This window comes from Nicotiana sylvestris, chromosome 8, assembly GCF_000393655.2.
Source record: "Nicotiana sylvestris chromosome 8, ASM39365v2, whole genome shotgun sequence".
Lineage (NCBI taxonomy): Eukaryota > Viridiplantae > Streptophyta > Magnoliopsida > Solanales > Solanaceae > Nicotiana > Nicotiana sylvestris.
The window spans coordinates 188,665,794-188,737,882 of NC_091064.1; the positions used below are offsets into that span (position 1 = coordinate 188,665,794).

General features: G+C 39.0%; 3 protein-coding genes, 1 long non-coding RNA gene and 1 other non-coding gene across 5 annotated transcripts; 4 read left to right on the forward strand and 1 right to left on the reverse strand.

Annotated features, from left to right (window-relative positions):
- The first annotated feature begins 22,171 nt into the window (after positions 1-22,171).
- Positions 22,172-22,552, forward strand: LOC104246974 (uncharacterized). Its single transcript, XM_009802894.2, has one exon. The coding sequence runs from the start codon at positions 22,172-22,174 to the stop codon at positions 22,550-22,552; it is 381 nt and encodes a 126-aa protein (XP_009801196.2).
- A 1,669-nt stretch (positions 22,553-24,221) lies between these two features.
- LOC138876635 (small nucleolar RNA R71) lies at positions 24,222-24,324 on the forward strand. The gene has a single exon (XR_011401978.1). It is a non-coding gene; the product is annotated as a small nucleolar RNA R71 (small nucleolar RNA).
- A 2,137-nt stretch (positions 24,325-26,461) lies between these two features.
- LOC104246971 (uncharacterized) lies at positions 26,462-39,387 on the forward strand. The gene is made up of 5 exons (XM_009802891.2): positions 26,462-26,642; positions 28,024-28,141; positions 28,308-28,404; positions 36,795-36,881; positions 39,047-39,387. The coding sequence occupies exons 1-5, from the start codon at positions 26,588-26,590 to the stop codon at positions 39,179-39,181; spliced, it is 492 nt and encodes a 163-aa protein (XP_009801193.1). The 5' UTR covers positions 26,462-26,587; the 3' UTR covers positions 39,182-39,387.
- A 5,861-nt stretch (positions 39,388-45,248) lies between these two features.
- Positions 45,249-47,378, forward strand: LOC104246973 (glucan endo-1,3-beta-glucosidase 12-like). Its single transcript, XM_009802893.2, has 2 exons — positions 45,249-46,673; positions 47,202-47,378. The coding sequence occupies exons 1-2, from the start codon at positions 45,314-45,316 to the stop codon at positions 47,231-47,233; spliced, it is 1,392 nt and encodes a 463-aa protein (XP_009801195.1). The 5' UTR covers positions 45,249-45,313; the 3' UTR covers positions 47,234-47,378.
- A 1,541-nt stretch (positions 47,379-48,919) lies between these two features.
- LOC138874613 (uncharacterized) lies at positions 48,920-50,477 on the reverse strand. Its single transcript, XR_011401648.1, has 2 exons — positions 49,625-50,477; positions 48,920-49,463 (listed from the first exon to the last, which is right to left on the reverse strand). It is a non-coding gene; the product is annotated as an uncharacterized lncRNA (long non-coding RNA).
- Between the last annotated feature and the right edge of the window lie 21,612 nt (positions 50,478-72,089).

The window sequence follows — 72,089 nt, forward strand, 5'->3', positions numbered from 1 at the left end:
CAAATCCCAACATGATAGACAACCGAGAAGAAAGGACGAGAATAATAAGTGACCTCCCAACCAACCTCATGAACGTCATCAATGAAAAATGTGAAACAGCAAACAAAGGCTCAACACCCAGTGCCTCCCCTGGGCGAGATGGGTCACCGCCCCCTCGCTGCAGCATCACAAAATCTATTGGTAATGGAGCCTCCATATATGTGGGGGAAGAGACTCCCCCTGCTGTAAGAAAGCTCCTTAAAGCGTGGCTAACTGACACATCAACCAGCATCCTCAACAAGCCCACTCGGGACACGACTACAGAAAACGCAAATATTTGCACGATATCACGAGCGGACGAGTATTGCAACCAGCCTTCTCCTCCAACGACAAGTATTACTCACAATGTCATTAACAATGCAGGTGACAATGCCCCTGCAGCCATTCTGAAAAGAATGGAAGAAATGGAGAATGAAAATAAGGTACTCCGAGATTAAATGAAAGAACACCAAGAAAGGGTCGAAAAGATACCAGACGCTCATAAGCTATTGCCGGAGAGGGACACCGGACGGTTCATCGAGAAACATTACACTGATGATGCAGCACCACATGCCATACCAAAAACCTTTAAAATGTCTCCCTACCTCAGGATATATGACGGCATAACCGACCTTGAAGATCATGTAACTCATTATGTCACCGTTGTAAAGGCAACGACCTTGACAAAGAATAGGTGTCTTCCATTTTGCTGAAGAAGTTCGGTGAAACCCTCATAGGAGGGGCAACAACCTGGTATTTGCAGCTACCAGCACGCTCTATAGAAACCTTTAAAGAAATGGTTGATAAGTTCGCAACGGCCATGCCGGAGCCAAGAAGGCCGAGGCGAGAGTGAACGATATATTTGCTGTTAAACAATCTTTGGGAGAGGGGATGAGGAACTTCCTCGCCCTGTTCAGCTGAGTAAGGATGACTTTGCCAAATGCGTTGGAAGGGTTGGTGGTCGCAGCTTTTCAGAATGGGTTGAATAGGGATGGTTCAAGAACAACAAGGAAACTATTGATTCGACTGATAAAGTACCCCCCAACAACTTGGGATGAAATCCACAATGTTTATTGTGCCGAGGTCCATGCAGATGAAGACAACCTCAACAGGCCAACCTACTGATTGATCTCGGTACAAGCAGAACCAAGAAAGGATCGAAGAGAGAATACCAGAAAAGATCATCCAATTCTGCGACCTAACAGGGAACGACATTACCATATATTAAAATGATTGTCGCCCCCTACCCCTGCTACAAAGAAGTTCCATCTAGACCAAGGCCGGGAACTCATCGGAACGACAAAGGTATTCCCCCTATTATCTGCTCATAATTTTTGTGTGTTGCCTACAAAGATAGTCTATGCCTTGAAGAAGCTCGGGCCAAAAGTTAAGTGGCCGCCAAAGATGATATCAGACCCTAACACCAGAAAATCTGACGCCCTCTATGAGTTCCACCAAGAACGAGGGCACAAAACGGAAAACTGCATCGCCCTAAGGCAAGAAGTCGTGAATATGATATGACAAGGACACCTTAAAGAGTTGCTAAGCGATAAGAGAAGAACCAATTTTGCTAGAGGATACGAACATCAAAGGCCGCCCAAACCACCCTTACCAGCTCATACCATCAACATGATCATCGACGTCGACGCCTATATCAACAATGTGAAGTTCACCACTACCCACAAACTCAAGCAATAAATCACCCGTTAACGGTAGGTCGAACTCGAAGAAAGTATCATCTTTGACAAGTCGGATGCCGACGGTTTGGTTTTTCCTCATAATGACGCCCTCATTATTACTATGTGAATTTTAGATACTGATGTTAAACGTATTATGATAGATGAATGGAGCAGTGCATGCATTATCCATCCCCGAGTACTTACCCAAATGAAACTTAAGGATAAGATAGTGTCGCACTGCATCACGCTAACTGGTTTTAACAATGCAGTTGAACGGACGTTCGGGAAAATTACTCGCCCAGTTTTGGTTGTTCGCATAACTCTGAAATTAACATTCCACATCATGGACTAAGACATTGCGTACAACACCATAGTGGGACGACCGTGTACACCCTATGAAGGCCGTCCCCCCAGCTTATACCAAGTCGTTAACTTCCTAACTCTATGGGGAATATTCAGCATACGAGGAGAGCAACGTACATCCCGGGAATGCTACCACTTTGATTTAGATAGCACGGCCTCCCAGCAAATGAAGGAAAGAAAAAAAGGCATAACAATCAGCAGGGTCGAGGTTGGGGCATAACGAGATTGGGGAAGGCATCAAAGATCACCACATAGTCGAAGTCGCGTGATTGACCATAGAAGACCTCGACCCCATTCAATTATACCCCAACGACCATAGCAAGAAGGCCTATATCAGTTGCAAACTTCAGAACCTAGGTAAATTCAGTCAATTCTTAAAAGCTAACATGGATTTATTTGCTTTCAGCCATGCAGATATACCGGGCATCCCAAAGGAGATCGCCACGGACAAATTAAACGTCGACCCCTTCCATCCCCCGGTGAGGCAGGTCAGTCATAAATTCAACTCCACAATTAATGATACAGTGCGCGATGAAGTGGAAAAACTATTAGAAAATGGTTCCATCAGGGAATCGAAGTACCCCAAGTGGGTCGTCAACGTGGTAATGGTTAAACGAAGAATGGGAAATGGCGGATGTGCGTAGACTTCACAGATTTGAACAAAGCATGCCCAAAGGATTCGTCCTCGTTGCCTTACATCGACCAACTCATTGATGCAATGGCCGAGCATGAGCTACTAAGCTTCTTAGACGCTTACTCAGGTTATAATCAGATCCTCATAGATGAAGACAATTAGGAAAAAATCACATTCATCACCTACCAAGGAAGGTACTGCTACATGGTCATTCCCTTCAGACAAAAGAATGTAGGGGCGACTTATTAAAGGTTGGTGACGAGGATGTTCAAAGATCATCTCAGAAAGATAATGGAAATATATATAGACGGCATGCTGGTCAAGTCCAAAAGGCGAGAAGATCACATCGACCACCTAAAAGAAACTTTCGATATCTCAAATGGTAGGAAATGAAATTGAACTCGGAGAAGTGCGCATTCGATGTAGCCTCAAGAAAGTTCCTAGGTTTCCTTGTATCACAATAAGGAATCGAGGTCAACCCTGAGCAAATCAAAGCCATTGAGGGGATACCCGAACTCTTGACCACCAAAATATAGGTCCAAGGATTGACTGGTCGCATCGCCGCCCTATCAAGGTTCATCTCGCGGTTGTCAGATAGGTTCCATAAATTCTTTGGCATACTAAAGAAAGATAAAAACCTCTAATGGAAATCGGAATGTGTCCAGGCTCTGAAGAACTAAAGGCATACTTATCGTCGCCGCCCTTGCTTTCAAAACCAGAGCTGGGGAAGCGTCTCCTCGTCTATCTAGTTGTATTCGATCTAGTTGTAAGCACAGTCCTAATTTGAGAAAACAAAGGTACGTATTATACTATCTATTACATTATCAAAACACTACTCGATGCCGAGATGAGGTACCCACACCTCGAGAAACTAGATTTAGCCTTAGTCGTAGCTTCACGGAAGCTTAGACCATATTTTGAATGTCACCCCATCTCGATCGTCACAACTTCCCCCCTAAGAAGACTTTTACATAAACCCGAGCTACCGGGAAGGCTGGACAAATGGGCTATCGAGCTAAGTGAGCACGATATCACGTACTATCCGCGAACGGCGAAAAATCACAAGTGTTCACTGACTTCATCGCTGACTTTAGCGCAAAATAATATCTGAAGTCGAAAGGGAAGTCATCCAAACTTCCCCCAAACACAAGACCTTTGGATCCTATACACCGATGGCGCATCCATTACGTTGGGCTCCGGACTAGAACTCGTACTCGAAGTCCAACATGCGAAGTAATTCGCCAGTCCATAAGGTACCCGAACATGACTAACAACAAGGCCAAGTATGAGGCCGTCATTGCAGGTTTGAGACTAGCACTCAAGCGTAGGCAAAACGATTAAAACTATGTTGTGATTCCCAACTCATAGTCAACCAAGTCATAGGGACTTTCCAAATCAAGGAACAAAGATTGCAAAAATACTAGACCGAAATCTGCAAGATGTTGCTCGAGTTCGACGAATGTCAGCTCAACCAAATTCCATGAGCACAGAACGTCGAGCAGATGGCCTTGCTAAACTAGCCGCAGCCGCCAAAAGGAGACAAAATTGTGGTCCATCTCCTCAACTCATCGCTAGACCAAGTCGAGGTAAGAACCATTAACTTAACTTGGGATTGGCACAATCGTATTATCGCATACTTCTAGGATGACACACTCCCAAGCGATAAAAAAAAGGCCAGGAAACTAAGAATGCAAGCAATCAGATACATTATCCTCCATAACGATCTATACAAGAGAACTTAAACGGCCCTTTAGTAAAGTGTCAGGGCCGAAACCATACTTGCCACATCCTTGAGCAGATCCACGAAGGCCATTGCAGGGCTCACTACGGCAATCGAGCACTGGTTAGATGCCTTATATGGGCAGGATATTACTGGCCCACCATGAAAAATGAGGTCGCAAACTTCATAAAAAGATGTGAGCAATGCCAGAAGTACACCCTAGTGATCCACCAAGCGGGTGAACACCTCCACTCGGTCACCTCACCTTGGCCATTCATCAAATAGGGAATGGACATCGTGGGGCCCCTCCCGCCAGGATGAGGTAACATACGATTTCTTTTAGTTTTATCTGACTAATTCTTTATATCGGTAGAAGCATGAGCATTTCCCCAAATACGGGAACAATAAGTAATCACTTTTATATGGAGAAATATCATATGCCAATTTGGTCTTCCTAAAGAAACTAGTTGCAACAACGGACCCTAAACCACGGGAAAGAATAACGCCAAATTTTTCGAGAAATGACATATCAAAAGAATACTCTCGACCTCGTACCACCACGCGGGAAACGGGAAAGCAGAGTCCTCCAACAAATTGATACTAAATATCATGAAGAAGAAGCTTGTGGACGCCAATGGACTATGGCCGGAAGTACTACCAGAAGTATTGTGGGCCTCCCGAACAACTCCAAAAACGAGCATAGGAGAGTCACCTTACTCTTTGGTCTACGGAACCGAGGCGGTAATAATAGTCGAGGTTGGAGAGCCCAATCTAAGGTTCTCACGAGAGCGACACAAGAAATGACGAGGGCAGAAGGTAGGAACTCGACGAAGTCAACGAACAAAGAGATATGGCCTATATAAGAATGATCTCCCCTTTATAACAAGAAAGCAAAGGTCAAGCCGCTCAAAGTCGGGGACTACATACTGAAAGCTAAAACCCAAGCGAGCAAATTTTCCAGGGAACCTGGGAACAAATTGGGATGATTCGTACAAAATCACAGCAAAAGCAAATAAAGGATCATTTCAACTAGAAACAATAGAAGGAAAGTTACTACCAAATAATTGGAATATTCGCCACCTCAAATACTTTAACTTCTAAGAGAAAAAGTGTCCCCCAAGTCGTACTCTTTTTTTCCCTCACTTGAGTATTATCCCAGCTGGGTTTTCTCAAGGAGGTTTTTTACGAAGCGACGAAGGGAACACTTCAAGTCGAAATATGCGAAGGCAAGGCTCTGGTTACTATTTCACTGCTCGACCTCTCACTACTCTCCAGATCGACCATTAAAGGGACTAGATCGACCAGGATTGGGTATGGAACGCCAGCCAACACCCAAAAATCTGTAAATTTCTCCAAGTATGTACAAATGCAACAATGTCAAGGCAATAAACTTTACACTTACCAGCACATTTCTCTTAAATACAAGTTATGTTCGACCTTATTCGAACTAACACCTGCCGACCCTCGGCTATAATTAAATACAGGTTATGTTCGACCTTGTTCGAACTAACACCTGCCGTCCCTCGGCCATAATTAAATACAGGTTATGTTCGACCTTGTTCGAACTAACACCTGCAAGTCCTCGACCGTAATTAAATACAGGTTATGTTCGACCTTGATAGAATTAACACCTATCGGCCCTCGGCCGTAATTAAATACAGGTTATGTTCAACCTTGTTCGGACTAACACATGTCGGCCCTCAGCCATGATCAAATAAAAGTTACAAACGACCTTATTCTAACTAACACCTATCAGCCCTCAGCCATAACTAAGTTCAGGTCGTGTTCGACCTCGCTCAAACTAACAACCAGCACTCATCCACAACTTAAATGAAAATTTATGATCAAACTCGTTCAAATAAACACCTATTGGCCCTCGGCCGTAGTCCGACGAAGGTCACAACCAAATAAGTCGACGACCTCGGCCATGCTGTAACACACAAGCAATAGAAGCAAAACCATACAAGTATAGAAAACAAACCACATGAAAAGAAGCAGATGCAGAGAACAAATTTGGCATTTCATACTTAAAAATATTTTTTTACAAAGTATCATGAAGACGCCGCCAAAAATACACAAAAGTTTACAAAAAAAGAGAAGAAGAAAAGACTACTACTGAGCACCATCATCGCAATCTTCTGCTCTGTCACCGCCTTGGTCCCTCTTGCCATCATTGCCTTGGCCCTCTAGGTATGCAGTATCGTACCATGCAGCCTCCTCAAGTCGATCCACACCTTCATTGTCGCCTTCGCCAGCCTCAAGTGTAGCAGGATCATACCCACAAGCAAATCGGGCTTCGCAGGCCTTCACACGAACACCTTCAAGAGCTTCATCAGAAACGGACTTCGCCGCATGCAGATCTCGAAAGATATCTAATTGGGACTCGCATAAATCCACTCCTCATATAAGTCCCGAGGAATGTTGGGAAAGTCCGAATCACGGGAAGAGAACAATTATGCTAGTAATTGGCCCTTTTCGGCCTCCAAGGCAACTACTTGTTCATGGAGAACAAGGCCTCTCTTTCCAGCTCCCTAATCCTTTCGTCAAGCCGTTCTTCTTTGAGCCTGTCCGTTGCTAAGTCATTCTCCCTCTCAGAATGAAGAGTTCAAATCACTAGCTCAAGAGACTTCGCTTTATTTAAAGCCTCTTACTACGCCGCCTCAGCCTTTTCCAACTTTCCACTTTCTCAGCGACTTTGGCATTAAGGACCTCCATCTGGAGACGGCATTCCTCTAACTGCCTGCGCAACTTGGCCGCTTGCGCCTGAAGATCACCGCGCTGGGCCTCTACAGATCTGCTGACCTCAAGCTCTTCTTCCCTACTCCTCAACGTCCCCTCAAGGATGCTACACTTCGCGATGACTCTCACCAGCTCATCATCCTTCTCCTTCAATTCATCACAAAGGGCCTGCAAATTGCCACCCTCACCAAACCGCCTACGGAACTCTCGGTACTTGATGCGGTACTCAAAATATTTATTTTTCAACCTCTCAAATATTTCTCGATGCTTCTCCTCCCTTTGGGCACTTTCAATCACCAAAATCATGGTCTGTAGTCACAAAAAGAAAAAGAAGGAAGGCAAAAATGAAAACGCCCTTGCTAACAAGGCAAGTCACTAAACCAAAAAAACACAAAAGGACAAAACCCTAAAATACTCACCCTGTCGGCTATGCTCCTCGACAAGGTGACATCGTCTAATTCTTTTAGGGTTTCACCCTCTGTTTCGGAGAAAAGAGGGTCGAGGGTAGGAACTACGTTCTCTATATTCTTGAGCAAATAACGATCCATGGGGATCGCAATGGTCCTCGTAGACCCCTCCAGCCTTACCTCGAGCTAGGTAAACCATTCCTCCATCATCCTCAATTCACCAGCATCAACGTCTGAACCCGTCTTATTACCTTCTTTGACAATTCCTTTGCCTCTCCTATCGGCCGGCAAGGAAGTAGCATTAGTTGGTCACGAAGTCGATGGCTCCTCTTGCTGCAAAGTGTCAAAAGCTCTAGTGGTCGGCCCTTCGGCCTTCGTCATTATATAAGGGAGAGATATCCCCTCATAGGCCTCTACCAATATCGGAATCTCAGATACTGGCCTGACATCATCTTTAATAATAATAGTCATCGTCTTGCGCAGTGTAAAATCACCTGCAATTAAGCCAACGGCCCGGGCGACCTCGTCGTCGATGTCTACCGATCTCCTCTTAGAGGCATCAAGTCTCCATCACCTGACAACACTCCTCTTCCTCATCTATGAGATGGTATAAAGGAGAAGGCGTAGGCTCTACAGTTGAAGCCTCCGCAGCTAAATAAAAAATAGTTACAGGAGTAGCAACGGACGGGACCAAGGAGTGAGCAGAATCAGTCGTAGTCGTAGAAGAGGAGGGAGCCTAAGAGGCAGAAGATTTCCTCTTACGGAAGCGGGTACGGGAGCTCTCGACCTCCTCGAGGACCCCCTAACTAAAATTTAGGGAAGTACAAAGGGAAAAGAAAGTTAGCCAAAGTAAACCACAAAAGAGAAATAACTAAGAGGCCAAATATGAGAATAACTTACCAGTCAAAGGGAGATGGGGCCGTAACCTTTCGAAGAAGCCCGACCATTTAGGTATCCCCACGATGTGAGGAAGGAGTCAACCCACCCAGTTGGAAATATCGTCGACCAAAGGCAGATGCAAACGAATAGCTGCACAAGAAGGGCAGGAGGTTAGCACCACGACCAAACACGAAAGAAAAATGGATACTTACGAATATGGAGGCACATACTTATGAGTACAATTCCAAGCCTTAGGGAAACCATCGTCATTGGCCACCACATCCTCAGTTCTAACAAAGAAAACGTTGAGCCAGAATTGGCGGTTAGCCTTGTCGTCCATCTTCACCACCAAACATTTACCCTTCAGTAGCAAAGATTCAGCATCGTCTCCCTATGAAAGCTAGGGGCGAATAGGTGCGTCAAATGTCGAAGTGTGAGCTCGACCCTATCCAACTACGCAAATTTGGTGAGCATCCTTATAAGTTTGTAGACATATGACATGAGCTGAGCCGAGCAAACATCGTAGAAGTGGAAGAATTCCTCCGCCGATAGAAAAAGAGGAAGAGTGTAGCCGACGTGAAAAAGGTAGGCATAGAAGGCATAGAAAGCGCAGTACCCTAGATGGTGGACCTGCATCGCATCCCACTAGGAAAGGATCAACTCAACGTGATTGGGAGGCCGTATTTAGCCTTAAGCTTTAACAAATCGGCCTCCTTCATCGTCGATTTAAAGATTCTAGACTCGACTTTGGGTAATTTTGAGAAATCAGACCTGGTATCAGGGTTACGAGGAACTATCTCCTCCACTGTGGGGAAGCTTCTGTCCTTGACGACAACTGGAATGTTCTCCTCATGAGGAGGGAGCATCATCGCTAAAGGGATCGACTCACTTCCCTCACCAGCTTCGGAAGGTATGTTAGTCATGTTTTTATTGGAATAAAAAAAGTATCAAGCAATAAAGGATTGAAAACAACAAAAGCGCCTGGAAAAGAAAGTGCTAAGTCATAGAGAAGAAATAAAGAGATATAGAGTTTTGGAGTAGGTCAAAAACTTCAAAAATACCCCCAAGCACATCTATTTATAAGAACCTGGGCACCAAAACCAAAAATGGTTCATCATTATTGGCACCGTAACCGAAGTGGCAGGTTCAATCAAAGGGTGCACGAGAAACGAAGCAACGTATTAGGAAAATATATCATAATGATGCAAGATGTTATGACGTCATCCTAATTCATGGATAGCCCAATTCCAACAAACTGATCAGGAAAATCGAGACATTTCGAAATAGGTGGTCCACAAGGGCCACGTTTCCGACTCACATGACCACCACGACCTGAATTGCTCGTTCAATTGTTTCTACCGTGACGAGCAGATCCGCTCATGGACCCCGCCTAAAGCTGGTCTCAATAAGCGGAGGGACTAAATGTATGAGGCAAAATCTGTCCCTAGAGTACCCAAGCCAAGATAGTATAATGGGAAGGATTCTCGAAGACGATGTTAGTCGAAGCGACCCAAGAAGCAGCAAAGTTCTTGGCCAAAGTATCGACATGAGCTGTAGTCGAGATGTCGACAAGAGTCGTAGTCGAGATGTCAGCAAGGGTTGAGACCGAGGTTGAATATCGATGATAGGAGCTGTAACGACTAGTTTTTCAAGATAGAATATTAAAAGGGAATATTCTTGCGAATATTCTCTTTACTTGTACTATTAGGGTTTCTTAGGAAAATGTCTCATATATATAGAAAAAAATGACAATAATAGGGGCATGTAATATTCACTTGTAAGAACATTATGATAAAAAGATTCTCTCTCTCTCTCTCTTACTAAGATACAAACACCACCTTTTTACTAAGATTCTTGTCCATATTATTCCGTACTTTTCCATAAAATCCGAGAATAATTCGAACATTTAAGGATTTGTCTATCACTCATCATTGTCAGGAGGAATAACCATCTAATTCATCCTTTATTGGGTAATCATTCCTCCTATTTACTTAAGTGCCATATATTGTTATTCATGCTATTAAATGTTACATTATTACTCATACTATTTGGAATAGCTATTGCATACTGTTATCACTATTCGGCCAAATATATCTAACGTTTATCATATTCCCGGAAGCTACATCTAGAAATATTATTGTTTACTAAGTTTAAATCATAATCACATAAATTTAATTATTTGAACCAAGAGTCATATTTTTGGTCAAACACATATTACGATATTTAATTTTTTAATCGCAAAGTATAGTTTTTCAGTTTAAAACTTCATAATAATACATTCATAAGTTCAATTTTTTCTATTTAAACTTCATATGTTTGTATTCCTAAGATCAGTGATCACGCGCAACTATGCCTCCTAAGAGGTCTAGCGGTCATTGTAAATATAATCTGGTTTACAAGTCCGGAGTCAAATCCCACAGGGAATTAACCTACTAACCATAACCACTAGTTGCACAAGAATTCAAGTAATCAACCTTTAGAAATATTGAATAATGAGTTGATTGTTTACTAACTAAAAGCAAGGTAATTAAAAAACTGTAATTTTAATACTAACAAAGCAAATGTTGTAGATGAGATTGGAAAAGTCTAGGGTTACGATTTCCCCCTCGTCGAAAACCTCCCCACCACGTCTCATATAAATTCGCATAAATATTCTCTACCGATCATGAGGACTTTAGATGTCGTAATTCTCGTCCGATCAAATACAACAATTTACTAGACATATTCTTCAGAACTATGCTAGCTTGCACTAGTTTACCGCTCACTAAGATCGCAATAATGTTTCGTTATTCCTAATTCCACCTTTAAACCCTCAGTATTGATTCCTCATATATGTTAGGAGTGATGTTGGTCAACAACTACCTAAATGTGTACCCTTTTCCAAGTAATACGCACTAAATAGGCACAGTCAATTGAGGGGCCTTCAATCGACCATAATCATCATATAGTTGAACAAGTAGAGAAAAGTAAATGGCAAATTCGTATTAAACGTAGTGGGAAAGTCATCCTTCAAGAGGTTCCATCAAACCCTAGATGGTAATGTAGCTACTCGTAATTGTTTGCACAAATACATGATTAGAGTTCATAATAATGGAAAATTAGGAAGAAAGAGGGAAAAAACGTGAAGTTGAATCCTTCTCCTTGCACCTAGTGTGTTCTTGCCTCTCCAAAGTCTTCTCTCATTTCAAAAAGTGGCTAACTTTTATATTTATATAGTTTAGGGTTGAGTTGGGCCGAATTGGCTTCTCCTAATTTGGATTGGAAAAGTTGAGTTTTTATGCTCCGGTCCCGGTCTGGCAAAATGACCCTCACTTTGTTATCCATGACTTTCTTGATTTCTTTTGCTTCGATCCCGATCTAGCAAAGTGAACCTCGCTTCTCTGTCCGGGACTTTTCTCTTCAGCTCTTTTTTCACAAATTTCTCTCCCATTTGATCCTTTTCTGCACAAGTTTATCCCTACACATAAGAAAGACGTAATAAGCATATTTTCACTTCCAAAATGATGTGAACTCCCCCAACTCACACACGAAATAACACGCAAACACATTCAAAACATGAACTTTTCATCCTTTATCACCACCCCACACTTAAACTCTTGCTCGTCCTCGAGCAATTTAAAAGTAAGCACATAAGCAAGAAACACCTTTATGTAAACATACTCAAGCATCACACTAATAACAATGGTTTATATCAACACTTAGAACCCAGCATATTCACTCTTCATACCTTTCTTAAAGTTTTAAACTCATTCCAAGATCATTTAAAATGTTCATGTGGCCCTTTCTAACATCCTCGCCTCAAAACTTGACTCTAATACATTCCACACTATGACTTACTTCTTGTGCCATCTCAAAAATTAAGGTCTTTACCAATCCTTTACAAATCATGTGCCCTCACCAACAAGCCAGAGGGAGAAAGTAGTCCACATACTCAGTATAAGTTCAAGTATAGTTTAAAGACTCAAATATAGAAAGAATTCGCTCACTCTCATAAAGAAACTCTTATGCCACTCAAGTTAATACCATAGGCTTTCCCATAGTGTAAGTCTCTACTAATTTAAGCTTGTAAATTCTAGTATCAAGTAGGACTTAATAGATTGTAATGTAGGCTACTTTAATACACTACACTTCACTTTTAAGCGCCTTCTTGTCATGACCAATTCAATGTCTTGCCATGAAACCATACACATTTAAGCCCTTCTTTATTAAGCATATCAACATATAGATATTTACTAGCCCAGACAAAGATATGAGAGGTGTTATTCTTTTTCTCTTTCACTCTCCTTAATTTGATATTTTCGGCTAGTACCTTTTTTTGTTTGTACACAAGTATAACTGTTCGGTGCCACCCAAAAGCTACCTACTCTCTTTATTTACTCTTCTAGCTATCTAAGTGCTTTCGGAGGTAAAAGTTCAACAAAATTTGATTAAGAACAAAAGGGATTCGTCTTGTAGTGTGGTTGCCAAAGAAAGGGTCTACGGGCTCAAAAGGGGCGACTATGGATAATATTAGCATTGGTAGCCAAATAGGTTAAATGGTCAATCAAAGAAAGCCTATATCACTTCCCAACTTACAAGACTTAATCATTTAGTGTTGACTCACACATAAGGCAAGTTGTAGACTTACAAACATGACTCACTTAGGATGTCTGAGACCTGAGACTCGAGTTAAAGCAACTAGCACAATCATCATAAACTTTCAGCATACAGAATTTAATTACAAGAGTATAGATATGAGCCTCGATGTCAAAAGAAAGCCACACATATTGCCAAGGCATGTAAATTATAGATATCATGAAGAAAGTACTTAGTTCAAATGCTACAGACCTAAGCCTCGATATAAAACATGTCAAAAGCACAAATTCCTCAAGCGTCTTCCAATTCCGTTGTCAGTTCAACCAGAAAACAAAATAAAAAAATCTTTTTGTGTTTTTCTCTAGACTTTAGTCCCTCAAGAAAACTATCTAGGTAATCCATCGTCGGGAAAAAACCACAATTCTTTACAAAGTTTTAAAAAATCTACCTAAAAGTACCCGATTCAAGAAAATGGCATCCTCGGGAAAGAACCTTGGTTTAAAGAAAACCCGGGATTAAGCCACGACAAAAAAACTACTACAATTACAATGGCTATAAGAGTGATCATGCAGTTCAAGATGTATCACTGCAATTAAGCACATGCCACGAAAATTAAAGCCTGACACCCCACCCTACATATAAAAATCTGCACTGTCCTCAATTACACAATATCGCAAAAATACAAATAAGTAAGAGAATAAGTAAAGTGGGTATCAGAAACTCCCTTAAATCACTTAGGTCGTGGTGAGGATCGGGTGTGGACATCGGTCCCCAGAAGTGTTGGATCCTCTAAGGTGATGCCAGACATATCAACTGTATTAATCAGCCTGCCCTCTACCGTCGGGGGAACCTCAGTCTCAGTATTCCCCATGCCCGCTATAATCACAGCGGCTAGTCTTGGCTTCTCCGTACTAGTTTTATCAATAACACTCAACTCAACGATGTAGGGCCCCTCTGCATCAGTCTGCACCCCAATAGAACAGGTTGGCATGGTACATTTAAAGACAGAAACTAAGTGTGCAAAGTGAGACTACATCCTTTGCTCCCTGGACTCTGGTGCATCAGGTGCGGGATCTCGAGCCTCTAACTCCAGTGTCAACTGGTGTATCTCACTCTCTATTATTGTGAACCACATATCCTTATTGATTCTCTGGAATCTCTCCTCATTTGGGTCTGACACATCACAGATATCATGCAATGCTTCTTCAGTGCCAACTCTAATATCATCTCCAGGTCTGGCTAACTTACATTTGGCCATGAGTGTGGTCAAGGTGTGCACAAAATGAAGGCGAAGTTGCTGGTTACCTAATGTTTGATGCATCTAACTCCACATCACCTCCCCAAGATTCACAGGTATACAATCGATTTATGCATCGCTAGCATTAACTTGTTACTCACCTAGTTCAACCAAGTCCTAGTCTCCCTAGTCATGCATCCCTTTCCCAAACTTCTGGTTTTGGTCCACGACGGCTCCATCATTGGATCAGATATTAGTTGCAACATGCGGTGCTAGTATGGCTTCTTAAATTGTTGTAAATACTCATCATAATATTGGAATAAAATACGGTAAGGCTTATTGATTGCATTGGGAGAGATGTAAACCTTACCACCGCTGACCCAGATGATATCATCACCTTTTTCTGGATCCCAATTAGCATATAATTCCTATACAGGTGTCACATCCGCACCCTTGGATCCCTGAGAAAAATGTCCCACTGTTCCTTTCAATCTTTTGCACGATCGACAAGAAATCTTTCTCGACAACCTCAAAATTCAACGGCCTCTCGAACAAAGTTGGGTTGACTTGCTTTCCTTTAAGTGTCTGCTAATGTAGCCATGTCTTCTTGCTAACAAAGTTCTTATTCCATACTGAGTCATCCACTAGTTCACAAGGTTCACCATTACCCTCAGGTCAATCAACATCTACATACTCCCTTTCATCGGACCAGTCCTCCTCATACTTAGGTTTCATATTGACTACAGCTTTGCCTCACCCTTGCACATCAACCAACTTGCTCTTCTTAGACTTGGGTGATTTCGAAGCTCCTTCACGAATCAAGAGTGGTACTTCTCTCGACCTAGACGATCGTGTGCGCTGCACTTCCTGTTGTATTGCTTCAGAAATTTCTCGTGCATCCCTATCGTTCCTTGTCTTTATTTTAAGCTCAGTAGAACGCTTAGTCTGTGCCCCTATTTTATTGGAATGCTTCTCTAAGGGTAGCTTACCCTTACCATGGTTACTTGTAGGTGTCTTGGAGGTGGTCATAGTACCTGGAAAGATCCAAGAAACAACATTAGTTCACTATATGCTGAAGTTGGCCGCGGATGACACTTGTTTTAGAAAGAGCACAATTTAGTTCATAGGACACCCAACGGCTACCCCACACTTAAGATATGCTTGTATTGTTAATTGAGGTAGGTTAGCTATTCAGAATTCACGAAACCTCACCAAAACTTTTATTCGGGCAATTCATCGAACACTTTACGTGCACAACTTTTGTTAAGCTTCTTTAGTTCAATTTCCCAATAGTGTACCCTCCTAATTAGATTGAGGTGGTGGGAATTGTAGTTTTCCACCTCACTATGCATAACCACCAACAAATTTTTGGAGCAAAATATGATCCACCATTCAAAAAAATCATTAATCATCCTACCACCTAACCAACAACACAACTAGAGAGAGAGAGAAAGAAACAAAGAAAACAAAAACTAACTAACCTAATGAAAACAACTACTAGAACCGACCATAAAAAGAAGAAGACACAAAAAAAATGAAAAAAAACTGAGAGCATGGGGGGCTTATCTGGCGGAGGAATTGCTGAAAAAAACGGGAAATGGTAGGGGTATAGTGGGCACCGGTGAAAGGAATAAAAATAAGGGAAGGGTTAATTTCTCCTTTTTGTTTTTGGTGCTTTTCTCCATTTTTAAATTTATTTTCTTATTATATATTAATATAACAAATAAAAAAGGAAAAAATAATAATAAAAAATACCTGGGGTCGCGCCAGGACAATGTGACGCGCGACCTGGAGACACGCCCCTTTACTAAATGACAACTTGATGAAAATAAGAAAATTGGGTTGCCTGCCAACAAGAGTTTGATTTAATGTTGCGGCACGACGAATTTATAGCATTACAATAGATTTCCTCCCATGAAGCGCCTGATTTAATGTCGCGGCATGACTCGGGCTATCCGGATTCTTTAGGTACATGGTTGAGATTAATTTATCTTTCTTAACCATGCCTTGATTATGTTTTGGCTCTTGCCCGTTAACTTTGAACTTGCGGGAGCCATCTTCTGATGTAATTTGTACGGCTCTGGCGGGATGCATCTTTACTATACGAAATGGTCCTGGCCATCTTGACTTCAGCTTGCCTAGAAACAACTTCAATCTCGAATTGTATAGCAATACTATATCTCCAGGTTTAAGATTTTGCTCAAGAATATTTTTGTCATGCATCATCTTCATTCCCTCCTTATATAGCCTTGTACTCTCAAAAGCATGGTAGCATAACTTATCAAGCTCGTGCAACTCTGTGATTCTACGTGTACCCGCTATTTCCACTTTGAGATTCAGCTGCCTTAATACCCACAAAGATCTATGCTCTAACTCTACGGATAAGTGACACGCTTTCCCAAACACTAGTTTATATGGAGACATGCCAATTGTGTAATGACCCGACCGGTCATTTTGAGCTCTAGCGTGTCGTTAAGTAGTTTGAGGTCATGAGTAGCTTCACTTTAGGTATTATGACTTTTACGCATGGTTGGATTTGAATTCCGAGAAGTTCGGAGTTGATTTGGAAAGAGAATTCCCATTTCGAAAGCTTAAGTTGGAAGAATTGACTAAGATTGGATTTTTGAGTAAATGACCTCGGAATCAGGATTTGAAGTTTCCAACAGGTTTGTATGACGATTTCAGACTTGGGCGTATGTTCGGATTAGGTTTTGGAAGACCCGGGAACGTTTCGACACCTATTGTGGAAGTTGGCATTTTTGAAAGAATTTCATAAGTTTGGGTTGAAGTGTATTTTATTGTTACTGATGTCCGTTTGGGATTCCGAGTCTAGAAATAGCTCTGTATGGTGATTCTGATGTTGGGAGCACGATCGGAAGTGAATTTAGAGGTCCGTGGGTTATTTTGGAGTCATTTGGCTAAAGATAGAAATTTGAAGGTTTTTGAGGAGTTTGTCTGGAAGTGGACCTTTTGATATCGGGGTCGGATTCGGATTTTGGAAGTTGGAATAGGTTCGTAATGTCGAATATGACTTGTGTGCAAAATTTGAGGTCAATCGGACGTGATTTGATAGGTTTCAGCATTGAATATAGAAGTTTGAAATTCTAAAGTTTATTAAGCTTGGATTGGAGTGTGATTCATGATTTTAGCATTGTTTGATGTGATTTGAGGACTCGAGCAGGTCTGTGTTATGTTGTGGGACTTGTTGGTATGTTTGCACGGGGCCCCGGGGGCCTCGGTTGTATTTCGGGGTGATTTCGGATCATTTCGGGTTGTTTTGCAATAGCTGATGCTGGTGTCTGGTGTTGTTCTTCATGTTCACGAGGATCCTCTCGCATTCGCGATGGAGGATTTGGCTTCAGGGACTTTATTCTTCGCGTTCGTGAAGAGATCCTCGCGTTCGCGAAGAAGGAAATCTCTATTGCACAGGTCTGACTGTGAAGGCTCATATCTTGCAATCTATAAATAATTTGGAGATGATTCAAAAGTAAAAGTTGTAGCCTTTGTGTCTAGTTTTCACAAAAGGTAAACTATTTAGCATTTGGATTTGTGTACAAAAAGTTATAGCTGGTACACTACAGGATGTCCAGGAAGATGAAGAAGAAATTTGTGTTGCACAGAGCTGAATTTGGAAGCTTATATCTCAAAATCTATAAGGAATTGGGAGATTACCAAAACATAAAAGTTGTAGATCCTGGTGTCTAGTTTTCAAAACAGTAAACCATTTGTTAATTGGAGTTTTATAAAAAAGGTTATGGCCATTATACTAGAGGTTGTCTGAGAAGAGTTTGGAAAATGGTTTTTGGGAATTTTCTTCTTCGCGAACGCAAAGAAGAGTCGTCTGGGAAGTGTATAAGTGTAAAGAAATGGGTTTGGCTCATTTCATCTCATTTCCTCCATGGGAGCTGACCTAGGAGCGATTTTGGAGCTCCATCTTCATCATCTATGTCAAGGTAAGTGATTCCCACCTATTGCAAGTTAATTACTTGGATTATATCTAGATTTTAACATGGAAAATCATGTAAATTAATAGGAATTTTGGGATTTTAAAGAAAATCTAGGAAATTTGTATTCTTGAATTTTGACCATGATTTTGGACATGAAATTGAGAGCAAATTATATATTTGAGTTCGTGAGCTTGTGGGTAAACTTTATCTTCGAAAAATTTCGAACTCCGGGCACGTGGGCCCAAGGGAGATTTTGTCAACTTTTTGATCTGGATTAGAAATTATTATAAATTGGGTTATTATGAGTAATTAATATGTTTACATAATTGTTGGCTAGTTTTGGAGCATTGTGCATCGATTTGAGTCTTCGGAAGGGCGTGGAATGCCGGTTATGGAACTTCGGAGCAAGGTGAGTCTCCTTTCTAACCTTGTAAGAGGGAATTGTCCCTATAGATTAATTAATTGGATTTGTGCTTCTATTTGTGGGGGGGCTACGTACGTATGAGGTAACGAGAGTTCGTGCGTAGCTACTATTATGCTTAAGTCCGGGTAGTCTAGGACCCAAAAACATGCTTGACTTGCAATATTTGAAATCTTGTTGTCAATTTAAAATGCTTAAAACATATCGAACGTGTAAAATGAATTTCTAAAAGACTGGACATCGATTCTTGATTTTTAAAAGAGAAATTGTTTTTCCTTAAATAATTGCTCCCTGATGAATTTTTGATTGACTGTTTGCTGTGTTTATTTATATTTGACCGTGTCGCATGTATGATTCGCGAGGGGGGTAATGGATGCATATATGGTTTGCATCATTCGACCCTCCGGTAGTGCACAATTTAAATATTATTGGATCGGGCCGTACGACCTCGACATGATTTGCGCATGCTTGTATTGCTTTCTTGGAAAATTTGTAATTAATGAAATTGCCTCCATGGTCTAAGATAAATTGATAGACCATGGATTATTAATTTGGAAATTTCTAAATATAAAAAGGATTGCTTACTTGTTTCTTGATTTACTTGAGTTACTACAGTTTCTAATAAATTCATGATTATTTACCTTATTAATATATTATTATTGGACCACTAGTAAGTGTCAAAATCGACCTCTCATCTCTACTTCTTCGAGGTTAGATGGGATACTTACTGGGTACATATTATTTTCGTACTCATAGTACATTTGTTGTGCATTTTTGTTGGACAAACGCATGTAAGTCTAGTGGCCTAGTTGGGCGCATCGGCATGGTTGATACAGGGACTTAGGGGAGCTGCACCTCTCGAGATGATCCGCAGCCAGCAGAGTCTCTTTTAGAGTATTGTACTATATTTTCTTTTCTGTCCAATTGTATTTCAGACAGTTGTTGTATTACATTATTTGCTAGAAATTACTCATGCACTTGTGATACCAGGTTCTAAGTTGATTATGGGGTATTCTATATTAACTTCTAAACATTCTTTTTATTTTTATTTTGTAAAGATTATCTTTTACTAGCCAAATTGAAGGAAAATCATAGTTTTCACAATTATTTAAACGAGAATTGATGATGTACTTATGCAGGTTGGAAAGTTTGTGTTTCCGGCAATTTTGTCATTCTGGACTGCCAAGTTGATGAAGAGATCCCTATAATTTTGGGGAGGCCATTCTTGGCCACAGGAAGAGCTCTGATTGACTGTGAAACTAGGAAGCTAAAGATGAGACTAAATGATGAAGAAATAACGTTCAACATGCAGAAGTCTATGCGCCGACCTAGTGAGTACGCTAACTGCTCTCTGATTGAAGTTGTGGATGTGATTCTGGAGGAGGAAGATAAGGCACTAAACGCAAAAAAACCCTCTAGCAGTCTGCCTGATAAACTTAGAAGAGGTATATGGTGAGGACTTGGCGGAGTAGGTCTTGGCTCTTGAAGGCCAAGGGTATTGGAAAAGAGAGCTCGAAGTCGAGCCTTTACACTTAGAAGAAAGAAAGACTCCTCCAGCTAAGCCATCAATTGTAGAGCCACCATAGTTGGAGCTAAAATCGTTACCGTCTCACCTTAGGTATGTTTTCTTAGGACCTAGTTCGACATTACCTGTTATTATCTCATCTGGTTTGTTAGATGTGCAGGTAGAACAACTTTTGCAGGTTTTAAAGAAGTGTAACTGCAATTGGGTAGACCATTGCAGATATAAAGGGTATCAGCCTAACATTTTGTATGCATAAGATTCTACTGGAAGATGGGCACAAACCTTCCAGAGAACATCAAAAAAGGTTGAACCTAACATAAAAGAAGTGGTGAAGAAAGAAGTGATCAAATGGTTGGATGCGGGAATCATCTTCCCCATCTTTGACAGCAACTAGGTTAGCCATGTTCAATGTGTGCCAAAGAAGGATGGAATGATTGTAGTGCAAAATGAGAACAACAAATTGATCTCAATAATAATAGTCATAGGCTGGCGAATTTGTATGGATTACAGAAGGTTGAATAAGGCCACCCAAAAAGATCATTTCCCACTATTTTTCATTGATAAAATGTTAGATAGATTGGTAGGAAGGTCCCACTTTTGCTTCCTGGATGGATACTCGGGGTATAACCAGATCTCTATTGCCTCCGAGGATAGAGAGAAAACATTGTTCACCTGTCCGTATGGCATCTATGCATTTCAGAGAATGTTGTTTGGTATATGCAATGCACCCGCCATATATCCAAAGGTGCATGATGTCCATCTTCACAGATATGGTAGAGGATATAATGGTGGTTTTCATGGATGACTTCTCAGTGGTGGGGAACTCATTTGATGAGTGCATAATGAAATTGAAAAGAGTATTGAAGAGGTGTATGGAGACTAATCTGGTACTGAACTGGGAAAAGTGTCATTTTATGGTACATGAAGATATAGTCTTGGGACACCTAGTGTCAAGTAAGGGCATTGAGGTGGATCGTGCTAAGGTTGATGTAATTGAGAAGTTACCTCCAACCACTTACATAAAATACATAAGAAGTTTTCTTGGTCATGCCGTCTTCTACAAGTAGTTTATAAAGGATTTTTCAAAAATTACTAACCTTTTATGTAAATTGCTTGAAAAAGATCACCCCTTTGTGTTTTCTGATGACTGTAAGGTAGCTTTTGAGGAGTTGAAGAAGAGGTTGGCGACTGTACCAATTATAGTGGCACATAGCTGGGAGTAACGTTTTGAGCTGATGTGTGAGGCAAGTGACTATGTTGTGGGAGCAGTTCTTGGGCAGCGAAAGATAAAGTCATGCATAAAATCTACTATGCAAGTAGAACCTTGAGTAGTGCCTAACTAAATTATACAGTGACCGAGAAGGAGATGCTCCTAATGGTGTTCGCATTTGACAAATTCAGGTCATACCTGGTAGGCTCGAAGGTAATTGTTTATACTGACCATGCTGCTCTCAGGTACCTAATTGAGAAGAAGGAGTCAAAGTCATGCCTGATTCAATGGTTGCTACTATTGCAAGAATTTGACTTGGAAATATGTGACCGAAAGGGAATGGAGAACCTAGTCGTTGATCATTTGTCTAGGCTGGAAAGAGCAGAGAAGAAGGTTGAGGTAGAAGAAATTTTGGACACTTTCCCGGATGAACAACTGTTGGCCACGAGCCTTGAGGTAGTGCCATGGTATGCAGACAATGCAAACTACTTGGCGAGCGGCATTGTCCCCTATGACCTTTCCTCTATCCAATAGAAAAAGTTCTTTTGTGATTGTCGCATGTAATATTTGGATGAGCCTTATCTATTCAGTATGTATGCTGATAACATGTTACGAAGATGTATCCCCAAGACAGACCAATCTTCTGTTTTGTAGGCTTGTCACGCATCCTCATATGGTGGCCCTCAGAAGAGTAAGGACAACCTAGAAAGTGTTAGAGTCGGGCTTCTACTGGCTGACATTGTTCAAAGATGTACACCTCTAGGTGAAGGGTTGTGATGAATGACAACGGACTGGGAATATTTCTCGCCGACATGAGATGCCCATGAACCCAATTCAGGAAGTGGAAGTGTTTGACATATGGGGAATCGATTTCATGGTGCCTTTCATCATCTCATATGGCAACAAGTACATACTTGTAGCTATGGACTATATGTCAAAATGGGTGGAAGTTGTGGCACTCCCTACAAAAGATGCAAAAGGAGTCATTGGTTTTTTGAGAAAGAATATATTTACCCGATTTGGCATTCCAAGGGCAATAATCAGTGATGGAGGCACTAACTTCTGCAATCGAGCTTTCACAAAGTTGTTAGAAAAATACGGTGTTCGCTACAAGGTTGCCACCACATATCACCCACAAACAAGCAGGCAAGTGGAGGTGTCAAACAGAGAGATAAAGAGTGTTGGACAAAGGTCGTGAATGCTACAAGAACAGATTGGGCAAGAAAGTTAGATGATGCACTTTGGGCCTATCGTACCGCTTTTAAAACCCCAATTTGTCACGACCCAAAATTCACTAAGGGTCGTGATGGCGCCGGACACCTCTGTTAGGCAAGCCAACCATAAATACTTGATGGCCTCTTAACCGTTCAGTCGGGTAGCTGTAGTAACATGGATGTGAGTATTGCCCTTCCAATGCCTAACCTTTTATAGATAGATAAGGGTATCGGGTTTATGCTCGACCCCAAATCATATAATGCTTTGGCAAAAGCATAGCTGCCTATGCTACACATAATTGTGAAACTCCTAGGTCGTATAGCTTCTCCGCTATATGTCTTGTTATAACAACACTACATGTATGAGTCAGCGTCATAGTTGCCAAGTCTTGAAAGTCGAACTTGCGATAGTCACTTATCATTTTTGCATAATCGGGCATCTCCCTTAAGACATCAATCAATAGAATGTTCACCTGAATCTACTTCAACGTCTCCATGAATTTCTTATATTGCTCATCCTTCTAATATTTGGCCAACCTCTGTAGGAAGGGTGCTGGCGGCCTCTTCTTTCCTGTGACTTGACTTAGATATTGATCAGACACTTTTTCTAATGCCTTTTCTTGCACTTTCTCAGTTTCATTTGTAACCTCTTTTTCTTTATTCAGTTCCTCTTGGTTTGGCTGCACTCTTACTTTAGTTAGCTTAGTTGACTCATTTACCTTAATTGGTACCGGAACAAGTATCTCAGTTGGTCGATTCTCGCGAGCAATTTCTTGCTCTAAATCAAGATCTCTACCATTTCTCAGACTCACCGCCATTAGCTGTGTTGGCCCTGCTCTTTCGGACTGACATGTGTGTCCGTAGGTAGTGTCCCTTAGGGACGATTATTCAAAGCCATAAATATATGCCCTAATTGAATCTCAATGGCTTTTATCATTGAGTCATGTGCTTCAACCTTCTCTTGCATTTTTCCATTAGACCCGATCAATTGTTGCAGTATTCCTTTAATTTTAGACAACCCATCATCGTGTCTCACTATCTGTTGTTGTTGAGGCTGTTGATAAGCTAGTTGCTGATTTTGTTGATTGTATCCATGTTGCCTTTGGTAAGGCACGACTTGACCCTGTGGTCACATAGCTCCAGGATTGTTGTTGTTATTGCACTGCTGTTGTGCTGGTCTATACTACTAATTCTGCTACCCCCAATTCTGACCACCTTGCCTCTGGCCTCTATAGTTGCCCACATAGTTCATATTCTCTTGATAGTTTTGAGTGTCACTTTCACCACTCTACGAGCACACATATGGTTGGTTAATGCATGATATGCATCAGCCTCCATTATTCGTGTCAACTATGTGCACCTGCTTTTGGCCTGCCTCATCAATCTTTTTAGTGAGGATACTCAATTGCATCATCACAAAAGCCATATTCTTAGTTATGGAGTTGTTTCGGTCTAGGTCTATTGAGTGAACTACCGTAGTGATTGTAAAGTCCCTTGTCATCCATCTTGAGTTTTGAACTATTTTATCAAGCAAAACCTTACACTCTCTAAATGATTTGCTAAAAAATGCTCCACTTGCTAAAGCGTCAATGTTGGCTTTCAAGCTGTCTTCCAATCCTTATATAAAACCTTTGTCCCAATATCTTATCCGGAATGTCATGGTGTGGACACTTAACCAGCATCCCTTTGAATCTCTCCCACGCTTCTTGCATTGTTTCCGTTGGTTTCTGCCTAAAGCTTAAGATCTCATCAACTTGCTTGGCAGTCTTACTAGGTGGGTAGAATTTGTTCAAGAGCTGCTTGAGTAATTCCTCCCAAGTAGTGCTGAAGTTTATGGGGAGCGAATTTAGCCATGTCTAAGCCTCTCCCGTCACTGAGAATGGAAACAACAACAACCTTATTGCTTCCGGTGTCACATTTGATTGCCTTTGCGTGACACGAATCGATAGAAAATTTTTCAGTTGCTGCTGAGGATCTTCAATGTAAGACCCCGAGAACAGTCTCTTGTTCTGCAACAAATGTAGCATGTTGTTTGTGATTTGAAATGATTCCACTTGTATCTGAGGGACTGTAATTGCAGTTGCCAGATTTTTAACGATGGATTGTGCCCAATCATACAAGGCTACTTCTGGCATAAGAGGTGCCTTGTTCGGGTCATTCACAATGTTTCTGTTATGTTGATTGTCATTGACATCCCCCATGTCTAGTTCAATTCATTATATTGAGTTCTGTTGTCGTTTGTCTTTCTTGTTTGCTCGATTTAGTGCCTTGAAAGCTTTCTTAGGTTCCTGTAATGCTTCGTACAATTTACCAATTCTAGGCATGCACCTGTAACATACAAGACTACAAACATTAGAGTTTCAATATAATGAATTTCAAGTCGCGAAAGCTATCTAAAATACGAATTCTAGCTATTCTTCTAGCTGTAATTAATAACACCGTTAATCCCTGGAAACAGCGCCAAAATTTGATCACGCCCAATTATGCCTCCTAAGAGGTCTAGCGGTCGTTGTAAATATAATTCGGTTTACAAGTTCGGAGTCGAATCCCACAGGGAATTAACCTACTAATCACAACCACTAGTTTCGCAAGAATTCAAGTAATCAACCTTCAGAAAATATTGAATAATGAGTTGATTGTTTACTAACTAAAATCAAGGTAATTAAAAAGCTGTAATTTGAATACTAACAAAGCAAATGTTGTAGACAAGATTGAAAAAGTCTACGATTACGATTTCCCCTCTCGTCGAAAACCTCCCCGCCACGTCTCATATATATTCGCCTAAATATTCTCTACCGATCGTGAGGACTTTAGGTGCTGTAATTCTCTTACGAGCAAATACAATAATTTACTAGACACATTCTTCCGAACTACACTAGTTGGCACTAGTTCAACGCTCACTAAGATCGCAACAAGGTTTTGTTATTCCTAACCCCACCTTTAAACCTTCCGTATTGATTCCTCATATACATTAGAAGTGATATTGGTCAACAACTATCCTTTTCTAAGCAATACACACTAAATAAGCATAGTCAATTGAGGGCCCTTCAATCAACCACAATAATCATATAGTTATACAAGTAGAGAAAAGTAAATAGCAAATTCATATTAAACGTAGTGAAAAAGTCATCCTTCAAGAGGTTCTATCAAAACCTAGATGGGAATTTAGCTACTCATAATTGTTTGCACAAAAACAAGATTAGAGTTCATAACAATGGAAAATTAGGAAGAAAGAGGGGGGAAAACGTGAAGTTGAATCCTTCTCCTTGCTTCAAGCGTGTTCTTGCCTCTCCAAAGTCTTCTCTCCCTTCAAAAAGTGGCTAACTTTCATATTTATATGGTTTAGGGTTGAGTTGGGCCGAATTGGCTTCTCCTAATTCGGATTGGAAAAGCTGATTTTTCTGCTCCGGTCCTGGTCTGGCGAAGTGACCCTCACTTCGATGTCCGAGACTTTCTTGATTTCTTTTGCTTCGGTCCCGATCTGGCGAAGTGAACCTCGCTTCGTTGTCCATGACTTTTCTCTTCAGTTCTTTTTTCACCAATTTTTCTCCCATTAGATCCTTTTCCGCGCAAGTTTATCCATATACATAAGAAACGAGCATATTTTCACTTCAAAAGCAATGTGAACTCCCACAACTCGGGCACTAAATAACACACAAACACACTCAAAACATGCACTTTTCATCCTTTGTCAATCAGTTTTTTCAATTTAAAACATTGTCTCCTTAAGCTCATATTTTTTTCCAAGTCAAACTTCAAGTTTTTTGTTTTTGTATCTTAAGTTGTTTTTTTTCATTCAAACTTCAAGATACAAATATCTTGGACTATAATCGCCCCAAAATTTTATTTCATTGGTAGTGACGCAAATGTCCATGGGTCGTCCGTGGTTAACCATGTTAGCCAGCATTGTTCTCATCGAAGGGAAAACAATAATATCACCTCACTCTCTACTTTTCCTTTTTACTTCTCGGCCGTCGCTTCTTCACTTCTTTGTTCGGTAACTCTCATATACTCACTGGATGACGACTCTTTCGAATTCGCTGCTTATATCCAAAAGCCCCCATTTATCATCTGGTAATTATTTTCCACTCCCTTCTTTTTGAAACCTATCTATTTGTTTTCATTACTTTTAATTTGGTCCCCATTATAGCACCTATTGAGCTTCTTTTATCCATCAATCGGCCTCCGTATGTACTACATGTAAGATAATTAGGAATATCTTCTTTTTTTTATACATTTATGTTCTTCTTCCGTACGTATCAATTAGCGCTTAAAGAAATGTTGCAGCACATTGTGGAGTTTTGATAAAGGGCAATAATATCTATCTGATTCTTCTTCTTCTTCTTCTTCCACATGTTGGGAAAGTTTAAAAGCATAAAGTTATGAGTAGCTACGTTTTTCATTGTTCATGGATTGTTTTTGGATTTTCATGGAACATGCACTGAAATTGGTAAGGTAAAATTCGTTAAATGGACATGAACTAATTAATTTATGAAAAGGAGAACCGAGGCGGCTCCCTGAGCTGAGTTTCTACCGGAAACAACCTCTCTCCCTTTTAAAGGCAGGGGTAATGTCTGCGTACGCTCTGCCCTCCCAAGACCCACTTGTGGGACTACATTGGGTTTGTTATTGTTGTTGTTGTTGTTGGAGAACAGTGGCGGAGCTATGATTTGAAGCTTATGGTTTTGGGATTCTAATTCTTTTAAGTTACTAAATTAATAATTTATACATATTCAATCAAATTTTTAGGAAAAGTACATGATTTGAACCAAAGCTACTGGGTTCAACCGAACCCGCAGGCAACATGTTGGCTCCTCCCCTGAAGGGGAATCCAACCTCTAGCATCTTTCTCATGTTCTCTGTATTCAAATTGAGTTATAACATAGTGTTGTTTTGATATAAGTACTCCTTTCAATTACAGTTAGAAGTTTCTAAAGCAATTTTCAATTTTTAACCTTCCATGACACTAGTGGATCCTCCTATTAATAAAGCCTTAGCTGACTTTTTCTACATTTTTTTGTTTTTTCTTATCGTAGTTAATATTCTTTACCAAGCAATATCATTGGTTGAATGGGATTCTGATTTGAATGAGCATGCATGATAAATGATGTTTTACACTAAACGCAACATAGCAGCTGCTAGCCAATTAAGTATAGAAGAGCTCATCATAAACGATTGGAATAAGGGATCATGGCATTTGAAGTTCATTTTATGCATTTTCAACTGTTTCAGCATAGAAGTAGAACCGTGAAGGAAAGTTTTTTGTTTCAAATGTACTGTCTGCTTATTTATCAATCGTTTTCATGAGCAGTGTGAAGGTAACAGTTTTTCTCTCAAATATGATTGGTTAATGAATGCACGAGAAGATCATATATAGCTTTAATAGTTTCCTCTCTACTTCCCTAACCTCACCTGGTTATGATATACAAACCTATTAACTTTATTGATGTGTTAGGTTCTCCTTTGAAATCAATTGACGAAAGTGGCTGTTCCACCAAGCTGTTCTTCAGCGCCAGGCGTGGAGCAAAACCATCTTCATCTGGAAGATCATTGTCTATTCAAGCGAGATATAGGTATTTATTCGTCACGTGCTCTAGTTTTATGCAAGATATGAACTGAAATTATTGGTGCTTCTCTTTTGGTGTTAAATCGGATTTTTGTCAATTTGTTTATGGGAGTTTTACTTACCGCTGATTGGAGAAAATATTTCATTGTATAATTATTCTTGTTAAATGGCAGTGATGGTGGAAGGCCAAGCAATGGTGGCTTCTTTATTGGTGGCTTTGTTTTGGGAGGATTAATTGTTGGCACACTTGGTTGTGTCTATGCACCTCAGGTAATCATGCTCAGCTAAAATTAGCTAATTCTTTTTGTAGATTGTTGTTGGCCGTGTAACGGTGTCACAACCCAACATGGAAGCCGTGACTGTTGCTATGTGAGGCTAAGCCCACCTAGCAAGCCTACCCTTTGCCTTGTCGGAAATTCAATAGAGTGTCCTCTGTACCAGACCATCCAGATTAGCAAACCTTACATCAGCCCATCATTCCAATCACACACAACATAGTTCCACTTATTTGCTGAAGTAAAGTAATTTCATTGAAGTTAGAGAATCTCCCGTTTATGAGTAGTATACCAAAGAGTAGAGAACACTACGCAAAACATGGTTCTCTACAAATTGAACCCCATCTTCTATACAAACAGGTGCCTTATTGGTGCAACAAGAAAAAAAAATCACAGCAAAGCATTATACCTTGAGTGTACAAATTAAAAATCAGTTTCTACTCCATCAAGCTCTCGTAGTCTGTCCTTCCAGAGGATCCACATCAGTGCAAGTGGAGGGACATCCCATGCCTTGCATCTTCTCTTCTGTCTCTCATAGGCCCAACTGTGTAACATGTCCTTCACTGTTTGGCATCTTCCCCTGTTCACTGAACCACTTTAGTACTTATCACCGCAACCATGTTTCCACCTTGCAGTGTAACAGAGATGGTCCATATCTTCGTCTGAGCATTTACTCGTGAAATACCAACTGATGTATGTAACCCATGCTTTCTTAGGTTCTCGACTGTCAGGATTGCTCCCCTCACAGTAAACACACCTTTCTTGGTGCTCTAAGTATCCACACTGATATATGCGAGAAGACTGATTCCTGTCTTAGCAGCGACTTATGGTAGTATGACTTGACAGGGAACATCCAATCTCTCATTGCCCTCCATCAATCCATCTCCATGAGTCCTGGCGAGTTTTTTTAAAAGCCATCGCTTAAAGTGATGAAACAATGCGAAGTGAATTGCTTCACGGGTGAAGGCATGCGCTCCAGAGAAGTGTGCGCTTCAAAACAATGGCACAAAATGATCTACAGAAAAAGTGACAGTTCTTTGAGGGCGTTTTTGGTATGCCAGTAGTAACTTTTCAGGAAAATGATCTGAGGAAGTCATTTTATGGTGTGCGGTTACTGGAAAGTGGTGTCCAAGGAAAATATTGTCCATCAACCGGGTAAAAATGACTTCCCTCACTAATCGATGGAGGTCATTTTCCTTACAACTATCTTGAATTTTAACTTTAAATTATTTGCTCAAACTAACACGTTGACATTGTAATAAATCTTTATTATTCAAAATTTTCATCAAAACATTCTTCGATTTGCTAATATTATTATTAATCGTTAATATGTATCTTTTCAAAATTATTATTCTCCATGTAAAACATTATTCATGAAAGCATTTTCCATGAAAAGTGAATTCATCGTACCAAACATACTTAAATCTCAACTTTGACGAGTTGAATTAATATTGGCATTACTATATGATGAAGATAATACAAAATAAATAAAAGAGTATCATTTCTAACAACTTAAACGGTCACATATTTCAACATGATATCAGAGCAAGCAGATGAGTCTCAACATCACCAGGGGCGAAGGTACAGTAGTGGGTGCGGGTTTGGGCGAACCCAGTGACTTTTTCCGAAACCCTGTATTTGTATTGAAAAATTTACCACAGCTATATAAATATATCATGCTGAACCCAGTAACAAAAGAGGTCTGGGTTCAATGGTAAGGGCTGTGGGTTCGCTGAAAAAAGACCTGGGTTCGATTCCCGTTTAAAGCAGTATTTTATTTCGTTTTTTGAATACATTTTTTCACAAATCAAACTGAACGATGACGTTTTCTTCTGACTTTCCTCTCAACAGACACTAAAATAACATTATTTAATAAATAAAACATAACAACTTGTTTTCTTTATAATAAACAAAGAACAGAAGCTTCCCAACTTTAAACGACAAACTTTTTCTTCCAATTCCCAAATAAAAAAAAACTAGGGTTCTGCTGCTTCTGTTGATTGACAATCACTGGTACCACAATCTGCCTCTGCCTCCAACTCTCCACTGTGTATCAGTGTATGCTCTTTCTCCCTTAGAAGTTAGACCCTTCTTAGTTCTTCCTTCTTCAATTCTTATTTTCTGATTTTTTGCTTCATGTTTTTATCTTATATTTTATATTTGATAATTTATGCAAATTTGATTTTTAATCTTGATTTTTACCGAGAATCCAATTTACTTTAATTAGCTGCTCTTATGCTGTTATTAGGGGTGTTCATGGTTCGGTTTGGATTGGTTTTTCCCTAAAAAGAAACCAAACCAAGTAAGTCGTTTTTTTAAATATTAGAACCATACAAACCAATTAAGTCAGTTTTTTCTCGATTCGGTTTATGTCGGTTTCTTTGGTTATTTGTTGATTTTTTCTTAAATATAAGACATACACTACCAAACACACATTTTCAACGTAAGACTATCAAATCAGTTATCCTTTGAGAAATCTATTATTTACCAAGATATATTGATGATAATTGAATCAAATAGTGATGAATAATTTAAGGACTCAATTAAAAATATATTATTTTTAACATGAAATAGATTCTTAACACTTAACAAAAGAAAACTACCCATTAAACTAGAATGTAAAGATAAAGAACTGTACTAAAAGTGCAAACGATTAATATTTAGTATAAAATTTTTAAAACTTTGTATAAAACTATACATATATATAGGTGTAATAATAAATTTAAAAATAGCTACTCCTATATTCGGTTTGGTTCGTTTTTTTTTTAATTAAAACCAAAACCAAACCAAATTTGATCGGTTTTTAAATTTCAAAACCAAAACCAAACCAAACCAAAAAGTATCGGTTTTTTTGGTCAGTTTGGTTTGGTTTTCGGTTTGGTTCGGGTTTTCGGATTTTTATAAACACCCCTAGCTGTTATGCATAGAGGAAAATAGGATTATTTACTTGAAAATAGGGCTGTGGGTTCGCTGGAAGGAATTTTATTTTAGGACTAAAGTTATGAATAATTTTATAAGGCCAACATTTCAGAATCTAACAGGATTATTTACTTTGTCTAATACTTGATGAGATTTTCTATCAAAGGATTCCATAAGTAACTGAATTAATTGATTGACTCTAAGTTCAAGTTAGAATTGGTAATTCAACATCAACAACTTAATGGGCCATATAAATTGATTGACTGTAATCTTTGATTCTAGGGTTGTCCCACAATTTGACCTTTATTCTCTTTGTCAATTTATTGGAACTAGCTAGCCAGACTAAGTTTTTAAATTTTTGGGAATAAATCATATTATAGTTTACAAATTGAACTATGTCAAAGGAGATGAAGAATAGTTTGTTATAGCATTTTGAAACATACAACTTCAAGTGAATTTGTGTTTTGTGATTTTTAGGTTTTTCTAGCAAAAGTCGATATGATCCGAATTTTTACAAAGCTCAAGCTTCTGCAGCTTCTTCTAGCTCTCCTTTGACAAGTTCCCCATGTCCAGTTATTAATAACAATATTAATCCTTCCCAAGCATCGGATAAAGTGTGGGATTATGAGCCCGATCCTGCTAAAAGAAAACCAATTTCAGAATATCCTCCTAATTTACCTGACCGTGTAAGGAGAAATTATATACAAAATGGAGCTTGTCAACCTCTTGATTTTGTCTTTCCAAAAAGAGATTTTGGAGGAATAATGCGTCACTTTAATCCTGAATGGTTTAAAACTTCATGTTCTCAATGGTTAGAATATAACATTAAACAAGATGCAACATTTTGTTTATGTTGTTACTTGTTTAAAAATGAGATTGGAGGATATGGAAAAAAAGTAGGTGATGCTTTCACAACGGATGGTTTTAGAGGTTGAAATAAATCACATGTGGGTGACGTGAGTAGTGTTCATAATTGATGTTTCAAGATGATGCTAGTTTTGACGAACCAAGCACAATCTATTCTAACTTCTTTGGACAAGCAATCTGAGAAAATTAAAAGTGAACATCGAGTTTGTTTGAATGCTTCAATTGAAGTGATAAGGTATCTTTTGAAAAGAAGGAATTCCTTTTTGGGGCCATGATGAGAGTGTAACTTCTACTAGAAGAGGCCATTTTTTAGATCTCTTAAAATGGTATGCAGATAGGAAGGAAGATTTGAAAAGTGTGGTATTAGAAAAAGCTCCAAAAAATAACACCATGACTTCTCCTGATATTCAAAAAGATATTGTGAATTCTTGTGCAAAAGAAACGGTGAAAGCAATTATTGAAGACTTGAATGGGGATTTTTTTGGGATATTAGTTGATGAGTCTAAGGATGTCTCTCATAAGGAACAAATGGCTCTTGTTCTGCGCTATGTCAATAAAGAGGGTGAACTTATTGAGCGATTCCTTGGTCTTGTTCATGTTAAAGGTACAACTGCACATGCATTACAAAAAGAAATATATTCTTTGCTTTTACAACATTCATTGAGTTCATCTCTAATACGGGGACAAGGGTACGATGAAGCTAGTAACATACAAGGAAACATCAATGGTCTTAAAACTTTGATTCTGAAAGATAATCCTTCGGCACATTGCATACATTGCTTTGCTCATCAGTTGCAATTGACTCTTGTAGCTGTTGCAAAGAAACACCATGATGTAAATAATTTTTTTGACATTCTTGCTAATGTTTTGAATGTTGTTTGAGGTTCTTATAAGCATAGGGAGATGCTTAGAGATGATCAAGCAGAAAAATTAGATGAGTTATTAGTGCTTGGTGAAGTTCATACAAGAAGTGGATTAAATCAAGAACTTGGGCTTCAAAGACCAGGTGATACCCGTTGGGGATCTCACTTTAAGGCATTGCGTAACTTTATTTCTTTATTCTCATCGATTGTTCATATACTTGGAGTTCTTGCAAATGAGGGTTCAAATTATCAGGAGAAAGCATTAGCCAAAAGTCTAGTGGAAGATATAAGATCTTATGAGTTCGTTTGTATATTACATTTGATGTAAAAACTATTGGCAATTACATATGATTTGAATATGGCCCTACAAAAAAAAGATCAAGATATTGTTAGTGCAATGAAACTTGTTGATTTCACAAAGAGGCAATTGCAAACAATGAGAGAATCTAAATGGAATTCTTTGATAGAAGATGTCTCTTCGTTATGTGATAAGAATGGTATTGTAATCCCAAAAATGGATGAGAAGTATGCACTTGGAAAGTCGAAGCGTAAAAACTCAATTGTTACATATTTCCATCATTTGTACGTAGAGGTTTTTTGTGTTGTTATCGATTTGCAACTTTCAGAGCTTAACAGTCGTTTTAGTGAAGTCGTTTTAGTGAAGTGAATACTGCTCTGCTTCTTGGTATGGTTAGTTTGAGTCCCGATGATTCTTTTGCAAATTATGATAAAAACAAGATTATGAAACTTGCTACATATTATCCAAATGAGTTCACTGCTTCTAAGCTTGAAGATCTTAGCTACCATATAATAACTGCTGCGGCGTGCAGCCCAATCCATATTTATAGTCGACTGCGCTCACTGGGGGTGTGCAGACTCCGGAGGGGCTCCTACAGCCCAAGCGCTATATCGCTGCGGCGTGCAGCCCGATCCAACATATCGTTGCGGCGTGCAACTCGATCCATATATATATATTGCTGCGGCATGCAGCCCGATCCATAAATATATAATCCTCACAACTAGGACCTCAGTCTCTCTCAGTCATTAACCTCACAATCAGGCCTTCGGCCTCTCTCAGCCATCAACCTCACAAGTCACTCGGACTATCAATAAAACAGGGCGTTCAACTCAAATATCATTTATAGTGTAAAATTGAGTAAATAAGGCTGAGTTAGAAAATTACTAAAATACAACATGATTGAGTACAATTATTAAGTCAAAACAGTGAGGAAAAGTAGTAAAAGTCCCATAAGGGTCCAAAACAGTTGGCACGAGGCCCAAATATGGCATTCCGCCCAAAATATAGCAATATTTTTCAGAATACAATGATATCAAACAGTTTTAAATCAAATACGCGACTTAACAGTCGCACGGGACGGACCAAGTCACAATCCCCAACGGTGCATGACTCCACGCTCGTCATCTAGCGTGTGCGTCACCTTAAAGTAGCACAACGATGTGAAATCTGGGGTTTCATACCCTCAGGACAGCATTTACAATCATTACTTATCTTGATCCGGTCCAAACTCTAGCCCGCGATGCCTTCGCTTCTCGGCTCGGCCTCCAAATGCTCCAAATTTAGCCAAAAGCAGATTCATACCATCAAAATAAGCTAAGGGAACGAAGCCCATTCGAAAATATCCAATTTATACCAAAAATTCCGAAATTGGCCAAACCCGACCCCGGGCCCATGTCTCGGAATCCGATAAAAGTCACATCAATAAAATCCTTATCCTCTCACGAGTCTATACATACCAAAATCATCAAAATCCAACATCAATTGCTCATTCAAATCCCCAAAAGAATTCTCAAACTTTTCTTCCATTTTTCCCCAATTTTCACTCTAATTTCTCAAATTAAATGATGAAATTCAAGACTAAATCATGGAATTAAACCAAATATGAGTGAAGAATACTTACCCCAATAGCTCCACTAAAAATCTCCTCAAAGTTCACCTTCTCCCGAGCTCTTTAATGAAATTTTGAAGTTATGGACCAAACCCTCAATTTTAAAAATATATATTCTTCATCGCGAACGCGACATCACCCTCTCGTTCGGGAAGCTCAAAGCTTCACTGGCCAAATTCTCTCCTTCGCGAACGCGAGGGCCACACGGGAACGCGTTGACCTCACCGCTCGACCCTACGCGAACGTGGAACACCAATCGCGAACGCGTAGCCTTAACTCACACACCTTCGCGAACGTGAAGAACAACTTGACTGCCCCTTTCATTAACCCTTCGCGAACGCGAGAACCTCTCGCGAACGCGAAGAAGGATTTCTCTGCAACAAAATACTAGAAAATCTGCCAAGTCCAAAGTCCAAAAATTGATCCATTTACCACCCGAAACGCACCCGAAGCCCTCGGGACCTCAACCAAACATGCCAACATATGTCATAACATCATTCAAACTTGTTCCAACCTTCGGTACGCTCAAAACAACATTAAAACACCAAATTTGCATCGGATTCAAGCCTAAGAATTCCAAAAACTTTCAAATTCCGCTTTCGATCAAAAAGTCTATCAAACCTTGTCCGAATGACCTGAAATTTTGCACACACGTCACAAATGACACAACGGACCTATTTCAACTTCCGGAATTCCATTCCGACCCCTATATCAAAATCTTACCTATCAACCGGAAAACGCCAAAATCCCAATTTCGCCAATTCAAGCCTAAACCTTCCACGAACCTCCAAAATACATTCCAATCACGCTCCTAAGTCCCAAATCACCTAACGGAGCTAACCAAATCATCAAAATTTAAATCCGAGATCATATACTAACAAGTCAAAACTTGATCAAACCTTTCAAATTTAAGCTTCAAACTGAGAATTGTTCTTCCTAATTCATTCCGATTACCCTGAAAACCAAAATCGACGATTACATAAGTCATAATACATCACACGGTGCTAGTCATGCCCGAGAACTGGCGAGCGAAGTGCAAAAGCTCAAAATGACCGGTCGGGTCGTTACATTGTCACTTTTTGGCACTTCTCTCTTTTAAATGCACTGGTCCTGGCTGGTCTGTCATATCTTGTGTTTGTAAAGCATTTCCATTATGGAATTTGATTATCTAAAAGTCCTGCACGTTCCTCCTAAGCCTCAGGTCCCATGGATCTCCTCCTTGCATACCTCGGCTCTCCAATAGTCATCTCTCACTGGCTCGATATCCTGTAAATGTAAAGGAATGTAATCCTCAATTGGTCCCTTCGGCTCCACCCGTGACTTTAGAAGCTAATTCCATTCCCAGCCCTGAATAATGTTGCATCTGAAGCCCAACCAAGATTCCCTAATTAAAGCTTGGGTCTTCTTCCCAACGGTTAGAAAGTGAAAGAAATAGGGTTTCAGATAGTGGAGACCTCTTCCCGAAAGTTCTTATCTCACCTCCTTACTCCCATCTGAGTTTCTAAGATTTTTCTTTCCTTTGTATTGAAGAGAATACCTTGGCTCTCTTGGCAGCCCCCTTCCTTAGTTCTCCCAAGTTAAGAATGAGAAAGCACCAGAATGGTGTTTGCGACTTTGTTGGTTTTTTTATCTATCTTCTTATTGTTTACTTTACTTATTGGATTAAATGACCAAACTACCCTTTTAATTTTGGGGTATTATAATCGTCACTGCCTTAGTTTTCTATGCTCTAAGCATTACAAATACATCCAGTCTATCACTAGTTGATTGTCTTTTTCAGTTATTCTCTTTTGTAAATGCGCCAATTATCTCTAATTTTGTTTTTACAGATCAGTAAAGCAATATCTGGAACAGATAAGGAGGACATCATGAAAAAATTGCCCAAGTTTATATATGATGAAGAAAAGGAATTGGAGGTAGGCTGATTTTCTACATATCTTGCATTAGGAAGCAGGAAACGTATATCATGAATAATTTAAAGAATGGATAAAGTTTTAAAGCTGAATGTGCATATTCCTGATAGAGCTCCTATTTGTCTTCCTCTTTGGTGGTTCTGCTTGTGTATATATAGTGCATCCACCTAGGCTCTGTTTGGATTCAAATGATCTGAAATTCATAGATTTACACATATCACTTCTATTTTCCAAGCATAACTTAATGAGCTGACTCTTCCTGTTAAAATGTAAGCATTTTGTTGATTAGGTGGCTTTTGTAGAGAATCATATTTTGGTGCAAGTTCTTTACTTTTTCGGTGTACTGGTTGTTGGGCAACATCAATAATTATTTACCTTATCCAAAGAAATCTAAGCTTTGTAACCATTTTCAGTAGCTCTTCCAAATTCTATTTTAGCGTCATTTAAAATCCTCGTGGGTTGTAGTTGTAAAGCTAAATACTATATGAATCTGAAACATTTCTTATGGTCAAATTTACCTATGTTTAAGATGCAATATAAATAAATAAGTTTATCGCCACATAATTCAACATCCTAAACAGGAGTCTTGCCTTCGAGTTTTATCAACAAAATATTTTCAGGTGCTTAGCCCTAAAAGGAATAATAACCGCGCATGAAATGGTGTATAGAACACCTAATATAAATAAATTAAAGAGTCTCATCTCTAATAAAGTTAAAGAGTGTACATGAGACGGTGACACGATTCAACCTCTAAATAGTAAATTTATTTGTTTAAGTTTTAGGGAAAATGCTTTTGGTCCTATAGTTATTGTCAAAACCTTTTTAAGTTGTGAACTTGATATTTTAATGTCCGTTGGTCTGTCCACTAACATATCCTCGCCATTTATAGTTCGTGAACTTGGATAAACTTCTTAAGTTTTGAACTTGATATTTTAATGTTCATTGGTCTGTCCACTAACATATCCTTGTCATCTAATAGTTCGTGAACTTGGATATGGAATAAAAGTATTAAATGATCCCCTCTTTAAAAAGACGATTACTCACGTGGTCCATTGAAATTACAGGAATATGTTGGGGAGGACAATATGAATAAATGGGCTTTGTTAGATATCACATAGGACAAAAATTGGAATTGGTTGATAACTGAGGGACCGAGAGTGCAATCATTTCTAGTTAAAATTTTGGGAGAATTTGAAATCAAATAACCCAAATAGAAGCAGATTATGTGACCAGGGTATTGTACTTGGACAAGTCGGTAATAGATAGTATGTAGTTATGAACTACCAATCAGAAAAAAATGTAAATATGTGCCAATTATATTTGCGATGCGAAGGGGAAATGGCAGAAAAGGAAAAGTTTTATTTTGTATCTTATACAACTAACACTAGTGGTATGAGATAACTTTTTTGTCTCATAGTTTTGTGGACGTAGAAGTGTAAGATTGGGGTCCACAAATTTGTGAGACAAAAAGGAGCCTCAGTTATATGACAAAATAAAACTTCTCCCAAAAAAGATATCCTGAGCCCTGAGGGACGTGAACACGCGCACACAAGCATGGATAACTAGGATTTGAGGCTACCAATGTGGGGTGTTCTACAGTTTTAGAACTAAACTTTCTTAGTTCTACTTCATTCTGATACTGGACAAAACCCTCATAACAAGTTTCTAAATAACTAGCATGGCTGCTATCCTTTGTCTCTCAGTGAACCCATTTAGGTGTTCTCTAAACAAGTTAACAAGCAGCATCCAAAAGTTTCTTCACTTTATTTTGGTTCGGGGTTTCTCTTACTTTCTTTTATTTTTAATGACATAAGAAGCCAATGACTTGCTCCACCAAAACTATGTCACCAACAACAACCACAATAACGACCCAGTGTATTCCCACAAGTGGGGTCTGGGGAGGGTAAGATGTACGCAGCCTTACCCCTACCCTGGACGGGTGGACGGACAGAGAGGTTGTTTCCAATAGACCCTTAGCTAAAGAAAAGATGAACCAAAACTGTCACCATTATCTGAATTTGTTATTCTGCATAGTCTCCTCCTTTCTGGAATCAATAATTTGTTGCTATTTCATGGGCTGGAACTGTGGAATTCTAAATACCCCGCAAGCTGATGACAATATTCTTTTTTCTTTTCCTAGTTGTGAAATGTGTATGTTCTCCCTGCAGAAACAACGCAAGATACTTGCAAAGAAGATTGAACAGATTAATTCTTCTATTGATGGCATTTCTGCTCAGTTGAGGTCAGAAGACACTGAAGATGGAGCTACTGGGAACCCAGATGATGTTGAAGCCGTAGTTTAAGAATCCTGACTTGGACAAGTGAAGTTATCGACTCTTCAGTTGAGATGATAGAGCATATTCGGAGTATTCTTGATTGCATTTTTAGTGTAGTTGATCTTCGCTATGAGATGATACCTAAAAATGAGGAATAAAATTACAATCTCTGTTTTTTATATGAATGTGGTGCAAGCTTCAAATGCTAATTTACATGCTTATAATCCTTTCTATCACACTGCCCATACCTCTCTTCTGCCTCTATATACATTTGGTTGACTGTACATTGATATATATCTTCTGGAGTTACCTTCTGGTGCGGGCTTTTGTAACTACCTTTGTGATTGGTAGCATAGAAATTCATTGAAGTCAAATTTCTCTATTTTTCTTTTTCCAACTCTCTTACGTTCCGAAATCTTCGAGGGTATTACGACGTTGCTCAATTGTTCTTAAGGCTGCGACAAGAATTTGTTGTATGCATTGCTGCCTTTCTCAACTACGTTCATCAGGGATCATGTTCTTTTTGGGGCATTTGCATCTATACCCGTTTTGTGGGTCACACTTTCAATTTGTACCCGCTTTGTAAAAGAAATTACAAGCGTACCCACTTTTTCGCGTAACTTCAGCATACGGACCTGAAGTAGCAAAGACAATCACGCAAACTTCAGCATTCTAGTAGACGGGCCTGAAGTAGCAAAAATTGCTAAACCTAGTGTGCTGAAGTTTTTGTTTGTAATTGTTGAAGTTTTATTCTCTATTTGCTGAAGTTTTTATTTGTAATTGCTGAAATTATTTAGTTCATTTGTAAAAATTTCAGCACTAAATAAGCTGAAGTTTTTTTGTCCTGGATTCATTAGTTTTATCATTAAGCTTTTTCGAAAACTTCAGCAGAAGATGCTGAAGTTATTTAGTTCATTTGTAAAAACTTCAGCACTAAATAACCTGAAGTTTTTGGTCCTGGATTCATTAGTTTTGTCATAAAGCTTTTTCGCAAACTTCAGTAGAAGATGCTGAAGTTATTTAGTTCATTTGTAAAAACTTTAGCACTAAATAAGCTGAAATTTTTTTGTCTTGGATTCATTAGTTTTGTCATAAAGTTTTTTCGTAAACTTCAGTAGAAGATGCTGAAGTTATTTAGTTCATTTGTAAAAACTTCAGCACTATATAAGCTGAAGTTTTTGAAAAAGCTTTCTAACATAATATATAAATAATCACCTTATTCTTTCATAGTATATTACTACTGTAAAATAATCAGATTGCCAACAGTATCTAAATCATAAATTTTGGAAACAATAAACGTGAAAAGAACAGAATTATCATGAAAAGAATCACTAAGTGTGATCTTAAACTTCCCGTACGTGAAAAATTCACAAATTATTGTCTACTAACTTACGTAATTATTTATAATTTATTTTTAAATAATCTGATAAACATACTTATGGCAATCATCCCATGAACTAAAGTTTCATAGCAGCACCAACAACAGTAGAAGAAAGAAGAAGAAGAAAACAAAGGAGGAGAAGGAGGAGGAGAAAGAGGGTTGAAGTTGTTTAAAAAGTGGGTACAAGTTAAAACTTTTTAAAAAATAGGTATATGTTAAATGGGGCGACCAAATAGGGCGTCCCGTGCAATTTTCACGTTCTTTTTTATTCATTCTAAAGTTCATTGCTAGTATATTATTATTGTACGAGACTACTTTTCGAAAAAAATTCACTTTTTTTTTCAAAATCAGTGTTTGGCCATAAAATTTTCAATTTTCACTTGAAGATGAAATTTGAAAATTTTCAAAAATATGAAAAACTCGAAAAAGTATGATTTTCAAAAATTTCACTCAGATTACTCACAAAAACTCAAAAACAACCCAAAATTATATTCATGTCCAGACACAACTCTAACTTTCAAATACTATTTTCATTTGAATTTTATTTTACATTTCTTTTTTTGAAATTTTACAATTCTTATGTCACTTAGGGCCTGTTTGTCCATAAGAATTTTTTACTTTTTTCGAAATCTCTGTTTGGCCATGTAATTTTTTCAAATTTCACTCGAAGATGAATTTCTGAATTTTTCAAAAATTTGAAAAACTCCAGAAAGTTATTTTTCAAGATTTCACTTCAAATCACTTACAAAAATTCAAAAGTAGCTCCAAATTGTACTCATGTCAAACACAACTCTAATTTTCAAATATCATTTTCACTTGAAATTTTAGTTCACTTTTTTCCGGAATTTCACAATTTATGTCCAAATGCCCACTTAATGTAGACATACACAAGTTTGAGTCATGCTAACTGAGCCTTGTATCACAGGGGTGATTTATGTCACTCGAATTCTGATCGAGGTTCACCACTGCGCGGCAGTCAAGCGCAGTCTTGACTTCAGCTTTTCAACAACTTAGAATAAATTTAGGGACGTTTAGGACATAGAAATTTAGGCGGCAAGTAAAGTAAAGGAACACACAAAATTTATAGGAATCTCTTACCAACTCGTATTAATATGTGAATACAAGAACACAATAAAGCCAACCCTATGGCCAAGAACAAAGAACACCCTAGTTCCCTGCCACAAAATGATTTCCTGCCCTTAGGAGTGCACTTAGACGAATTTGGCTAACAATTTTGCCACAAGACTAAGTTCTGCCCCTTTGGGACAACTTTATGCACATATTTATAGTTCAAGTTGCCCAATTACACTTGGCAGCATCTAAACCAATCAGTTGACAATCCCCAACTGATGGGCAAACATGATAGACATGTTACAAAAACGTGCATCCACTTAAGCCGCATGATCAGTCATGCTTTTGATGTGGTTGTAACCGCCGACTGCCCTGTCATGTGCCCTGCACACTTTTTGTAACCGTTGTTTGTGCACTGCATGTGCTTGTTTTTCCCAGCTGCTACGCGTCCAAGGCTGGCATTGCGCCCAATCTTGCCCTTTCACACTACTCCGCTCCAATGTCAAATGTCATGGCCACAGCTTGCCGCCCATGACTTAACCGCACGCGCCCATTGACATAGCTGCCCGCTTATGTCAAGTCGCCCTCAACTTGATCAAATATACCCAGGTCAATGTCATTGCTTGTCTTGCCCTGCCATGTCTTGGCCCCTGCTTTGACATGACTTTGCCTTGCCATTGTTATGCCAACCCACACGTCTATATGAAATGCGTCTTGCCTCCATCAAGGTGTGTTTGTCAATCGCGCATAGTCAGACATGCTGTGCCCTATCATGATGTTTCCCCATTTTTCAATTTGTGTTCCAAGGTCATCATGAAAATCCTTGTCACAACCCACATCTGCCAATGAACTTTGTCAAGGGGCTAACAAATCACCCCTTCCCGAAGAATTTGTTGTCCTCGAAGTAGTTTTCGCATTTTTCCAGCACCACCATAGGCCCTAAATATGTTGTATCCTGCTCATGTTCTTCCTCGTTCAGCTCCTCTTCACCTTTTTCATCATCAAACAATGTTGTAAGCCGTTCAAGTTTCGGATAGTCCCTCGCCATATGTGGTCCTTTACAAATAAAATAACCACCAATCTTGTTGTTTTGTCCCTTGGTTGTCGAAGGTCCAACACATTGTCGTTCCTTTCCATTGCCACTACCCTCAATAACATTTCCCTTGTCATTACTGTTTTTCCTCCACTCTTTTGCCTTTTCCTTGTTTCCGTTTTTGGACTTTGAAGTGTAGAGAAATCAGGACTGTCTTGTCCCAGCCAAAAATCATCCAAAGCATCCGCAGCAGCGATGGCACTAGAAAGGTCTTTCACGTTCTGTCTTCGGAGTTCCATCCGCGCCCACGACTGCAACCCGTACAAGAATTTGTGCAATTTGTCTTCCTTGGACATGTTGCTTATATCCAACATCAAATAACTGAAATCTTTGATATAATCCCTCACCGTTCCAGTTTGTTTTAACTTTTTCAAACGATCTCTAGCAATCCAGTCCGCATTGCTGGGGAAGAATTGATCATTCAACTCTTTTTCTAGCCCTTCCTAAGAGTCTATCTTAGAGGTACCAGCACTTATATTGTCTGCCACACGCGTCCGCCACCAAAGCTTTGCATTATCCACTAAGTACATAGTCGTAATGGTGACCTTATCTTCATCTCGCACATGGGCAGCCTAAAAGTAATGCTCCATATCCCACATGAAATATTCGAGTTTCTTGGCACTCCTTGCACCATTAAACTCTTTAAGCTCAGGTATTTTGACCTTGATACGATCTACCCCACGCTGCGTATCATTATTGCCAACAGCACGACACATTAAGCCATTTTTCGCTTTCAGATATATACACTCCTGGCTTAGCCTGTTCATTTCTGCCTCAAGATACGCGAGACGAGTCACAATAGTCAGGAATTGATCACCATTAACAGTACCGACGAGTGCCTTAAATGCAGCAACTTTTTTCCTTAGTTTTGCGTTGCCACCAACCATCTTTCACGAAATTCAACCACTAAACGTCGTGTCTTCACCACGATCCAACTACGCTCTGATACAAGTTGTCACAAGGGTAATTTATGTCACTCGAATTCTGCCCGAGGTTCACCACTGCACGACAGTCAAGTCCAGCCTTGACTTCAGCCTTTCAACAACTTAGAATAATTTTAGGGATGTTTAAGACTTAGAAAATTTAGGCAACAAGTAAAGTAAAGGCACACGCGAAATTTATAGGAGTCTCTTCCCAACTCGTATTAATGTGAATATAAGAACACAATAAAGCCAACCCTATGGCACCTTGCCCCAAAATGATTTTCCACCCTTAAGAATACACTTAGACGAGTTTGGCTAACAATTTTTCTACAAGACTAAGTTTTGCCCCTTTGGGACTGCCTTATGCACATATAGTGCAAGTTGCCCAATTATACTTGGCAGCATCTAAACCAATCAGTTGACAAGCCCTAACTGATGAGAAAACATGATAGACATGCTAAAAAATGTGCATCCACTTTAGCCCCATGATCAGTCATGCTTTGGATGTGGTTATAACCGCCAACTTCCCTGTCATATGCCCTGCACACTTTTTGTAGTTGCTGTTTGTGCACTGCATGTGCTTGTTTTGCCCAGCTGCTGCGCGTCCAAGGCTGGCATTGCACCCAGCCTTACCCTTTGACACTGCTCCACCTCAATGTCATGGCCACAACTTGCCGCCCATTGACTTAGCTGCATACGCCATTACCATAACTGCCCGCTTATGTCAAGTCAACTTGATCAAATCTGCCCACATCAATGTTATTGCTTGTCTTGCCTTGCCTTGCCATGTCTTGGCCCCTGTTTTGACATGGCTTTGCCTTGCCATTGTTATGCCAACCCGCACGTCCATGTGAAATGCGCCTTTCCTCCGTCAAGGTGCGTTTGTCAACCCCGCATAGTCTGTCATGCTGAGCTGCCAGTCATGTTGTTGCCTCATTTTTCAGGTTGTGTGCCAAGGCCATCATGAAAATCCTTGTCACAATCCACATCTGCCGAGGAACTTTGTCGAGGGGTTAACACCTTGTATTTAAGTGAAGAAGGATAGAAGGGTAGACTTGTTATCTCCGAATATAGGAGGAAGTGGTTAGTCCTAAAGGTTAGCTCTAGGCGAATTTCACGATCATCAAAAAGAGAATAAAAGAGAGATTTAATTTAAACACGTAGCGTGGCGTAGTGATTAAATGTATCAAAGGCAGTCCATTGAAATTGCTTGTTACCCAATTACAACCAAAAAAAATAAAAATTTGCTTGTTATCCTATCTAGTTGAGAATTAAAACCTATAGCACTAGCAAAGAGAGAACAAAGTGAAAGTAACAACTCTTTGGATACCAGAGGGAGATGAGTCGAGGAGCTGGGACCTGCCTTCTCACAAACACTGTCACTCCAACTAGCTGGATGCAGAACGCACGGATTTCAATCTAACATCGACTTTGCGCAGCGCCTTTTTTGACATTTTCGTCTTTGCAATTGCAAGATTTCAAATCCATCCAGCTTAGCTCTTTGGGTACTCATAATTGTGTAAGCACTTTTGGACACAAACTGACCCACCCAAATAGTCCACAACTTTGACCAATTGCCATAGTTCACATGACACAGTAATAGTTAATCATGTAAATTTTGTAAGATTTTCCCATAAGATACATAACATATGCACACCCCCATAAGGAAAATTAACCGCTAGTTGGCGGAAATGTCTCTCCTTTGTAGTACTATTGTTTTCCCACTCCTCGTTCTCCTCCTGCTGAGCCCTGTTAACGGCGTGGGCATAAACTATGGGACAATTGGAAGCAATTTGCCCTCACCAAAGAAAGTGGCTCAGCTACTTCAGTCCACCATCATTGACAAGGTTAAGATTTATGATACCAACCCTCAAATTCTTGAAGCCTTTTCCAACACTGCCATTGACCTCATTGTTGCTGTAGAAAACTCCCATGTTTCAAACTTAAGCGCCACCCGATCTGCTGCTGACGAGTGGTTCGCCGCTCGTATCTTGCCCTTCATTCCTGCCACTTCCATTGTTGCCATTGCCGTTGGAAATGAGTATTTAACCACTGATAATGATGATGATAAACTAGACCATAATGCCTTGGTCCAAGCTATGCAAAATCTGCATTCAGTTTTACTAGCACGTGGACTAGACCGAAAAATCAAAGTGACTACACCACATAGCATGGCTGTTCTTGCTTCTTCATTTCCACCTTCATCTTCCACATTTGCCACTACTCTCCTTCCTATTATGACTTCCATTGTCGGGTTTTTGGCGGATACCGGTGCTCCATTCATGGTTAATGCGTACCCGTATTTTGCATACCGGGACAATCCCGGTATGGTCAATTTAGAGTACGCATTACTCGGAAATGCAACCGGGGTACGTGACCCTAAAGGTTACGTGTACACCAACATGTTAGATGCACAAATTGATGCAATTAGATCAGCAGTAAATGCACTCGGTTTTGGAAACCGGACAATTAAGATTATGGTGTCTGAATCTGGATGGCCGTCTAAAGGAGATAAAGGAGAAACCGCTGCAACCACTGATAATGCTAGGACTTATAACACCCGACTAGTTGAACGTGCACAGTCAAATAAAGGTACTCCCATGAGCCCAAAAGACAACATTGATATTTTTGTCTTTGCATTATTCAACGAAAACAAGAAACAAGGAGGAACAAGTGAGAGAAATTTTGGGATTTTCAATGGTGATGGATCAAAGGTATATGATGTGGATTTGAGTTGTCAATTCTGCAGCAGCAATACTAATGGCAAAATCAGTTTTGGTTTCGGAGAAAAAGCGTCGTTAAGGGGACCTTCAGTTTGGTGTGTGGCTAAACCACATGCAGATGAGAAGGTAATACAAGCAGTGCTGGATTTTTGTTGTGGACCTGGAGGTGTAGATTGTAGAGAAATTTATGAAAATGGGGATTGTTTTCAACCTGATAAAATTCATGCTCATGCTTCTTACGCGATGAACACATATTACCAAATGCATGGAAGGAATTACTGGAATTGTGATTTCAAAGGCACTGGCCTTGTTACCTTCAGTGATCCAAGTAAGTAAATCAAATACATGCAAACCTCTTTATAACAGTCTCGTTTGTTTCAGATATTGTTCGATGCTATAGCGAATTGCTATTATAAAAAATATACTCCCTCCATTTCAATTTATGTGAACCCATTTGATTGGGCACGTAGCTTAAGAAAAGAGAGAAGATTTTTGAACTTGTGGTGTAAAATGAGGCACATGTATTTTGTGTGGCTATAAATCATTGCATAAAGGTAAATTGTTTCCAAATAAGGAAAGAGGTCATTCTTTTTGGCACGGATCAAAAAGGAAATAGGTTCACATAAATTGAAACGGAGGGAGTATATTATAACAGAACATGAATTTTCATTCCGGAAAAACTTGGTTGTTATAATGAATCCTTGTTATATAAAGATGATGTTATTAAAAGATCTGACTTGGACATTAATTGCATTTGTAATGTATACATATCCGAATTCAGTTACTCATTTAGATCAATATAGGAGTATTATTCAACGCAGACTTCTTTGTTTACTTGCTTTTGTCATTTAATCAGGTTATGGAAGATGCTTCTATTCGCAGCAGTGATAAAGGAATCAGAAAGGGGAAGGAGTGTGAGATCAATGTAATTCAAAGTCTTTTCAATCCATTTTTACTGTTGGATTAGGAGTAATTATTAATGTTATGTTTCTTTCATGAATTAGTATCCCTAATCAAAGGTTTTTTGTTACCATCTGATAAAGTTTTTTCTCTTTTGATAGAGACCCCATCATAATTTTCTAGTTTACTGCAGCAATGGGGGTGTTGGGACCCCTTCAAATTTGAAAAATAAACATATCAAAATCATTTACATCAATGCCCTACATATCAAATCAAAAGATAGGGTACTTTTAAGATAATTTCAATTTGGTAATGGTATCTCTTTAACCAAAAAAGTAGTTTTTGTGGTTAAAGCAATATAGAATAAATCTGGTTTCTAATGATTAGAGCGGTCGATATGGGTCGGGCTAGTCCAACTCGGTTCATGTGGGCTTTAGCAATTGACGGGCTGGGCTGGGCTAGCCCACCATTTTTATGGGCCTTATAATGGTCAGTCCACCCCAGCCCTATGTGGGCCGCGGGTCCCCACGGGCCGACCCATCATTTTTAAAAATATAATTTTATATTTTTTCTTTAAGTTCTGACCTAAAAAAAGATAATTATTTAAAAGTTAAAAAATATCTTATTGGAAAAAATTTGCAAAATTTAATAACTTTTTATATTGTTCAAATATATCACAATAAATACTAAAAAAGGTAAAAGACAAGACTATATTTCATTCATTAAAAGTCAAAACTTAAAACAAACTATTCAAGAGAACGTTCATGATGCTTACGAGATATCCAACACATCATCTTCGTCAAACACATTTGAATCTGCTTGTGATAAGGTTGTCTTAACATCTTCACTTTCATCTACAATTCATATGCAATATTAATTAGTTAAATATTAACAATAATTAAATTTTAAAAATTAATAATATTTAAATTCACATAAAAAAAATATTATCAGTTTGATTTCGGGAAAACCTGTGCAGCCAATTTAGAGTAGTAACAAGTGTTTGGACATTTTCATAATAAATGCAACTTCTGTACTTTGTAAGAATACGCCACCAATGCTAAATGGTTATTTCGATGGTACAATGGTAATAAGAATGCTAAATATATCACGCACCATCATTGAAAGATCGGAATATTTTCTAGAATGGTCCTTCCAATACATGACAACATTATCTCTTGAAACTTCTCAAGATCAAGTTTTGGTTCCTCTTAGTAAAGATCCAATTCTGACTTTCCACCTCTAAAGGCAATATACTTTTTATTTTTTATATATTTTAAATAAATATTTTATTAGGCCCACGAGTCGCCCAGCCCAGCCTCAGTCAAGCCTCACGGGTCACGGGCTTACTTGGGCCGGGCTTAAAAGCCTCATTTTTAAACGGGCTCCAAAAATTCTAGCCAACCCTGCTAAATCACGGGCTGGCCCAACGGGCCAAGCCCATATTGACGGCTCTACTAATGATCAATTCTACTTCACTTTCTCTAATATAAAAAATGTCAGAAATAATGGTAACTAAATATTAAGAGAATAAAGGAAAGAAAATCAATTCTACTTCACTTTCTCTAATATAAAAAATGTAAGAAATAATGGTAACTAAATATTAAGAGAATAAAGGAAAGAAAATCTTATAGATAATCGTAACCTCCTTCCAAGAGTAGATAGTAAGAATCAAGCAAAGAAATAAAACTACTAGTATTTATTGAGAATTCCTTGATGATCATACAAAATTTGGTGAGGGGAATTTATATAAAGATACAATATGTAACTGCTTTGCTACACTTAATTCTCTCTTGTTACCAATATTAATTACATTGATTGCTCGTTATTTGAATCATTTGTAACGGTTATGGTAATAATAATCAATCCCACCAAATCAGGGATCATGTCGATTCCTTTTCTATATCCGCGACTATTAATGAATATTCCTTCTCTTATAGTCGTTAATTGAGTATCACGCGACTATCTCTTCTTTCCCAACCGTCAGATACGGTTTCTTTGTAAACAACCTCGTGGGCGTTTTCCCATGCCTTTCTTCCGACCTCCAATCTTCTTTATTGTTCTAAACCTTAGGCCAGATGTCAATACATCATTAATCCACGTGTTAAGTTTAATTTTCCACCAATACAGTATCTTTCTGTGCATCGGCATATTGAAGTTGAGTAGCTCCATTGGCAAGTATAGAAGAAAAAGCTCCCCAATAGTTCTTTCATTCCCATCACTGAACATCAACAATAATAATATACCCAGTGTTATTATGCGGGTAGAATTTTGGGAGGGTAGTGAGTACGCAGACAGTACGGTGGAAAGGAAGAATAGGGGAGAAGAAGAGGAGGAGTTTAGTACAATTTATAACCAACACAGTAATTCAGAAACACAAACCTGAATGTTCCTTAACCAAATCAAAGATCAGCAGCTGAATCCACTGGGGTTGACAAGTCAACAACCAACGGAGAGTCTCGTGTAAACGCCTAATCATAGAAAAAAGTACAATTGCAGACAAAAATATTTGCTGGATTTTTTTCATTTCTAATAGCTAATCAAATATTGGATGAACTTGATAAATATGAGAACCCCTAGCTTCTAGAGTTTTTCTTCATAACGCTGAGAAAACAATTTTCAAGCAGAAGTTCTGTATTAGGGGTTGAGATCCCCTCCAGTACCCATCCGTCCAGTATTTCTCAATGGAATGGTAAGACATTGCCACGTGTTAAACTAAACTTTTGTAAGGCTAAGATTTGCTTAACATTTCGTGAGTCGTTTTGTGTTTATTTTAAAGCCTAAAAAAAGTATTTTAAAGCAAACAACAACTTGTTTCTGGAATACTGCAACTTACATGACCTGAACCTTTGTTGCCGGCAACATTTCCGTTTTTTTTCTCTCGTCTTTCTATTCGCTCCTTCAGCCACCCCTCTTTTCTCTGTTCGTGAAGGTTTGTCTTGATCTTGTACTTGTACTTTTTTTGGGACAAACTTCCCTAAATGATCGAAGGAGACATCAAAGGTAAGACAATGATGATTTTGCAATGCGTATGTGATGCTATGATCCAATGCTTAGTGACTTTCACTCATAATTAAAATATGAAATTGGTATGTTTCTGCAAAGATGAAATAAAGAATTATTGAAAATTGAGGGAGGACATCCAAATTCAACTCATATTTTCGAAAAGGAATCTTGGAGTAAGTTAGAATATTGGGTTACGCATCTAGCCATCTATGCTTCCGGCGTCAAAGTTCACGGCAATGGAACTCTATAAAGGAATTTTCCTTCGATCCTAAAGTACTACAAAAATGACTCATGAAATGTAAAGCAAATCTTAGCCATTAAAAGTTTGAATTGACACGTGGCGATGTCTTACCATTCCATTGAGAAATACTGGACGAATTGATACTGAAGGGGATCCCAACCCCTGTATTACACTCACAGTGTTTTCTCCTACATAAGAGGAAAGAATAACAAAGTTAAAACAATAAATACGGTCAAGGATAATGAACTTGTCATGACCCAAATTTCCACTCTAGGCTTTGGTGACGCTCAACGTCGTCGTTAGGCGAGCCAACTATTAACTATCCATTTACTTATTCATTTTATTACTTTTAAAATTGTGACTTTTTATTAAATAAAAAAATTAATGCATAGAGAATCCTGGATATATATATAAAATATTAGTAAAACATAAAATTAGAAGGTGACCATCTACTAGAAATTTTCTAAAATTCGGTGTTACAAATGCATGAGCAATCTACCACTATAGCTATTCGTTGAAATGAAATAGACCGAAAAAAATATAACAGGAAGGAGACTCTAGGTGTTGCAGATCGGCATGAACAGCTCACCACTAAGGCTGTAGATAATGGGGATGCGCGCCTGAATGGCCACCAATTGTACCTGCCTCAGTACCTGCACAATAAGTGCAGACCTGTAGCATGAGTACGTAAATCAACGCGTACCCAATAAGTATCTAGTATAACCTCGAAGAAGTAGTGATAAGAGGTCGACAACTCGACATCGACACTTACTAGTGGTCAATAAATAAGTACAAGAACTATAAACAGGCATAAAATACAACATTAACAATGTAATAACAAATGATAATTAACATGATCTTTTAACATAATGACAGTCCAAAATCTCCAAATAATATGTAACATCTCAACAAATAAGTACCATCAAGTAAATATCAAATCTCAAGTCAAGAAAGAATATCAAGTATATTTTGACTCTTAGCGATATTACACACGAGTTATGCCGAGGTCATATGACCCGATCCATAATAATTGTGTACATACACTACCGAGGTCGTACGACCAATCAATGGATGCATCCCAAATATACTATCGAGGCCTATGGTCTGATCCACATAAATAGAGAAACTCTTCGATCTATGAGTCATACAATTACAACACAAGGATAGACACATAAAGAAAGCATAATTTTTACCAACAATCAAGTATTCTGCCAAAACTCCAGGTAATGAAAATCGGCCTAACATAATCCCTAATCAAATTAAATTCAAGTAATCAAACTAACAAATTGAGTTTAAATAGTACAAATATTGCATGATAAAATCCTAAGTCTAACCGAACATAAGCATTTTTTTAGCTACGTACGGACTCTCATCACTTCGTGCGTATGTAGCATCCACATCTAATATCAAATAACAATTTAAGCACTTCGAGGATAATTCCCTCTTACAAAATTAGGCAAGAGACTTACCCCACTTTGTGACGACCCGACCCGTCGTCTCATGAGTTAACACCCCGGTTTCCCCATTTCCTATTTCTTTATGCTTCATTATCAGTGTTGGGTGTGAACGAGTTGATTTGGATTGGTTTTAGTAGGAAATGATACACTTAGTCTCTTTAAGGAAGGTTTGTTTTGGAAAAGTCAACCGGATGTTGGCTTATGTGTTAGAGGACTCGGATTTGAATCCCGATGATTCGGTTAGCTTCGGGGGATAATTTGTGACTTAGAAGTGTGATCGAAAGTAATTTTGGAGGTCCGGTGTAGAATTAGGCTTGAATTGGCGAAGTTAGTATTTTGGCGAATTCCGGTTGATAGGTGAGATTTTGATCCGAAAGTTGGAATGGAATTCCGAGAGTTTCTGTAGCATTGTTAGGTGATTTGGGATATGTGTGCAAAATTTCAGGTCATTCGGACATGGTTTGGTCGGGTTTTGATCGAAAGTGTATTTCGGAAGTTTTTAGAAAATTAGGCTTGAATTCGATGAGTTTTGGGTAATTTGATGTTGTTTGAGGTGTTTTGATGATTGGAAGAGGTTTGAATAATGTTATGAATTATGTTGGCATGTTTGGTCGGGGTCCCATGAGGCTCGGATAAGTTTTGGAAGAGTTTTTGGAAGATTTTTGCCGTTTGAGCATAAGCATGTAATGATCCAAAGGTCCATTTTTAGTTCTAGAGATCGAAATTTTATTTCGAGATATCCAGAATTTAATTAATGAATTATAGGAGTAATCTGGAAAGTTTGGTCTAATATCATCAAGTCGCTATTGGGTTTTTGACATGAAACATGAGTTAATTGTTTAACGAGTGAAATGGATATCGCACTAAGCAAACGAGCTCTGAATTGAGTTTCGATTGAAGGACTATGTTCGTATCATTATTTGTGACTCATAGGAACAAGAATCATCGAATTCCAAGTTTGTATGATGAAGTTAGAGCCATTTTAGTAAAAAGAAAAGTGCTGCAATTTCTTTGGCTGCTGCTGTATTGTTTTAGCAGCGTGAACAGTAACCGCGCGTGAACAATAACCGCGTGGGTGAATAGTGACCACGCGCGTGAACAGTAACAACGCGGGTGAACAGTACTTCCAAAAAATTTGAGTTTACAAAACAAATCATCCGCGATTTTGTGTCATTTTTCCTCCATGGTTGATCATTTTGAGAGCTTCTTGGTGGAGATTAAAGAGGGATTCAAGGGGGAACAACTTGAGGTAAGTTTCTTGGACTTAGAACTCGTTTTTATTGTGAATTCCACCTTGAGATTCATGAAATATAAGCCTACAAATCAAGAACTAGGGCTTGAATTTTGAAACTAAACAATTAGGATTTGATGGGCCATTTGAACTCGGATTTGGAAGTTCTTGGTATGTATAGACTCGTGGCGAGACAAGGAATCCAGTGATGTTAATTTTCTGATTTTTCGAGACGTGGTCCCGGGGCTCAGGTTTTGTCAAATTCGTGAATTTTGATATTTTTCGATTGCTTTCGATTGGGTATTGTCTCTTTAGCATAGTGCGACATATTCGTTGTGATTTTGGGCAGATTCGTCGCACGAGGAGGGTAATTTGAGAGGCAAGGGCATAGCGAGCTAGACTTTGACCGTCTTGAGGTGAGTAATTAATGTCCCGAGGGTTTGAAATCCCGGAATTTCACATCGTAACGCTATATTGAGGTGACTTGCACGCCGGATAACGGGCGTGGGTTAGAGCACCGTTGGGGATTGTGACTTGGTCCGTCCCGAGAGATATTTTTACCGTATTTTCTACTTGAACGAAATTGAGAATCATCCTTACTTGGATTTAATTGTTACATTTGGGCTTCTTGCCAATTATTTGAATCCTTCAGGGATTGATATCACTGTTTTCGCATATTTTGCATATCATTTGAGCTCAGTCCAAGGTTTTAAATACTGTTTTGCAAACTCAGCCATCTTTCTAAGATTTGAAAACTTAAATGATATTTCTAAATGATATTTCGGGCTGAGAACTACTGTTTTACAAATGTCTAAGGAGATTATGATGATTTCTGGACTGAGCATGGATCGGGCTGCGCGCCGTAACAGTGTTATATTGATATTGAGGTCGAGAGCCTAGTTGATTACATTGATATTGAGGCCGAGAGCCTGGTTGATTACATTGATATTGAGGCCAGGAGCCTGGGTGATTATACTGAGATTGATATGAGGTCGAGAGCCTAGATTTGATGCCACGAGATGGCTTGATATTGCGCTTGGGTTGTAGGAGACCCTCCGAAGTCTGCACACCCCCCAGTGAGCGTCGTCGACGATAAATAAATGGATGGCTCGGGCTGCACGCCGTAGTGGGTGCTAGAGTATACCATCATATGCATTGCATTGCACTCATGCATTTGTTTTTATCTGTTATACCTATCTCAGTATTTGGTACTCTGACTTAATTGACTTGTTGCTTCACTATTTGTTGTTCTAAACTTCCAGTTATAGTTTATTTTGTATTTTCCATGATTTTTTATTCTCAGCCTTTATTTATGTTTATTACTCACTGGGTCAGAGTACTCACATTACTCCCTGCACCTTGCATGCAGATCCAGGTACACCACAGGCTAAGTAAGGAATTGTTTAGCTGAGCAGGCAGTATCCGGGAGTATTGAGGTAGCTGCATGGCATTCACAACCTTGATCTCTCCCCTCTATCTCTATCTTTTATTCCGTATTTTTCCTAGACAGACTTGTAATAGGTGGATATTCTGTATTAGAGGCTCATATTCGTGACACCGGATTCTGTTGGGCTATGGTGTGGTATTTTAATTGAACTTCCGCATATTTTATTATTAATTATACACTTGAATGAAATGACTTAGTAAATTCTCTGTGATATTTATCTATAATCTAAATAAGAATTTGGGATAATGTTGTTGAATGGTCGGGCTTGCCTAGCAGTGTGTTGGGCGCCATCATGACCGGGGTTGGGGTCGTGACACACTTCCAAGTTCGCTACCCGGCTCTCCAACCTCACAAATTGCCTCAAATCGATGTCGAACAATCTGAAACTAGCCAAAGGTCATACAAACTAATCAATATATTCCCAAAAGTTCAAAATTTAACTATTTGAGTAATTTTCCAACACAATTTAGAAAGTTCATAAAAGTCACCCCGTTTTCACATGCCCGGATTCTGAAAATTTTTGTAGATAAATATTACCTATGACCTTACGAATTCAAATATATAATTTATATCCAATTCTAACATCAATTTTGTTGCCAAAACCTAGGTTTTCTAACTAAATCCCAAAATTTTCATCATTTCTATATTAATATCTATCCATAAACTATGTATTAAACTCAAATTATGTAAAAATTAATTACCTTAAGATGCTAGGTGAAAATGCTTATTTCTACCAAGAGAAGTGAGAAATGAAAAGGAATATCCTAAGTCCCGATTTTAAAACATGTTTTTGCCCAGTGATTCCTTCTTTGCGATCGTGAAAGAAGGCTCTCGATCGCGAATCCAAAGCTGCATGCCGCCCAGAAAAGCTTCTTCGCGAAGGTCAACCAGACCAACTCTTTGCGGACGCGGAGAGCCCCTTTGCGAACGCGAAAACCAACGACGTTGTCTCCCAAGCCCAGCCCTCCTTCTACATGAACGCGTAGAAAACTGGCTTTTAAGCTTCACGATCACGAGCCTACTATCGCTAAAGAGCGTAAAACACAATATGAAATCGATGCTCACTAGCCAAAGATAGTATAGTTTAATTATCGTTTCCACCGGGATTGGATTTAAACATTTTCAAGTAATTTCTGGCTGAAATGCTATTCAAAATGATTAACCCATTGGTTGGAATGATGATGAACTATAACTAACTATTAAAAGTAAAGCAATTAACAATTGATTGCAGAGAATTAGAGATTAGCAGAGTTGGTTTCTTATCAATGTGAGAAATAAGGGTGTTGACAGGATAGGTGCAAGATACCTATTTGGGATCTAACTCCAGTTTAATTCACTTTAATGTTCTAATGGTTCTCACGAATTCACTCGATGATTAGTTCAAACGTGTAGTCAAGACTCCTCCCTCGGTTAAATCTTAATTCTACGAGGTGAACTAATATAAGCATGGTGAAAATATACAAACATGCATTAATGGATTCGTCTTTAGGAAAATATCTCTTGAATATTCTCCCAACTTGATTTAATCAACAATTCAACAAGCTCTTTAGACTACATAAGAGAATCATTGAATTAAACCAAATAAAATACTGCAAAGATAATCACCAAAATATTCCTCCTTCGATTAAATAAACTGGTGAATAAAGTTGCAACAATCCAAAGCACCATAAAAGAATTCAAATAAAGAAATAGAGTTAAAATCCTCAAATATCAATCAAAACATCATATCCGTCAAACTCTAAGGAAAATTACTCCATAATCATGGAAAAAGTCATCACAAATATAATTAAAAAGTAAGAAAACCTTAATCTAACATTACAATCCAAACTCCCGTCTTGAATTGATGGAAAGATGATGAAAATCTTGCGTCTTGTAGCCTTTAATTCTCTCCAAAAGCTTCTCAGGTCAAAAGTACTCTAAAATCGTGTTTTGCTATATTTATACTATGTAGAAACGGTTCCAGACAAAACTACCGTTTCCAAGTCAAAGTGGGACAATTGGACCGCAAAAATACACTAGCGCGACGCCCCATGCGCCACATTAGTGAGGTTCTTTAGAGAGTTAATTTTTTCACTATGCAGGAATTTTGCACTAGCGCCCTGGGCCCCGCGACGCAGTAGTGCATTTTTCTCAGAGTAATCTTTTTTTCTCACTTTTGATATATATACTTGGTCCTCGACCCCCGAATGTGATCTCAACTTAATTTCTTGAGCTTTTACTCAGACTTCAAAGCTCCAACATATTCAAATTAGCTCGAAATCACTTCACGCAAGGCATAAACACACATAATAAGTGCAATACACTAACATTTAAGCTCAAACACAAGTAAAATACAGTAATTGGAGTGCAAACTACGACTAATACACGAGTTTCTAGCCTACCATCAACACCCCAGACTTAGAACATTGCGCGTCCTCGAGCAATCAAACTACACTTCACATAGGGACGACCTCTTCATTAAACAACTTCCCTAAACACATTATGCCAAGAATATTTAAAACAGACTAAGCACCCCATCATAACATCCTTGCCTCAAAACTCGACTCAAAAGCACCACTCATTTTTTTCACAACCTGCTCACTTACTCTAACATAGAGGCCAACGTCATTACCTTTCATTTGCAAGTCATGTGACTTCACACCAAAAAAATAGGGAGTAGTTCCATACAAAATAAAATTCACGAATAAATAGGAACTCAAAATAGACATAATTCACTCACTCTCAGAATCAAAGTTCATGTGCCACAAAAGATGTATCATAGGCTTGCCTGTAGTGTAATACACTACTAATTGAGCTCATTCAGTCAAAGATCAAGTGGGACTTTCATTTGGTTGTAATGTAGGCTGCGGGACGGGTAGAATACAATTTGGATAATAGTGGCTTCACCTTCCTGAGCACTTTAATACATACAACTTCACAAATTCAAACCCCACACTTAAGTTGAACCAAACCTAACCTTCACATCATATTAACACTAAGCTCCCAATTTCTTTAAGCACAGATAAAGCAATATTTACTACGAGTAAGGAGTAATTGTCTTTATAATATATACAAACACCAACACTTTTTTTCTTTTTCTAGATTTTGATTTTCTCTTCTTCTTTTTTTATATTCCCTACAAGTGGATGTCACACCTCCTTTTTCCGCACCCGCAGGGTGCTTAGGGAGTTTTCTCCAATTGAAGGACAGTCGAAATGGGATTTATTTAATTATTTCAGAGTCGCCACCTGGGAATTTTAAGGCATCCTAAGTCACCGGTTTTAATCCCTGAATCGAGGAGAATATGACTATGTTTGTTATTCTGCGAACCAGAAATCCTGAGCAAGGAATTCTGTTAATCCGGAAGAAGGTGTTAGGCATTTCCGAATTCCGTGGTTCTAGCACGGTCGCTCAACTGCTTTTATTCTTGGCTTAATTATCTTGATTTTACTAAATATATTTTTATTGCATGATTTTACTACCGCTTTTACTTATTATTTACAATTATATAAACAAATTACGCGTACGTATATTCGTATTATATATCTTTTATAATTACAGGGGATCGTGCCACACATACGTGTACACAAATAAATTGATCATATTATATTTTTTGTTAAAACTCATATATTCAAAATTTAAAATAAAATTAAGAACATCGTCACCCTTGTATTTATACAATGAACTGCACATCTCGGGTTATATGAAATTGTTTTGACATCCTCGGGGAAATCCTTTTTATTAAAATGTTCACTCGAAGTTGCGCGAACGCATAATTCGAATTGCTTTTAGAAATATAATCAGGTTACGCGAACGCATCCCTAATTACGCCAAATATTCTTAATGGTATTATGGGTTTTCCACGAATTGTTTATTATATCTACACATTTTATATGAAAATCCTGAGAAATTCACATTTAAGGGATGCCTTTAAATTCTTTTAAAAGAATTCACAATTTATTAAATGTTGACCGTCAATTATAATTCCCGCGTATAAATTATATTCATCCAGACTATTCAAATTCAAAGAAAAGAATAAAAATATTATTAACACTATTTTTAGCAAATACAACATATATATCTGCCAAAGAATGAATTGCATATGAAACTAAAAAAAAATGATTTATAAAGGGAAGAAATATTTTTTAAGAATTTTCATTATTTTTATTTAGTGCAAATTCTATTTCTACTTACCATTGATATAAAGGGTTGCGATTTATGCTTGTACATCTCATTTCATTCTCATATACTTGCTTTTAATCTAATAGGCCTAATTATTTAGTTAATTTGTTTACGAGGGTAGATAGGCATCAAGTTGATAAGAAAGGAATTATTATACAAACCGATTCAATAAAATTGCCTTACATGCAACCTAACTGTATGTTGTAAACATTCATAACGTTCTAACATCATAACGAGCTATATCAAATCACCTTTCGCCAATGGTTATACACACATCTGTTATCTTATATATATAAAAAAACACATACCACCAACACCATCTTAACCTTATTTAACAACAGAAGTTAGTAATGTAGTTTTCTTGATATTTCTACATTACTCTTTACTTAGCTAACAACACCATAAAATTTAAATAATGGCCAACTTTATGCCATGTTTCCTACCTTGACAACTTAATTATACCTTCCCTTAATGAAAATTTCGAAATTAACCTTATTACAACACTTATACAAACTTCAAGAAATGACATTTAACTTACAGCCATCACGTCGAAATATACTACTATTTAACCAACATGAAACAAAGCTGAATTTAAAACTAATGAGCTTAAACGAATAGAAGACAGTATTACAATTCAAACTTTATTTATTTGTCATGTTGAAGCTCGTCACAACATGAGTTTAAAAGATATGTACCTGGAAATGAAGGAAGAAGGAGTAAATTTCAGCAGTAGCAGCAGTAACAAAATCAGCAGAATATACCAATAACACAGCAAGCCTGAACAAGACCCTTTAACCCAGATGAACAGTGACAGAAACTTGAGAAAAATTTCGGATTCAAACTGAACAATATCCACAAACAAACAACGGACAGATTCTAGAATAACATTTCTCAGATTTCAGTTTCTTTCCTATTTCAAATTCATATTTCTGATTTTTCTGTTTCTGCTTTTGTATCTGTTTCAGATTGTGTGTGTGGGTGAATATTCTCTTTTTGTTTCTTTTTCTGCTTTCTTCTTCCTCTTCAGATTTTCATTTCTGATTTTTCTGCTTAATTCTCTTTCTTTTTATCTCACTCTAGGTGTATTCTTTCTCTTCAAAATCTGAGTTTCAAATCTGTTTCCTAAAAATCTGCCCCTCTCTTAAAAACTCTCTCTGAAAAACTGATCTTTTTTTTAATCTGTGAATCAGATCCTGTATTTATACAGGTCTGCCCCTTTTCTTTTAGTGCTGCTTGGACCCTTTTCTCTTTTTTTTTTTAAAAAACAGAAAGTTCCATTAAAATCTGCTTTTGAATACTTTAAATCCTATTAAGTGATCTTATCCTGATTTTCAGCAGCCCCATTATCCCTTGTTCCCCATTATTATCTTAAGCTATAGCCACTAACATTCCATTATAATACACTAGCACTAACACACTGTTTTTACTGTTTCATCCCCAAAAATGCCCCTGACCTACTATTTTTTACTGCCCATTAATACAAGATCAGGATCTATTATGAAACAGATTTAAAAATCTGTTCAAACCTAATTATCAACCTGATTTAAAACAGCTAATACCAATTCTCTTAAGTTCCTAACATAGTTGTATCTACCCAACAATTGTGAAATTGAATTTACCTAACATCTCAACAACATTATACTGAATTTCAACATAACAAATTATACTGAACTTCAACTTTGAACTAGAATCAGGCAAACACAGGAGCATTGTCAATATACTGACAATGCCTGGAAACTTACTGGTTCAGAAATCAACATACACACAACATTCATTTGAATTTACTGATTTATTAAACAAGAACCAACTGATTAACAATAACTAATTAACTGATTATAGCAAAATAATCCATCCAAAACAGGTTGTTTCAGTCAACATTTTCAGAAGCAGGATTTATAATACAACTAATCGACGAACTTAATCGAGTCGATTACACACATTGTAAATAATCACAACCAACAGAAACAATTCATATTTGGATTAAGTAGACGGGTAGGAGACAGAATCCATAGAACAAATAAACAAAAATATGAAAAATTACACAGGTTATTAAAACAAACAAAAATACACGTAGAACACACAAAAGAAATAGAAAAATACCTCTGAATCTTCAAATTTATTTAGACTCAAGCTCAACTTGGATTCAGACTTTTTGAAATCAAACAGACCTTAGTCGAAGTATTTTCAACTGAAAATACTTTGACTAAGGCCGATTAAAACTCAATCCTTCGTTTGAATTGAAAAAGATTCCAAGATTGGAAAATTTAGGGTTTCAGATCTTGGATTTTAAATCCGAACATTTCCGGGCAGATTCGAAGGGAACCAAAGACGACACAAGAGTGAGGGAAGCCTAGGGGTCATTTGGTGTTAATTTGGAAGGAATCTGAGTAGGGTTAGGTTTCACTCGAATCTTCAAATGAAGATCCGAGTATTTCCATGAAGATTCGAACCATGCTACTAACAGATCTGTGATGAGGATGGATAAGGGATGCTATGGTGTTAACTAGGGGCTGTTTGGTTTAGATCTGAGTTTGGCTCGAATCTTCAAATGAAGATTCGAGAACCTTCAGGAAGATTCGAACCAAGTGGCTAACATATCTGGATAGAGGATGTTCAGGGGGTTCTGGGGTGTTAAGGTGGTGACCGGCGGCGTTGTTGCCGCCGGGTTTCAGGCGATGGGGAATTAGGGCGGCTAGGGTTAGGGGCATCGTCTGAAGACGATGATGAACAGGAGAGAAAGGGGGGGTGTTTGGTCTGGGGGCTGGGGTGTGGATTGGATTTATATACGAGTGGGGTGGATTGATCTCATCCGTTGGATCAATTAAGATGCACGGTTGAGATCAATTCACTTAACCAAACGTTGTCGTTTGGTTGAAAGTCGGGGTCAAGCTGGATCGGGTCAAAGGGTCGGGTAAAGGGTTACGGGTAAGGGGTGAGATCTCCGCCGTTGGATTGATTCAATCCAGCGGTCCTTGATGAAGCGTGACCAAACGCTGTCGTTTTGGCTCGTTTAAATTGGACCGGACAGGTTTGTTTGGACTGGGCTTATGGGGCTTATTTTGTTTGGGCATGGATTTAGGTCCAGGTCCGATTTTTCTTTTTACAACTTATATTTTTTATTTTCTAATTTTATTATTAATCATTAAAATCTTAATTAAAATTATAAAAACAAAAATTACCCTTCCAAAGATATTAATTACCTTTTAACAATTATTTAACACACAGACCAAACATTAATCACACAGTGAAATATTTAAAATAGAACAAATGCATATTTTGTGATTTTATTTTGAATCAATTATTAAATGCATAATTAAATCCTAGATATGCATGAAACATATATTTTTATTTTTATTCATTTTGTTATGACAAAGTAAACATTTACGGATATAACACAAATATTTAACAAACACCACGCAAATTCAAAAATTGCACACTAAAAGAAATTTATTTTATTTATTATTTATTTTGGAGTAGTTTTCGTGAGGCAAAAATCACGTGCTCACAGCTGCCCCTCTTTGTGCGGAAACTCGAAGAGTTTTCGTGCAAAGATAAAGTGAGCGGATACGAGCGATTTTTGCCCGTTCAAATACTCCGTGGGAAGCATTTTTTGAAAGATTTGACCGAACCTCTGCTTCAAAGGTTTCCTACATATCCTTGGCTATAAAGGAATCAGGTCAATGTAGTTCGGGAAGTTTTGGGTAGCTGGGACTACCATGGGACTGTGATGCTACTGCTGTTTCGTGCTGTTTTTTACTGCTTGCTGACCTCCTTATTACACCTTACTTCAAAGGTAATACAAAAAGCTAAACTAGACTATGGTACATGAATTATAAAATCTTATCTAGATCATGCCCTTGCGTTTCTTGTTGTCTTGATATCTTGGTGACTCTTGGGCATTTGGCTTATTCCGTATTCCTTTTCATTGTGTCCCGTATTTTCTTCATCTGTTTGGGACTCTTGTCGTTTCCTGCTGGGGACTTTGTTGGACTCCTCTGCTTTATTGACTCTAAATGTGCTCCTTTCTCATATGAGCGAGCTTTTGACTTCAACACTTCAATTGTATTCCCTTGTTCTCCAGGTGGGTGCCCGACTTCTGCTGTTTTAATTGTATTCCCTTGTTCTCCAGGCGGGCGCCTGACTGCTGCATCAATTATATTCTTCATCCTCATTCTCCAGGTGGACGCCTGATTTCTTCAATTCTTTGTCCTCATTCTCCAGGTGGACGCCTGACTTCTTCTTAACTTCTTTATCCTCATTCTCCAGGTGGACGCCTGACTTCTTCAATTCTTTGTCCTCATTCTCCAGGTGGACGCCTGACTTCTTCAATTCTTCATCCTCATTCTCCAGGTGGACGCCTAGTTTCTTCAATTCTCATCCTCATTCTCCAGGTGGACGCTTGATTTATTCAATTCTTCATCCTCATTCTCCAGGTGGACGCCTGATTTCTTCAATTCTCATCCTCATTCTCCAGGTGGACGCCTGATTTCTTCAATTCTTTATCCTCATTCTCCAGGTGGACGCCTGACTTCTTCTTTAATTCTTCATCCTCATTCTCCAGGTGGACGCCTGATTTCTTCTTTAATTCTTCATCCTCATTCTCCAGGTGGACGCCTGACTTCTTCAATTCTTCATCCTCATTCTCCAGGTGGACGCCTGACTTCTTCAATTCTTTGTCCTCATTCTCCAGGTGGACGCCTGACTTCTTCTTAACTTCTTTATCCTCATTCTCCAGGTGGACGCCTGACTTCTTCAATTCTTTGTCCTCATTCTCCAGGTGGACGCCTGACTTCTTCAATTCTTCATCCTCATTCTCCAGGTGGACGCCTGATTTCTTCAATTCTTCATCCTCATTCTCCAGGTGGACGCCTGATTTCTTCAATTCTTCATCCTCATTCTCCAGGTAGACACCTGACTTCTTCTTTAATTCTTCATCCTCATTCTCCAGGTGGACGCCTGATTTCTTCTTTAATTCTTCATCCTCATTCTCCAGGTGGACGCCTGACTTCTTCAATTCTTTGTCCTCATTCTCCAGGTGGACGCCTGATTTCTTCAATTCTTTTCATCGGGTTTTTCCTGACACAAATGTTGTTTTTGCCCCTGTTTTAAAATCAAGGAAAACTTTGTTAGTTTAAAACAGGAGGGTTAACTGGGCATTCTCGCCGACGGTGGGGCTTCTCTGTCTTGTTTTGTTGCCTTGAAATGGTTGAAAAGACTGTTTGTCCTTGTAATTGATCCTTAACTATAGGATTCCCCTCTGTATGTTTTCCTTTAAACCCTTTTAACCGTAATCATATGTTCTCCTGACATTGCTGATCCGCTTTTGATTCCATTTTTCTTACACCCATATCTTATTATTTTTATCTCCCGCCTTTCATGGCCGTATTTTGCATCATGTAATCTTGAATCTTGGTAGTATACCTTGACATTCCTTCTTATTTGTTTGGAACAAAACTCATCTCAAAGGCTTTAGAAGAGTAAGATTATTAGTGATGAAACACGCTGATTTCGACAATTATAGAATGAAAAGAAAATTCCAAATTTGGATGACTGTTGGAGAAGGAATAAAAACTTATCTGATTGGAGTTACTGGCGCCAATGATCAGGGTATGCATTCGGATTAATCAACCCAGTCTTTTAATCAATCTCCTTTTAATTGTCTCATTTTTGTTTTCTCCAAAATTTCCATAACCCAACTTCATTTTTCATTTTACAGACCTGTTTGACTTGCAATATCTCAAAGAGTTTTCACCGACAAATTTTCCTCATTTGTTCATTTCTTACTTCCTTTTCGCCTTATGGTGCCTGCGAATGTTTTCACAAATAAGACTCTCTCATTTTACTTTCTCTCAACTTCTGTCATCTTATGGTGCCCGGGTGGGTTTTCACTTATAAGACTCTCTCATTTTTACTTTCTTTTCTTGTTTGTACCAGAGTGTTATGGACCATCTTCATTTGCTTGACTCAGCATCTTTCTAAGATTGATCGAAAGGTCTTTTTGGTATATGGTTGGAAATGGAAAGGTAACAAAAGCTAAACAGTTTTGATATGGGTTTAAAATTACAACTCTTGGAATCTTTTTCTTATTTCTGCCCCAGTTTCTTGATTGGGGTCGCTTGATGTTTCTTTTTGTGCACATAATGTATATTGTGCATCCTATGACCGAGCCGTGAGGCGCCTACGTATCCTTCTTTGAGGAATCAGGTCGAACGTAGTTCACTAAATAATAGTGATTTTTTTTTAAATTTATTTATTGTTATTTCATATTTGATTTTCATTGATTCCAAGAGAGGGTAGGAAAGAAACAAATATGGCTCAAAAGGGAAGCAAAGGGTATAGTGTTTGGATAACAGAATAAATTGCCTTTGTCATTCCAATCTTCGAAATAATGCTAAATACAAACATTCAAAAAGTTATGCATAATATCTCTTTACCGCGTCAGAATTGATCGCCATGTCTATGCATTTGCCTTCAATATCTGTTAAGCATAGTGCACCATTCGATAATACTCTGGTCACAATGAATGGTCCTTGCCAATTCGGGGCAAATTTGCCTTTTGCCTCAACCTGATGTGGAAGAATACGTTTCAGCACATGTTGACCCACTTCAAACTTCCGTGGACGCACCTTTTTGTTGTATGCTCTTGCTATTCTTCTTTGATATAATTGACCATGACATACTGCGGCCAATCGTTTTTCATCAATCAAGTTTAACTGTTCCAGACGGGTTTTGACCCATTCATCATCATCAATCTTTGCTTCGGCGATGATCCGAAGGGAAGGAATCTCAACTTCTGCAGGAATTACTGCTTCAGTGCCATATACCAACAAATAAGGAGTTGCTCCTACTGAAGTGCGAACAGTAGTGCGGTATCCCAATAATGCAAATGGTAATTTTTCATGCCATTGTCTTGAACCTTCTACCATTTTCCGAAGTATCTTCTTTATGTTTTTGTTGGCTGCCTCGACTGCTCCATTCGCCTTGGGCCGATATGGGGTAGAGTTGCGATGTGTAATCTTAAACTGTTGACATACTTCCTTCATTAAGTTGCTGTTAAGATTAGCACCGTTATCTGTGATGATCACCTTTGGGATTCCGAATCGACATATGATATTTGAGTGGACAAAATCGACCACAGCTTTCTTGGTCACTGATTTGAATGTTTTGGCCTCAACCCATTTGGTAAAATAATCAATGGCTACCAGAATGAACCTGTGCCCATTGGAAGCTGCCGGCTCAATTGGTCCAATCACATCCATGCCCCAGGCAACGAAGGGCCATGGTGTCGACATTGTGTGCAACTCGGATGGTGGAGAATGAATCAAATCTCTGTGTATCTGGCATTGATGACACTTGCGCACAAAATTGATACAATCTCGCTCCATGGTAAGCCAATAGTAACCAGCTCGGAGGATTTTCTTTGCCAACACATATCCACTCATGTGGGGTCCGCAAACTCCCGAATGTACTTCAGACATGACAGCTGTAGCTTGTCTGGCATCTATGCATCTTAATAATCCAAGATCTGGTGTTCTTTTATACAAAACTCCTCCGCTTAAGAAGAATCCATTTGCCAATCGCCTAATGGTCCTCTTTTGATCTCCTGTGGCTTGTGCGGGATATATCCCCATCCTGATATACTCCTTGATGTCGTGGAACCATGGTTCACCATCAAATTCTTCTTCAACCATATTGCAATAAGCGTGCTGATCGTGGACTCGAATATGTAGTGGATCCACATAAGCTTTGTCTGGATGGTGCAACATTGATGCCAAGGTAGCCAATGCATCGGCGACCTCATTATGGATCCTTGGAATATGCCGGAACTCCACTAATTGAAACCGCTAACAAAGATCATGTAGACATTGTTGGTATGGTATGAGCTTCAAATCTCGGGTTTCCCATTCTCCTTGAATTTGATGTACCAGAAGATCCGAATCTCCCATGACTAAGATTTCTTGGATACCCATGTCTGCGGCTAGCCTTAACCCCATAATACAAGCTTCATATTCAGCCATATTATTGGTGCAATAAAATCGCAGTTGAGCCGTAACAGGATAGTGATGCCCTATTTCAGAGATGATTATATCTCCTATCCCGACTCCTTTCATGTTAGCAACCCCATCGAAGAAAAGTTTCCAACCAGGTTTTTCAATCTGCTCGATATCATCGATATGCATTATTTCTTCATCGGGAAAATAGGTTTTCAACGGCTCGTATTCCTCATTGACCGGGTTTTCGGCTAAATGATCGGCCAGTGCTTGGGCTTTCATTGCAGTCCGAGTCACATAGATGATGTCAAATTCTGTGAGCAATATCTGCCACTTTGCAAGTCTTCCCGTTGGCATAGGCTTTTGAAAAATATATTTCAACGGATCCAAACGCGAAATGAGGTAAGTAGTGTAGGACGACAAATAGTGTTTCAACTTCTGAGCTACCCACGTTAGGGCGCAACATGTCTTTTCCAGATGAGTATACTTAACCTCATAAGCTGTGAATTTCTTGCTAAGGTAGTAGATGGCCTGCTCTTTTCTGCCGGTGAGGTCATGTTGCCCCAATACACAACCAAATGAATTTTCCAAGACCGTCAAGTAAAGAATCAGAGGTCTTCCTGGCTCTGGCGGGACCAACACAGGTGGGTTCGACAAGTACCCTTTTATCTTATCGAACGCTTCTTGACACTCATCGGTCCATTTGACCGCAACATCCTTTTTAACAATTTGAAAATTGGCTCACAGGTTGTTGTGAGCTGAGCAATAAACCTGCTGATGTAATTTAACCTTCCCAACAAACTCATTACTTCAGTTTTGTTCTTTGGAGGTGGCAATTCTTGGATGGCTTTGATTTTTGATGGGTCTAGCTCGATGCCTCGCCGACTGACTATGAATCCCAGCAACTTTCCAGATGGAACTCCAAATGCGCATTTAGCAGGGTTAAGCTTGAGGTTGTACCTGCGAAGTCTTAAGAAGAATTTCCTCAAATCCCCAACATGGTTGTCCTGATGCTTTGATTTTATGATCACATCATCCACGTATACCTCAATCTCCTTGTGTATCATATCATGAAACACTGTGGTCATCGCTCTCATGTAGGTTGCTCCGGCGTTCTTCAAACCGAATGGCATTACCCGGTAGCAATAAGTTCCCCATGGTGTGATGAATGCCGTCTTTTCTGCATCTTCTTCATCCATTAGAATTTGATGATACCCGGCATAACAATCCACGAAAGACCCTATATCATGCTTGGCACAATTATCGATCAAAATATGGATATTGGGTAATGGGAAATTATCCTTCGGACTTGCTTTGTTGAGATTGCGGTAGTCGACGCATACTCTAATTTTGCCGTCTTTCTTTGGCACAGGAACGATATTAGCTAACCAAACAGGATATCGAGTGACTCGAATGACCTTTGCTTCCAACTGTTTGGTGATTTCTTCCTTAATTCTCACACTCATATCAGGTTTGAATTTTCTCAACCTCTGCTTGACAGGAGGCACCGTTGGATCGGTGGGCAATTTGTGAACCACTAAATCAGTGCTCAGGCCTGACATGTCGTCATATGACCATGCAAAAACATCTTTGAATTCTATGAGTGTTTTAATTAACTCTTCTCGAATCTTTGGTTCGAGATGGACACTTATTTTAGTTTCCCGGATATTACTTGCGTCCCCTATATTGATGTCCTCAGTATCACTCATGTTAGGTTTGATTTTTTCCTCAAAGTGAATTAACTCTTTACTAATCTCTTCAAAAACCTCATCTTTATCATATTCTGATTCATAATCACAATATATTTCTTGAATTATTACTTCGGAACCAGACTGATTTTTAAGACTGGGCTGAGGATTCCTCATGCATGCCATATCACTAGAGCCAGCGTAAAAAGAACTGTACAGAAAAAGAAGAAAGGGAAAAAGAAAACTATCAGGAATGATAATGAAAAAGGAAACTGTATTTTATTGGATGATGAAAGATAACAAGGTTTGCACACTTCAAACAAACTGTAAGATAAGCATTGGGATTACAACCCTGAGGTAACCCAAACAAACTGAAAGAAAATCAAAATAAACTACCAAGACTCCTTTCGAATGGGGAGAGGAGTGGCTTTCCAATTATTAAGCTTTGTTTCTGGCCCAACGAATTGAACTTCTGCGTTGCTACAACCTTCCCCGCTTTCCACCATATTCACATCGTCAAACAATTTCTCGAATCTTTCAATTAATTCCTCCTCAGGATTGACCAGGGATTTAGGAATTGTTGTTATCGGGCGATTTTTAGCACCGGTCTTGACAAAAGACTTTGATAGATGTGGGACTGGTTTTGGAAGAACCCATGCCTTTTGTTTCAGCTTTCTGGCCTTTCTCACGTCGGTGACAGTGGGTATGAATCCCAAACCAAATGTTCCCCAGTTCTCGGGGAGAGATACTGGTTGTATAATTCCTTGCAAAGATGAGCCCAGACCTTTGCCGGGTATAAAACCATTTTTTAACATTTCATAGGCTACCATGACTGATGCAGAGGTTATCTTTGGATTCGGAAGGTACTTCCCCTCTGGAATTTTCTCTACCGACACTGTATCGGACACTTGGTATACCCATGGTCCCTGGTCATTTTCTATTCCCTCGACCGGTACAATGGCACTGCTGTGAGCATTTAAACTTTCTTCCCCATGCACAACTATTTCTTGATGATCCCATTCAAACTTGACCGCCTGATGTAGTGTTGACGGGACTGCTTTAGCAGCATGGATCCATGGTCGACCCAACAACAAATTATAAGAAACAGTTATGTCCAGTACTTGAAACTCCATTGTGAATTCAACTGGCCCTATTGTCAGTTCCAACACTATGTCGCCAAATGAATCTCTGCTTCCACCGTCAAACCCCCGTACGCAAATACTATTCTTCTGGATCCTCTCCTCTTTGATTTTCAATTTGCTTAAAGTGGAGAGAGGGCAGATGTTTGCACTTGACCCGTTGTCAACCAATACCCGGGTTACTACGGAGTTTTCACATTTCACGGTGAGGTAAAGAGCTCTGTTGTGCTCAGTACCTTCCATAGGCAATTCATCATCAGAAAATGTAATTCTTGTTTGCCTCAAAGATTCTGTTGGCTATTCTTCCCAAATGATTTACAGAGATTTTTTCAGGAACATGAGCCTCATTCAGGATTTTCATCAAAGCCAGACGGTGCTCCTCTGAATGGATCAGTAATGACAATAATGAAATTTGAGCGGGCGTTTTCTTCAGTTGATCCACAACAGAATAGTCATGGAGTTTCATTTTTCTTAAAAACTCTTCCGCTTCTTCTTCCGTCACAGCCTTCTTTATTGGTGTTGGATTATTTTTAGTTTTTCTTAACTCTTCGGGAGTAAAACATCTTCCCGAACGAGTCAAGCCTTGCACCTCACACACTTCTTCCTTGACTTCTTTTCCCTTGTACATTACAGTCACCCGTTCATAGTTCCATGGAATAGCTTTGTTGTTGATCAGTGGTAGCTGGGTTACAGGTTTGATAATAACCCGATCTGTACGGGCTCCTTCCACGAATATAATGGGTTTGTTGGCAACCCCTGGTACTATCACTTTCAACCTTTCTTGCTTTGTGGCTACCTTGCTCGAAGACCCCTTTTCGTCTACCACAGATGATTCATCACCATTTCTGCTCTTCTTAGGTACCGGTTTCTCCTCTGTTAACTGCTTATCTGGCTTGGCTTCATGAGACTTGATCATCATGACAGTTTGTGACGGCTTCTTTGTCTCTCCATCAACTTGTATGATTTCTATCATATTGGCCTCTTGATGGGCTGACATTGGATTTCTGTTGATATTGGAAGCTTCGGGGGTTTGAACCTCGATTTTATTAGTATCAATTAGCTCTTGTATTGCATTTTTCAAATGCCAGCATTTCTCCGTATCATGGCCTGGTGTACCGGAGCAATACTCACAGCTAATGGTGTAATCCAGATTCTTTGGAGGAGGATTGGGTAGCTTGGATTGTATTGGTCTTAGCATGTCTAGCTGTCTCAGCCTGTGGAACAGACTAGTGTAAGACTCTCCCAATGGAGTGTAAGTTTTCTTTTTCTGTTCCCTTTCTCCCCTGAATGCTGGCCTAGGCCTGAAACCTGGTCCGGGATAGGCTCGTGGGTAAGTATTTGGTGTGACAGGAGCACGCCAATTGGTGTGAACAGGTGGCTGATTGTATGCTTGAGCATGGTTAATGGAAAAATGAGGCTCTGAAGGGTGATAGTAGTGTTGGGATGAATCATGGTGGTAAGTTGATTGGCGAGGTAGTTGTTGATTATAGTAAGGCGGTGAACCTCTTGGTCCTGACCAAATTCCTGAATCAACTACTGCTGCTTCCTCCCTCTTCTTTCTGTCGATTCCTCCTACCCCGCCTTGAATAGCTTGAGTAGTCGCCTTAATCGCTGAATAGCTCATGATTTTATTTGTCTTGAGGCCTTCTTCCACCATACCTCCCATTTTTACTACTTCGTTGAATGATTTACCTACCGCTGAAACCAAATGGGCATAGTAAGTTGGTTCCAAGGCTTGGAGGAAATAGTCTACCATTTCACTCTCCTTCATAGGAGGATCCACTCTTGCTGCCTGTTCTCTCCACCGGAAGCCATACTCTCTGAAACTTTCATTGTGTTTCTTTTCAAATTTTGTTAAAGATAGACGATCTGGGATGATTTCCAGATTGTATTGGAAATGGTATGCGAATACCTGTGCCAGGTCATCCCAGGTGTACCATCTCCCATGGTCCTGGCGTGTATACCACTCCAAAGTTGATCCGCTTAAACTTTGACTGAAGTAAGCCATCAATAATTCATCCTTTCCCCCAGCTCCTCGCATCTTGCTACAGAAACCCCTTAAGTGGGCTACTGGGTCGCCGTGCCCATTGTATAGGTCAAATTTGGGCATCTTGAAGCCAACTGGTAATTGTACATTTGGGAATAAGCACAAATCTTTGTATGCTACACTGACTTGCCCACCTAATCCTCGCATGTCTCTGAACGATTGTTCTATATTCTTGACCTTCCTGAACATCTCTTCTTGTTCAGCATTTTTGGCTGGCTTGTCAATTTTGGTTGGGAGATCAAAACGAGGAGCAGTTGAATGGATTTCGGAGGCTTTGAGGGTGGGCTCCGGGGGTAATATTGGTTGTCCTGGGCCTGGAATGTAGGCTCACTAGGAGATTTGTGGAATGTAGCCGGGGGAGGTGCTACGAAAACAGGAGTCATAGGTGGAGGAAAATATGGAACTGGTTTCGGAGGTGGAGATTGCGGTGTCTGAGAGG

Coding starts and splice junctions, on each gene's coding strand:
- LOC104246974 (XM_009802894.2), top strand. CDS start 22,172: ATGCCCATGAACCCAATTCAGGAAGTGGAAGTGTTTGACATATGGGGA.
- LOC104246973 (XM_009802893.2), top strand. CDS start 45,314: ATGTCTCTCCTTTGTAGTACTATTGTTTTCCCACTCCTCGTTCTCCTC. Junction 46,674..47,201: donor TGTTACCTTCAGTGATCCAA/GTAAGTAAATCA, acceptor TCATTTAATCAG/GTTATGGAAGATGCTTCTAT.
- LOC104246971 (XM_009802891.2), top strand. CDS start 26,588: ATGACGACTCTTTCGAATTCGCTGCTTATATCCAAAAGCCCCCATTTA. Junction 26,643..28,023: donor AAGCCCCCATTTATCATCTG/GTAATTATTTTC, acceptor TTGATGTGTTAG/GTTCTCCTTTGAAATCAATT. Junction 28,142..28,307: donor TCTATTCAAGCGAGATATAG/GTATTTATTCGT, acceptor GTTAAATGGCAG/TGATGGTGGAAGGCCAAGCA.